Source organism: Rhinopithecus bieti, unplaced genomic scaffold, assembly GCF_001698545.2.
Source record: "Rhinopithecus bieti isolate Rb0 unplaced genomic scaffold, ASM169854v2 scaffold_3062, whole genome shotgun sequence".
In the NCBI taxonomy this organism is placed as follows: domain Eukaryota; kingdom Metazoa; phylum Chordata; class Mammalia; order Primates; family Cercopithecidae; genus Rhinopithecus; species Rhinopithecus bieti.
This window is the reverse complement of record NW_016804432.1, coordinates 4024111-4086714: the sequence shown is the minus strand read 5'-3', so window position 1 is coordinate 4086714 and position 62604 is coordinate 4024111. Positions and strand designations below refer to the sequence as shown.

General features: G+C 40.2%; 1 long non-coding RNA gene and 1 pseudogene across 1 annotated transcript; one reads left to right on the top strand and one right to left on the bottom strand.

The window, feature by feature from the left end:
- Window positions 1-3546: 3546 nt before the first annotated feature.
- On the top strand, window positions 3547-33498 carry LOC108527142 (uncharacterized). The gene is made up of 7 exons (XR_001884712.1): window positions 3547-5447; window positions 6408-6551; window positions 9120-9244; window positions 9893-10012; window positions 10112-10229; window positions 29537-29626; window positions 30835-33498. It is a non-coding gene; the product is annotated as an uncharacterized LOC108527142 (long non-coding RNA).
- On the bottom strand, window positions 16609-21155 carry LOC108527140 (tissue alpha-L-fucosidase pseudogene; annotated as a pseudogene).
- Window positions 33499-62604: the final 29106 nt, after the last annotated feature.

The window sequence follows — 62604 nt, the reverse complement described above, 5'->3', positions numbered from 1 at the left end:
TTATGCCATGTTGGTGTGCTGCACCCATCAACTCGTCAGCACCCATCAATTCATCATTTATATCATGTATAACTCCCCAATGCAATCCCTCCCTCCTCCCCCATCCCCATGATAGGCCCCAGTGTGTGATGTTCCCCTTCCCGAGTCCAAGTGATCTCATTGTTCAGTTCCCACCTATGAGTGAGAACATGCGGTGTTTGGTTTTCTCTTCTTGTGATAGTTTGCTAAGAATGATGGTTTCCAGCTGCATCCATGTCCCTACAAAGGACACAAACTCATCCTTTTTTATGGCTGCATAGTATGTTTTTGGTAATTAAGCACCTAATTGCAGTTCTATAATGCTTGTTTCCCTTCATCTTTGCCTTTATACTCTTTGATTGTCCCTTTATATAACAATTTTGTAATTTTTTCTAGAGAGGAAAACATAATTCAGTCTTTACTGTGTTTGATCAAAATGTGGTCATTATTGGTTTCAAAAAGTTACTTTTCACTTCAGCCTTTTATTGGCAATGCCATATCTGTAAATTCCTTGGCAGTTTTTGCCTGAAGCCAAAACTTTTAGAGACTGTCAACCTTCTAATCTGGCTGGTCAGCCACTCACTCCACCTCCCTGTTCCCAGTTACAGATTCTCACTGACTTCTTCCTCACCAGGTCTGACCTAGGGTAAGGGGGCCAGGGAGTCAGGGTGCTCTGAAGCCTAGGTCAAAGTAGTAATGAGCAGTGCCTGGTTCAGATTCCTATCACTGAAGGTAAGAATGGGTCAGGATGCTCATGGCAGGCCTATCAAAAGGAGCTGTCATTAGGTGTAGGCAGAGGGAGAGGATTTTCTGAGCCCACCAGGCCAACCAGCAGCCCCAGGACCATGACAGGCAAGGGCAGTGATGCCTCCAGGCTGAGTTAGCAACTTTGTCTTCTTGCTGGGGTAGTTGCTTTCTCCTGCCAACAGCACCTGAGCCTTGAAGAAGACCTTGAATTTTAATCTCTATCTATGCCTTATATCTGCATCTAATTGGCCATCAGCAAATTATGAAATAAGTGGCTTACTTTCAGGAACACCCTTTCTCCTATGAGCATTTTTGTTCTTGGAATGTAATTACAGAGGAAATTCACAGATAGGGAATTTAAATAGTAAGTCTGAATCTCAAAGGTGCTTTTTAAACCTATCAACAATAAACTATCAAACTTTGAACAATCATGTTAAAGACTGAATTATCATTCTATGCTCTCTGTAATAAATATTACAAAATTGTCATATGAAGAGTCAACCAAAGAGTATGTAGCCAGAAAGTGTAGGAAAAAAGGTACCATAGTGCTGTGATCCCCTAACCAGCCCCAGAACCCAGAGGAGATTCCCCTCAACCTTGTAGGACTTGCTCTTGGCTTCCTGGTAGAGCTCATTAAGCAACATGTCCCTTTTGATTAAATGCCTGGGAGCTACTTAAGATGCCCCACACCTTGGATGATTGAATTTGATCAGAAATTTTAAAAACAAAATCATTAAGACTTTAAGGAATTTACCTATAACTGTGGAATTAAATGGAGCCAGTAGGGAAGGTATTATGATATCGGAGAATTTCCCCTCAATTAAGCCAAGAGATAGACATACCCATAACATTTATGGCTAAAGTCAACACCAAGTCCGAGCTTAGCAGCTATTGATCATTTACCAGCTGTATGACCTGTAACAAATTTCTTAACATTTTTATTAGTCCTAGTCTTCTCATCAATTAGAAACAGGAATGATGCTATGGTCATACTTAGCTTGCAAGGTGTGAAAGCACCTATTACAGTGCCCTACATATGGTCCTTAATAAATGTGATTTCTTCCTATGGTTTTACAATATGAGTTCTTGAATTTTATGGTTTTCTATGGTGTCCTTCATCTTTGCTAAATGGTCCATTTATGTAACTTGACCTCCTGCTGAAACCCAAGTAGACCTCATTGTTTTTAAGTCGTTACTAATTCCTGATTTTTGCTTTATCTCCTTCACCTGAAGACTAAACCCTGAACTTTTGCTTATACCCTGTATTACCTATTTTGTGTGATGTTGATGCTAATCCCTGGAACAAATGTGCTGACAATGTTAGATCATTTCTTTACATAGATTTTGATGCTCCTCTTCCTAGAAAGACTGGCCACATCTCTCAGAGGGCAAGTCTGAGGCATCATGGTACGTAACACTTTTTCTCCTGCTCAAATTTCTCTGGGCTGCACATATTTCTAATTTTAGGAGTAGCTGCAAGCAGTTAGGAGTCATGCACTCACATATTCAATGGTCTGTGCCAAAGCTGTCCATGTCTGATAGGGTAATGTGTACTCAGTTATTTTAAATTCTTTCATTTGAAATGAATGCTTTACTGTTTCCGCATTTTCTGATATTCAGAAATATACTTTCCCAGACCTCTTCCTAAAGCATATGGATTTTAAGGTCTGCACCAGAGCTCTGTTCTGCTCTTGACTGTTGAATATATCTGGCTTACTTAAAAAAATTGTGTTTGCCCATAGAGGGGCAAGGAATTAGGGAGGAGAAGGTAGGTAAGGTAGGATTCTGACTCCAAACGAGCTGATTAAAAGGTATCTGAGATGATTGTTCTCAAAGGTGGAAATGATGGCTGGAAATCAGTGGGCAGGTATGTTGGAATATAAAAGTGATCAACATGAATACAGGCCATATCATCAATGCCCTCTGAATGCAAAGGGAAGGGAACTACTATGCCATGGCTTCCTTCAAATTGATGTGTTTTTCCAAACTTAGAGGAGCAAGAGAAATGCTTGCAGGGACTTTAACTTGAAAAAAAATAGGCTTGTAGCATTAACATAGCACGTTGAGTTCTTTGGAGCCAAGGTGCTGGCTAAATTTCTCCTGCTAATAAATGCTTTTATCACAAAGTATATGCAATTCCACTATCTGGTGATGCATACCAAGTTTCTTTGGTTTGTAGCAAGACCATTTTGTATTACAGTTATTCCAAAAATCATAGATCAATTACTAAGATGCATCTTCATAAGAAATAAATTCTTGACATGCATAGAAGTATATGGATGGTTAAAAGAAACTTGGAAATTGGAGTAACTGAAATAATTTAATCTAATCCAGTCATTTCACAGGTGGGAGAGTGGAGGCCCAAGTTACTTGTAGGATTGGGTCAAAGAAAGCCAGCATTCTTTGACCAGCATTAATTAACATCTGTGTGTCCTGATATCTACTCAAACTATGACATAATATCTGTACACCAATCACACAGAAATGAACTAGAGGTGATACCGTTCAGATGTCCCTTCCAAATCTCATGTTGAAATGTAATACCCAGTGTTGGAGGTGGGGCCTAGTGGGAGGCAGATCCCTCATGGCTTGGTGTTCTCCTTGCAATAGTGAGTACTTGCAAGATCTGGTTGTTTAAGTGTGTGGCACCTCTCCCCACCTCACTCTCTTGCTCCCACTCTGCCATGAGAGATGTCTGCTCCCACTTTGCTTTCTGCCATGAGTAAAAGCTCTTTGAGACCTCCCCAGAAGCCAAACAGATGCCAATGCCTTGCTTCCTGTACAGTCTGCAGAACTGTGAGTCAATTAAACCTCTTTTCTTTATAAATTATCCAGGCTCAGGTATTTCTTTATAGCAGCACATGAATGGCCTAATACAAGGGGTGGGGGGACTTGAGGACACCTATATAAACAAAGTGAAAACATTTACATTTTCTTTATACTTTATTATTATAATAAAAATAAAGAGCATTAGAAATGGATATTGAATAGTGAATGTGTGCAAAAGCTCAAAATAAAATCTTTTCCAAGAATTTTAATGAGAAAGTTGAGCTTGCTTCCATGTACATAACTGTTTTATACCAAGTTTTATGTTTGAAATGGCTACAAGCAAATCCTGATCAAGTCTTTTTAATGATCTCTTCAAATTCTTGATAGTCACCATTGATGAGAAACTTTGTTCTCACAAGTAGGTGATAAAAAATTTAACACCATTTTTTAGTCATTCAAAAATTTACAACAGTTGAAATTACCTTTCTTTAAAGAATCTGAGCTTTTCTTTTTTATTTTCTTTGACCGATGTAAATGTTAAAATTTCTTTTGATAATGAGAATGGATTTCAAATTCAGTCAAACTTTTTTCATTCCAAGTATTTCAATAGAAAGGTGCTTGAACATGCAGAATGTGCTCGCAGTGCTGGAGCTCTTACCCTGCTGTTTGTATGGACTCCATAAAAAGGGCGCTGCTACTGCAAGTACAGGTGTAAGTGTCCAGCATACGTGAAGAGAGAGGTGAAGGGCAGCCTTTGAACTCTACCCTGCTGGAGTCTCACCTGTCCTATCTCCTCATCTCCCACACTCAATCAAGACTTGGACCTCATAGCAAGCTCCTTAGGCCCCCGGAACAAGAAATCTCCGGCATCTCTGCAGATTTCCTGCCCACGGAGGGTAGCAGCGTGCCCTGAAGCAGACTGCTGATACAGACAATGAGGAGCACTTTCCTGCCAGCACTCTGTGTGTTGCAGATAAGCTTGTGGTATTTGCCACCTGAAGGTACTATGGGACATGCTGTCAGAATCCCCTCAGACTGCTTTCAAGGAATCCTGGACTGATGATCAGCTCAGGACCTCATTTATCCCAGGCCTCATGGGCCAGGGGTTCATTAGATCACAACATATCTGTAACCACTGCATGGCACAAAAATCAGGAAGCCCAGAGAACACAAATGTCTGGCCCACGTCTGTGAGTGACAGCCCAGACCTAGAAGGCATTGTCTACCCCTCAGTCTGTGTTCTTTCCCCTTTCCATGGTTCATCTCATTAATAATTCGACCAACATACCATCCTCAAGGGTAGAAGTATGTCTCCTGAATTCTACCAGCAGACCAGTAAATGTGGTAGTTTTACTTCTCATGTATAATAAGTAGTAGTCCTAGAAATTCACATGATTTATATCCATTTGAAATTTTATTTTATAAATTAAAAATAATAAATCCTGTTACATTCATTGTGAGATCACAGAGATACTGCTGCCCTCTTCCCTAAATGTTCAACATCAGTGAGACTGGCACCACTGACCACTTTTCATCTATCAATCACTATGGATGGAAAAATAAAAACAAGCAATTTCTTTTATCATCTTTTCCTCCCAAACTCCATTCATTACCTGACTTTGCATATGCTTCAACCATTTCAATTCCCCTGGGCTGAGCAGTTTATGTTCTAAAGAGCTGCAGACTAGACTAAAAATGCCCTTCTTTCATCTTTCTTTTATAAAAGAAATATTTATTTTTCCTGTGCCTGGGAAGAAGTGCTGAGTGGACAGCCCTGGTGGCTTCTGTTTATACTGTGAGCAACTGAGACACAAATCAGTACCAGGGTTATCTTGATTTCTGCCTGGAACAATATTGTCCTGCAGGGACCCACTCTGGGGATCCAGAGGCTGATATATCCCCTTCTATCATAGGTATGTGCCTAAGAGTGCAATTTTAGCCCCTTTGATGCTGCCAGAGACAGTGAATAGTGATAGGATGGAGGAGTGGTACCATGTCACCACACTGTCATCATAAGTCACCACCAACACACATTAAATGCCTACTTTGTATAAAACCATGTGTTAGTACTACGTACTAAGTCTATGTGTTAAGTCCAGCCTAGGATAGAAAAAATAATAATAAACATTTGTTGAACATTTCCTATACTCCAGGCACTAAATCAAATGTGTTGCATGCATCATCTAATTAAGCCTCACCATTAAGCCTCACCATGATCCAATGAAGACTGTATTATTCCAATTTTCACATAAACATATTATTATTCCCAAGATTATGATCCTTCTATGTAAAGATTCCTCTTATTTTATCTAATGCAAATGTCTTTTTCTCCAGTTCAGCTCCTTGTTTGTTTTCTTCATAACACTTCACACATTTAAAAAAAAAATCTTTTTTTCATTTGTTGCTTTTTTTTTTTTTTTTTTTTTTTGCTGTCTCTCTCACTAATATGTTATGTTCTGAGGTTAGAGATTCTGTGTCTTTTGTTTCACTGCCTAGCAGGGTACCTGGACACATGGTAGGATCTTAGTAAGTGTTAGTTGAGTGAATAAATAAAGCTAATACAAAGAAGTTAAGTACCTTACCCAGGGTCATAGAGTTAGTGAGTGACAGAGCTGGGATTTAATGTCCATGAGCTTAGGCACATAGCTATTCTCCTAAATATATGACAACCCTGTTTGGGATTTGAGATTTAGACATAGAAACCAATACAGAGAATTCAGGGGTTCTGTATCCCAGAGAAAATCGCTTTTTTCAGGTGTAGTGTGGAAAAAAAATATTCTATTTTTAGGATTCCTGCTAGATATACTGACCCACTGACATTACCTTTTCCTGCTCATCTTTTGATTTTCTCCTCCACTTCTCTGCTACTTAAGGACACTGGATTTTGTGGATGCTCCTTGGACATACTGGAATGCACCTTGGGTAGCCCATGGATCATTTTCCCCGGTATGAAGCATGGGAGGAGCTGGAAAATGAGCTCATGAGCTGGTTGAGCCAGCACAACAAGCTGGAGCCAGGTAGGCCTATTCATGATCCAAACTATATTTATTATCTGACTTTGCTCCCAGAAGCTGCATAGCCAGAAGTCAGTTTTTCCCATTGATATTGGACCAACTGGAAGAACAGAAAGATTAAATTGATGAGGGGATTGGCTGTCATATAGAGCTTTTCTCTCATCTTTGGCTGAGAAGGGAGAATCAAACAGTGCTCAAGCCTTCAATCAGAGTAGGCACTCAACTAGTATTCACTGCATGAATACATGAAGGACTGACCGGAGAATAAGTGTTTCCCTTCATTAATAGTCCATCTTTTCCTTAACTTGTTTAAGTTCCTTCCGTGAGAATTTCTAATGAGAAGCTTTCACTCACAATGTTGTAAATATCACTGTTTCTCTCTTATATAGACCAATTATTACATTAAAATTATAGTATCTTTCACTTCTCTTTCTTGGGAAGATTTCCCAGGGAAAGTGAGACTTTTTTCAGACAACCAAGTGCTTTGGGAATCATAAAACCACTGGTATTTTAAACTCTACAGATGATACCAAAACGTTTTATTAAAAAAAATAAAAAGAGTAACAGATGGAATTTATTATCTCATCTCGGGGGTGGAGGGGGGTGGGCAGTGCAGCATGTGCTTAGATCAAGAAATTTCCTGAGTTGTGAGTGGATGTGACTCACTTTTTATACCAAGGCCATAGAATATTAAAGGGACCATTTCCATCTCCATGTTCCTGAAATGGTATGATCTCTACATCATTGATGATAAATGTATTATATTTTCTGTTAAATATCATATTATCTGGGGGGAAAGAGGCACTGGTGTTATCAGTGGTTAGAAAAGAACTTTTGTATATCTCAAAGATTTTACATCTTTAATTGGGATTTTTCTTTTCTTTATTTCTCTCTCTCTCTACCCCCCTTCTTTTCTTTCTTCTTCCTTTCTCTTAATATACATCTACTTCTCTTGAGCAATTACATGTCTTTGGTAACTCTTACCAATGTAAACTGGCAACATTATTATGAGCCTGTGAGTTTTCATCCTGAAGTAATGCAGCGGAAGTTTCACTGAGGCAGTATCTTGGTGATATTCTCCTTCCAGTAGGGCTGTCTGTTGGGCTAAATGTGCAGTTGAAGAGAGAGACAGACACCCGCCCCACCCCATCCTCCAGGACCATCAAAGTTCTGTGGGTATTGACAGTGGGAACTGAGCCAGCTACAGTTAACTTTCAACACATGCATAAACCAACTGGGATGTCTCCCATTAGCATTATTATCCCAAATTTCTTTCTTTTGTCCCACCCTGCTCAAACGTCCCTGCCAAGGCCTCCAGTGAATTCCTGGGAGTCCCCAAGGAGTGTCTCGTCTCCTCACATGCCTGCCAGTCAGGTCCTTAAGCAGCCCCCACCTTCCTCTTCTGGATCCTCCACTCATGCCAGGCTGGAGGGAACCTCATTATAGCACCAGCTGGTGGTGCCTATGGTAAGAGCGAAGTGTTTGTAACACTGGTGACATCTCCCTAACCCACTAGTCTTCAAGGAGCCAGAGCTGTCTGGGTGCCTCAAAGAAGTAGGGAAGAATGATCCTCACCCGAGTTCTGTGCCATACTTTGATATGCACAAGAGTGGCCATGTTGGGGTCCAGGTGACAATGTCTCTTGAAAATAGCTCCTTCAGACTCCCTTACCCTTCTACCCACCAGGTGATTACCCAGTCCAGGGGATCAGTTGCAGATAGTAAGTTTCATTCCCACTGTCGCTACCCACAGAACTTTCTTGATGATTCTGGAGGATGGGGGTGAGGATGAGGTGGGTGTCTCTGTTCAACTGCCCATTTAGCCCAGCAGACAACCCAGCCCTACTGAAAGGAGAATATTACCAAGATATTGCCTCAGTGAAACTTTCCATTCGCTTACTCACTGTGCCTTATAATGCACAATGCAATAAGCATTCCTTGCCTCCTTCACTTGCTCATTCAGCAGTTCAGTTAGATCATGGCTTCAACTCTCCATGGCTATGCCCCCATCTCAAAACTGTGCAAAACAACAAACAAAAACAAACCACTACCACCACCACCAACACACTCTCCTTACTCCAAAAACAAGAGCTCTTGTGGATATCAGATTATACAAAGTTGTACACAGAATAGCCACTACTCTATGCTGTTCTGTAAACAGCCAAATTCTGACCCTCCACCGTGCTCAGCAGAGACTTATGCTACTGCGCTCTACATGGTAGCCCCCACTTTCCATGTTCTGCACAACGCTGCTGGAGACTCCGCCATTCGCTTACTCACTGTGCCTTATAAGCACGATGCAATGAGCATTCCTTGCCTCCTTCGCTTACTCATTCAGCAGTTCTGCTGGTATCAGATAGCCACAGCTAATGTTGTACATCAAACCACACTCAAACTCCATGGCTTAACAGAATAATCATCTATTCTCCCTCATATATTTGGGTTTGGCTGATCCAGGTTCAGTTCAGCTGGGCTTGATTTCAAGCTACAGATTGGGTCCAGATGTGCTCCTTATGTCTTCTTCACCGTCTTTGGACCACCAGGCTAACCAGGACATTTATTCTCATGGCAGAAGCAGAAGAAAGGCCAGCCCATCTACATAAGCACATTTGCAGGCTCTGCTTATGTCAAGTCTACTAGTATTCTATCGAGCCAAGCAAGTCACAGGGCCAAACCCCACGTCAATGAAGCAGAGAGGTACTGCCTCCATGGAGGTACAGAGGGGTGGGAATTGGGGATGGTGGGCAGGGAGTGAATATTTGCTAGATGATAACCTAATCTATCACAATGCTCCAGCCCTAACTTAAATGATCAGTAAACAAGTCATCAAATGTAGTCAAGAAAATACCAAAGGAGCTATTTTTGCCTGAAACAGGCTGTTCTAACAAGTTTATGTGGGAGCATACATCCATGTCTCATATTGTGGGACCATGTGTACAAATATTTCACATCAAAGCATTACCGCTTGCCTTCTTGGTCAGCTCCAGCTGATTTTGTTTGAAACAGTCACGACTTACTCAGTGAGAGATCTCTGGTTTCCAGAATCATTTCTGCCTTGTCTTTCAAGAAATCATTCCTGCTTTCTCTGCCTTGTATTCCATGCTGTTGGAATCACCTGAACTTCCTTTCCCTGTTGCTCCATTTGCAAATCTCCTGTGTTCAGACTTCCCTGTTGTCCCAAAATGTTTCTGGAGAAGTCTGTAATAGCTTTCCAAATTAAAAAAAAAAAAAAAGAAAGAAAAGGAAAAAACAGAGGTCCTTTTCTATCACTCTTCTTCCAGCTTAAATTATGTGTATGTATTAATACATATGTGTATGGGTATATTTATGTGTTTGTATCTACAGAGAGAATATGTGTGTGTGTGTAATGTAATTATTACTCTTATTGCTGGTGATGGAATAGAGGTTAAACAAACAAAAACAGCAAAGATACATATACAGTGCTGCACTCGCCCCTTCCTGCAGGTGAGGAGAGTTGCAACACTATATTTGGGATCCTTCTTGCTTCTATTGTTCTGCATTCTCTTTGATCTGAAATAGTAACATAGAAACTTTCTTTCACAGGGACAAAGATATCCTTTTTAGCCACGAGTTTAATTCTTCAATGTCAATATTTGCAGAAAACATAAGCACAGCATGATATTGCCTTGGAGTTGTTGATTAATCCCATTCGGAAGCTTCCGTAAGTTTTTTTTTTATCTTCAGCTCATCATTAGTCTGGTAATGGTGTGTGTGCCTCTTTCAGTGAGTGTATTATCGTATTGCCCCAAAGCCTAATAAGGACGACAGTGAGACTTTATTGTGGATTAAGTTTACAGACTTCCTCACTGCCAGCCAGTTCCATGGGAGGAATGACTTAACTCAGCTTCCATGGGAAACAGAGACCAGCCATAGATGTCTGAGAGGAGTAATGATGGCACTGATGTAATCTCCAACCTAGAGATATGCCAGGGATGTTTGTCACCTGTTTAAGAAGCTAAAATGTCACCATGGAGTCTATAGTTCTTTGATAACCATTTCATCTACAAAACAAAGGAAGCGTGTGAACACATGAAATGAAAAATAAGAGACACTGTGAGCTAGGGGAGCCCTGAATGCCCTCCAGGAGTCTCTATGTCTTGGGGCACTGAGGTCCTCTCCCAGGGCTGGGCACCAGGAGTCTCTGATTGTGCTCACCCTTTTCCCTGCCTCACTCTGGCTTTTGGATGAGAGTAAATAGAATTGAGAAAATATCAGAAAAGTTGCTCCATAAGAGAAAGGCAAACCATTTTCAGTCTCCTAACCACTCTTCTTCATTTCTTGAGGTTTAAACCAACTTTAATCACAAAGCCATGAGGCCATTGGTTTTCCCACCCATTCACTACAATGTGGGATCAAACATTTTCTTTTTTGTGTCTGTTTATATGATAACTTATGTAGCCTGCAGACTTTCGGAGCGATACAGTATTGGTTTCCTTCAAATATTAGAGCTTTACTCTATTTTATTTTCATTTCCCAAAATATAAAGTCTGAGTCCCTTAGCTTGGGATCACTAAGTACCAAGAAATCAGCTGAGTTAAAGTGGCTCACAGAACTTGGGACAATTATAGCTTCTTGCAAAGCCAAAAAGTACTTCTGAGCCAAGGTCATTCAGTAAATCTCAACTAAATAAAAATGTCATTAAGTTTTGTAAAACCCTTTTGCTGGGCAAGAAGTAAAAAATAACTTACAAACCATTTGAAAAACCCAAAAGGCCAGTCAGACTTCTCTGAGCAAAGGCTTCATCAGGCTTCTGCCTCTTACTGAAAGTCAAAGCATCAAATATCCATCGATTCTTGAGCCCTCTTTATTCTCCACCCAGAGCTGAGCCCAATGCCTCACAGTCTGCCTGTTTCCAATTCCTCTGTGCCAGCATATCTGTTAATGTCCCAAGTGGCTTCCTTTACAGCCGCGTGATCATCTGTGTATTATTAACTAACCGCAAATTAAAGTCATTACTTGGTGCTTAATTTTATGTAACATTTCTTTGTAATGTGTACAAAAGAAATTTGTTTTTAACAGGAGTTTTGTAAATAGCATGTGCCATGATTAATTAGAGAATGAATCTGCTGATTTGAAATTCAGTGCAACCATTTTCTTTAGAAATAATTTCTTAAATAACATTTCAAGGTGTGTGAGTCTTCAAAAGAAAAAGTAAGCATCTTGCATGGATTGTCCTAATGCTCCATCTTAGATATTGTTTAGACTTTACCTGCTAGAGAACTCGCTTTTATTTTTCTCAAATCTATAGGCACTGTAAGGAACAGCAACATTCAAAGGGCTGTTATAAATCCTTTTTGGAACAAGGCAGAGTATAAATGAACAAATAAACAAATGAGCAAATCCTCGAATACTTGGAGGTCAGTTATATTTCAGTATAGTTTGCTCTCCTCCAACTACTGTGCTTTTTCTCTTCCTCTTACACCCCAAGTGCATTCCTGCCTCTAGGCCTTTGCACTTGTTCCTTCTGCCTGGACATCAATCCCCCTGGGTCTTCATGTGGCCTGAACTTTAGTCAGGGACTTTTCTGATCATTGTAGCTAAGGAAGTTCCCTGCCCCAGCCCCTGTCACATCACTGTGTTTAATGTTTTATTTGCTGAACAAATCACTCTGTGATATTACCTGGCTTTATGGTTGTTTCTTTCCTCTGTCTCCTCCTATGAAATGTAAGATCCTCAAGAGCAAAAACTTGTCTGCCTTGTCCTCCCTGTATCTCTAACACCAAGAACAATGTCTGGGACATTAGTGGGTGCTTAATTAATCTCTGCAAAATCAATGAATGGATTGCATTGCTCTCACAAGCCAATAATTAACCACGCCCCTAATGGACAGAAAGCATAATCAGCTTTCAAAGTTTTCTTGAGGGAACAGAAAGAGAAATTCAGTATTTGTTGCCTAGCCATGAGATACCTTGCAATGGATTGAAGAATTAAAATATGAACAAATTAGATGATGGGAAAAGCAGGAAGTAAATGTTGTAACTAATTGCTTAGTTTGTGCAAACACCAGACGTCCCCTGAGAAGAGAAGCCTTCAGTCACTTGACACCTCCTGCCTTTAGGAGCCCAGCAACCAGTTGAACTGTTCATATCAAAATGACTTGGCCAAGCCATTATCTTTGCTGATAATAAATTAAAAGATCTGAAAAATCTTTCAACTTTCATGTACTTAAAACTGGATTCTTAGGGTTGATATGGTGTTTCTGAGCAAGAATTAGATGAGGGTGCAGGTGTGATATCACAAAGAGTTTCTGACCAAGAGAATAAAAATTAAGAGGTATAAATTTACATGTTGTATCATACTACATTTTAATTTTGTCTTCAAAATATACCAAAGTCTTCCTTTCTCCCCAGAGTCTCATGTCTTTGAAAGCTCTTCTGTAATTCTTTTACATTAAGTCTAAATCGAATGGATGGGACCTTGCCTGGCAATATTAATAAGATTTTAGCCTGGGTCCAGTGGCTTATGCCTATAATCCCAGCACTTTGGGAGGTAGAGGCAGGGCATCTCTTGAGGTCAGGAGTTCAAGACCAGCCTGAGCAATACAGCAAAACCCCACCTCTACTAAAAATTTTAAAATTGGCCAGGTGTGATGACCCATGCCTGTGGTCTTGGCTACTCCGGAGGCTGAGGCAGGAAGATTGCATGAGCCCAGAAGTTTGAGGTTACAGTGAACTATGATCACACCACTTATCTCCAGCTTAGGTGACCCAGTGAGACTCTCTCAAACAAACAACAATGACAACGACAAATGATTATATTGCCCAATTGTGAGTAGAGTCTGGAAAATGTTTATTTTCTGCTTTTTCTGTGTACTTAATGTGAACAAAAATTTAGGTGGCTCAGTGTGCAATGAGTTACAATTGCCACATGTTCAAATTCCATCTCTGCCATTTACTAACTGTATAAACTTGGGTAACATACTAAAATCTCTCTGAATCTGTTTTTCTCATCTGCAAAATGGGCTTAAGATAACTCACATGGATCAAAGGTCAAGCATTTGTTTTCATGTAATCACAAGTGGCAGTTCTTTTACTTTTTACTTTTGGATTTTCAAGTGTAATCTAGAGAGTCATCTCCAATCCTGGTTATAGATTAATTCACCCAGGGCTTTTTCCCTCCAATATTTTAGATGTTTTACCTTTTACACATAAATTTCTCATCCACTTACAATTGTTCCTGTTATTGGCCAGGTGCAGTGGCTCCCAGCACTTTGGGAGGCTGAGGCGGGTGGATCACAATGTCAGGAGATCGAGACCATCCTGGCTAACACAGTGAAACCCCATCTCTACTAAAAAAATACAAAAAAATTAGCTGGGCGTGGTGGCGGGCGCCTGTAGTCCCAGCTACTCGGGAGGCTAAGGCAGAAGAATGGCATGAACCCGGGAAGCGGAGCTTGCAGTGAGCCAAGATCGCGCCACTGCACTCCAGCCTGAACGAAAGAACAAGAGTCCGTCTCAAAGAAAAAAAAAAGAAAAAAAAGAATTTGTCCTGTTACGTAGTACATATGTAGTAACAAGGAGCAGCTTCAATTTTATCTCTTTGCATACAGCTACCCAGCTACCCTAACACCATTTATTAAAAGTTCCATCCTTTACTTACTAATAAGAGATACCACTTTTATCATATATTATTCATATGCAAATAGGTATGCCTTTGAATTTTCTATTTCTTCCATTCTTATGCTTATTCATTAACACCAAACTATTTCAATTTTAGAGGTTGTGTTTTATTACAATACTATTGCTCTTCTTTTGAGGCATTTTCTAGCTATTCTTGTATGTTTATTCTTCTAAACAAACTATATAATCAATTTGTCTAGCTCTAGGAAAAATGTGATGAGATTTTCACAGGGATTACATTAAATATTTAAATAAGCATAGAAATACCTAAGACATTTATGATATTTTCTGTGTGACTATCATTTACCTTTCCAATTGTTTAAATCTAATTCTGTACCTTTATGAGTGTTTAATAATTTTCCTAATACTGATTTTGAACATTTCTTGTTAAGTTTACACTGAGGTATTTTGTTTTTAGCTATCAGACACATGGTCTTCTATTCCATTATATCTTCTAACTGGTTTTGTTTGCATCTACTGATTCAGGAATCATGTTGTTATAGTAGTACTGGTATTAGTATTCTGAAACTGTTGTGTATGTAGTGTGGGGTAAAGCAAGAATATGTATATATTGGTGTCATTGAGAACTGGAATTTTCAGCTTGGGTGAGAGTAGATACAACTGTATGATCAATGAGGTAAAAATGCTGTAGTCCTGAAAATAAATCTGAGTAGCAATACTAATTCATAATGTGTTTTATGGTTTAAAAGCATACATTTTCTAGTTCTTTCCACTGGAAAGGCCTAGAAACAATGGCCAACCTACTACTACTAGCAATGAGCACCTCCAGAACCCTGATTGCATCTCTAAAAACTATTTTCCATCAACAGGAACCCACCTCTTAGAAGTATGGCTGATTCGCCAGCAGACACATGAAAAAATGCTCATCATCACTCACCATCAGAGAAATGCAAATCAAAACCACAATGAGATACCATCTCACACCAGTTAGAATGGCAGTCATTAAAAAATCAGGAAACAACAGGTGCTGGAGAGGATGTGGAGAAATAGAACACTTTTACACTGTTGGTGGGACTGTAAACTAGTTCAACCATTGTGGAAAACAGTGTGGCGATTCCTCAGGGATCTAGAACTAGAAATACCATTTGACCCAGCCATCCCATTACTGGGGATATACCCAAAGGATTATAAGTCATGCTGCTATAAAGACACATGCACACATATGTTTATTGCGGCACTATTCACAATAGCAAAGACTTGGAACCAACCCAAATGTCCATCAATGATAGACTGGATTAAGAAAATGTGGCACATATATACCATGGAATACTATGCAGCCATAAAAAAGGATGAGTTCGTGTCCTTTGTAGGGACATGGATGCAGCTAGAAACCATCATTCTCAGCAAACTGTCACAAGAACAGAAAACCAAATACCGCATGTTCTCACTCATAGGTGGGAATTGAACAATCACTTGGACACAGGAAGGGGAACATCACATACTGGGTCCTATTGTGGGGAGGGGTGGGGGAAGGATAGCATTAGGAGATATACCTAATGTAAATGATGAGTTAATGGGTACAGCACACCAACATGGCACATGTATACATATGTAACAAACCCACACGTTGTGCACATGTACCCTAGAACTTAAAGTATATAAAAAAAAAAAAAAAAAAAAGAAATATGGCTGATTCAAGATCTGAGACAGGAATTTTATTAAATGAGCCTGGAATATATTATCATGCCAGGTATCAAGGATGCTATGAAAAAGTACTATGATTCTGTCCAAAGAGGATCTAACTGGCCAAAGATGGGATAATTTGAGCTCTTCAGTGGAATGATAAATGAAATGAATTCAATGGAAACATATCAAGTATATTTAAATGTAAGTTCAGAATGATATCAAAAATCTAAATTCATTAAGTCATCTTTAAAGAATGCTACAGGATTAATTCATTGTGTTAAAAAAAAATTGGCCTCAAAGTAATCAAATAATCAAGGGTAAGTTTCTCTTTATAGAATTTTTCCAGCTAATAAATAAATGGGGATGGAAAGATTTGAGATATCAGCATGTTGCAACCTTCTAATGAATTAATGGCTCTGGACAGTGTTCACTAATGGCTGCTAAACACTAAAGAGAGACACTTAGACATTATGTATCTCCTAACAGAAGTGCAGAACACTATATATGCATTATTCTTGACAAAAAAAAATAATTGAACTTGAATCTGGTCAAGCTTCTAAATCCAACTACCAATTTACAGCTTACAATGACATAGGAACATGTTAAACATCACAGGGATGCCATCAGCAAACCAAACTCTGGGAAATTCCAAGACAGCCAGTTTCTTCAACAATAACTTAAATAAGTTACAAAGGCAAGGTAGGAGATATGGTTGAGAAATTTATAATTTTCTTTTGGCATGCAAACATTCATTTGACTTTATTTTAAAGGCAGAGCAGAATCACATTCACTTTCTTAATACTATCACTATAAACAGGCTGTATTTAGGAGCTCTAAATTCGCTTTGGAAATTTTTGAACAGTTGACTACTAGCAGCCCAGCAAGCTTTTTTCTTCCCTTCCAGGCTCTCCTGCACTTTAGTAGGGAGGAGATAGTGTGTTGGTGACAACTGATGCTAAATAGTGAGTGGTTGTGCTTGCCAAACCCTTTCCACCTCCTCCACAAGCAACAGGGAGACTTGGCTTATTCTTTATCTAAAGTCTCTGAGTCAACAAGGAGGTTATCAGACACAGAGAATAGAGGGAAGCTTCTGGTGTAGATAATTGTAAACGTTAAGAATGGATGAACTTGGAGCTTAAGTGTTCAGTCCTTCTTTTGCTGACCAGAGAGAGGTATGCTAGCAAGAGAACTCGCATGCTTGGTCCATTGAAGCATCAGTGTAATATATTCAATTCCTTTGATTAAAAAGTGCTGGAAAAGCCATCTCTGGGTGGAGAAGGGAAGTGAGCTGATTACAATGATGGGACTATAAAAGGCAAATCAAAGCAGCAAACAGCAGGCAATGCCCCTTTCCTCTTGAACTCCAACAATCAGTCCACTCCTGTCAGCTTTACAGACCAAGCAAACTCAGGTGGGAGAGTGGGGGATGATAACTGGGGCAGAAAAAGGAGAAGGCCTTTGTCCAGACCTGTGGACCACTTCAGATATTGTTGTTTCCCAGCACTGTGTGCTTTCTAGTCAAGGTGGTTATGGGGGATTCAAGGTTTAAGACTCCATTTTCTGGCCAGTGCAGTAAAATGGCATAAACAGCTGATCCTTTAGAGGTATACCATGCAGATGTCATGTTCTTTTCCAATTGCACCTTCCATGGTTTCGAGGCATAGATAGCTTCCCCACTGATGCTCAGCCACTCCCTAAAAGCAAGAAGCCTTTCTTGGAAGACAGGAACAGTTAGATTATCTTTAGCTTGTCCAATGTTGAGACGATAGTTGCCTCTTAAACTTGCAGTCTGAAGCAGTTCCAAAACCATTTCAGATTCACTTGCAAAATCAGACATTGCCATGTTGCAACCATTGACCCAGAATTTGTCAATGGTGGTACACATCTCTCACTTGTGGTCTTGCAATCTCCCCAGCTTAAGTTTCTCTTGACAGTTGTAGTATTGTCCAAGGTGACAGGAGCATTTCTGACCCCATCGGTCATTTACTACCACCTCTTCCTTGATAGAGCTATCATTGTAGAGCCAAGTTCAAATAAGTATCAGGACATTCTCACTTTATTAGACCAAATCATATCAGAAATCATATCAGACTTGTGCCTGTTAACAAGATCATATAGCCATGGCATTGTTTTTTTCACCACCAAAATGCTGTGTTTTGAAGCCATTTTTTTAAATCAAGTAGCTGAAGTGAATGGAACCATTCTAATAAGTGATAGAGTTCACAGTGTATGTTCCTCTTCCAGACAGTTGTTTCCAACTCACCAACCAAACTGGTAGGACCCCCATGTCCTTAGAATTTAAGTTCTCAGCCAGTTTGTGATGCTTTGTATCAGGACTACATACTTGGCCTCCAAATCCTGGAAGAGATTGCCCACTTGTCCCACTTGTTCAGATGGAAGAAGTCTATTGTGAACTGCTGCCCAAAGTCTGCATGGCTGAAGCCAGGCAGGTAGTGGTGATACATGAAGCGCTGGTAGTGGATCTGTCTTCACCCTTCCAGAGCCACCAGCACCAAGAACACTCCCCAGTGCACAAACACTCTGAAATTGGCCTCATCAAATCAGTGTAGCAGCAGCCAGGAGTCCAGCCTCGGCCAGTCCAGAGTGTACCTGCCTGGAGCCCCAAGCACCCACATGGCAGCTCCATGCACCAGCAGCAACAGTGGCAGCAGCGCGGGGGCCACTGCCAGCAACCTCATCTAGTGAGCCCTGGAAGCCTGTAAATTAACAGAGACTTTTACTCAATTAATCCTAATGAATAAACCTTGTTTGGATCTCAGTCAAGCAAACATACTTATGTTTGTCATGCTTTAAGGAAAGCAGTATGTTGTTCGTGGAAGCAGATGGAATCTGTTGTGGAAAGCGGAAAGAAAAGAAGTTGGGGAGGGTGAAGGTTCAGGCCAAATGAGCTGGTGGTCGTACTTTTCACAACCTGTGTGGTGGTACTCATTACAACCTCATTTATTATCCATTGTCTTCAATTTGCTCCTTGGGGAAATAGTTTGGTCTAAATAAAAGCTCAGAATAAGGATCTAGAAAAAGATTAGCTATATTAAGCCATGCACTCCAATTCAACTAGAGATAAAACAAGAGAGAAAGAAGGCATATCTCCAAATTCAATTCTCCTAGCTTCAGTTATGTTTTATGGAGAACTTATGTCATTCACAAAAGAGATGTAGTTTCCCCAGGGGAGACAGCAGGTGTACATTTTCTCTCAAGGTTATTTAATTGCTGTCAGGAAGACATATGATTAACAAAGCCAAATGCTGGAAATATGAAGTACAGACAATTTTAAAGTTGTTTATATAGTTGATTATAGTATATCATACAATGTGTTTATTTGCCATAAACCTGCCTATCACAAACTGTTTCCACACCTGTGTGTCTTCACTAAACTGCCTATTGCTTAGCTGTTTGTGAATTCCCAGCTATGTGGATGGCCAGCAGCTGGACAAGGGGCAGCTTCCACTGGTGGCCTCTCTGAGCCACCTCCAATGTACAAGCTTCACACCAGGGCTTTGCGCGCTCCAATCTAGGGTTGAGACCTGCTGGCCCATTGCATCCCCTGCTTTGATAACAGCCCTATTGAAGGAAATCAGTATGGAAATGAAGGGCCTTTGGGGTTCCTCGCTGTCCTTTATGACATCCCACTGAATGTGAGGCCCACCATCTGTCATCTGTGGGATACTGTTCAGAGATAAGTAGGGAGTTGAGAGCAGGCATTTAGAACTGTCAGAGCCACTTGGCAGCATGCATTTGTGTATGAATCTTAAAATTTTGAAAAGGGACTTGAGTTTTATATGTATTGGTTTTTTATTTCACTTTAAGTTATGCTTATTACATTTTGCCAAATATCAGTCTGTGACTGAGTAGAAGTAAAAAAAAAAAACAGAACTGATCCTTCACTACAGATAGTTTGAGATGCACTGGTATAGAGTGATGGCCCCAAAGCACGCTGCATCCCAGGGCTTTACCCTGACATTCGACAGTTCTAAGGGGACAGCAGATGGGAAGAACGTGATCCACAAGGATGGCTTTCGAAAGCATCTCTCAAAGGTGAGGAGCAAACACTCAATCTACTGCACATGTGTTAGGTTCATTCCAGGGCAAGGCAGACCTAACAAAACCAGCCCAGCTGACCCCTAGTCATGGCATAACTCTTAGGCCTTTCAATACTAGCAGCAGTAGTAGTAGTAATAGTAGAAGATGAAGATACAGCTAAGACTTATATAGGACTTATCTGTGGTCCAGGTTCTGTCCTAAATGCTTTGCCTTGGCAGCATGTGTTTCTGAGAAGGGGCAGAAAGTCGCTCTCTTTACACAGAGTCTAAGAAAGCTTATATAGACTTACTATAAGCTACAAAATAGCAAATGGTCTTCCTTTCTCTTTGAAGTGATATATATTCTAGCCTACACATGTACAGAGAAGTATAGCATCCAAATCTGTTTACAGTGATTCCTTGTATAGCCATGAAAATTTGCTAATGACTGACCCCTTCTTAGGGTATTTTAAAACATCATGCCAAATATGCTAGCTATATTACGTATGCCAGATATACTAGAGACAGTAATTAAAGAAATTTAATACCCAGGAAATAGGAGTTTGTGTGCAGATACTGGTCATGGAGCATATCTGGAAAATTAGTACAGAAACAGCATTCAATTTTAGAAAATATAGAGATACTCTGACCAACATTTTGATTCTCTGTTGCTGCACTTGGAAATTCTCAGGCATGAAACAGAGACAAAAAATATATAAGAATCAAAGATAACAGAACAAAACTTACATTACTGCATAGAGACATTATCCAAGACCAAGTCATTTATCTACTAGTTTACTCACTCCAAAAAGATAGTCTGAGAAGCATTTCAGATATTTCTGTGTTCCTTCCTGCATCATTAGGGTTTTTAAAAATGTTTGAGTTTTCTAAAGTCTATATTTAACAGTATAATAGAGAGTCTATTCACCCTATTCCTCTAAGAATGAGCCTTCTTAGACTGTGTAAAGAGAGCTGCTTTCTGCCTTCTCCAATAATCTCTGCAACAGCCAGAGCTACCCCTACTATTGTTGGCAGCCAGATTCCCTGCCTGGCTTTGAGGTGGTCAAAAAATAGTTAATCACACACAGATTTTCAGTGTATGGTTGTAGGGAGGATTAAGGAGTTCACCCTGGGGAAACATAAATGGTGGTAGCGATGGGGACTAGTTCCTTACCTCACGTTTCCATGGCCTCTGTCCCTCGTCAGGTTGTGTGGACAAACTGGTGCTTGACTCTGCAAGCACAGTGGATAGTTTCAAGTCCAGGTGAGCAGGGAGGGAGATGTTTCCCCTTCCAGCCAACTGGCTAAAATTTCTTCTTCTTCCCACAAATTTAAACCTAGCAGTAAAATGGTAATGCTAAATCCCAATCAATTAGTATTCACTGGAAGCCCATAACATTCCAGAGCCATGATTCTTGCCCTTGGGAATTTTACCCTAATGAACTATGACTCATAGGAAAGCCTTCTCCACATTAACTCTGTGTACCCTTCTAGATGAAGTCATGGTTGTAGCCTACCCTAAAGGTAGAGAATCCAAAGGAAAAGAAGGCCAATGCTGCCCAAGACTCAAGGTGTCCTAGTGAAATGCCAAGAAGAAAAAGACATTTACTATTTAGTGGGGATATTCCCAGGAGAGAAATTTCCAGCTTGTACAGATAGCATAGGAGGTCACCAGCCTCAGGCAGATGGCAGCTGTGATGCCACACCAATCCTTCTGTCCTCATATTGACAGAAAAAGGCCTCCACTCTGGAGCTCTGGTGGAGGCCTGGCCACATTTGGGAGCCTGAGCTGGAGACAGAGCCACATCCCGTGCTTAGTTTGAGCCCTGGTCTTTGACTTTGGCTGGCAGAGCCTGAAACCCTTGATGATGCAGGGATGAGCACGTTTCCTGAGCTTGGAGTGGTCAGTGCAGGCAAGTAGTTTGCACTTAATGCCCTTTGGGATCTTGGGCTTGACCTCCTTGGACTTCACAAGGGTCCTGACAGCCTCAATTGATTCACTCGTGGCCTTGACATCACTGACCTGCATCTTCTTCCGGCCCTTCTTGTGCTTCTTGGCAAAGTGCATGTTCCTCAGGAACTTGGGCCCACCCTTTTAAGAGATTTACATCTTTGACAGAGGGGTTTCTTGATGCCATTTCTGTTCTATTTTCAGGACTAGTTGTGTGTAGTGTGGTTCTTGGACTTGGCCCTATTTACACAGTAGCCCAAGGCTCCCAAAGCAACTAGTAACAGTAGAGAAAGAGTCCACTCTGTTTCTTTGTGCTATTTCTTATGTCTCTAACAAGAAATAAAGTAACTTATAAAATACCTTCAAAAATTGTTATTGTATCGCCCCGACAAGGTGATAAGATAGATACTAATATCTCCATTTTACTGACAAGGAAACTAAAATGTAGGAAGAATACATCCCTTCTTGAGGTCATGCAGAATTAGGGCCTTAATTGAAGTCCTTTTCCTTCAACCCCAGTGCTTTTTGCCATTATAGCTGCCTTTACGGTCTTTCACTGGATTTTTTTCCTTTGGGTATTTCACCGTCATCTCAAATTGAATTTATCCAAAACAGAATGCCTAATTTCTTCAGATTGTGTTCTTTTGTTTTCTATATAAGAAATCTGCAAGTCATTTTTGATACCTTGTCTCTCTCACTTTCCCATATCCAATCCATCACCACATTATGACAATTGTACCTCCAAAACACCCCTCTTGCTACGTCTATCTGGTTTAAGCACTCCAGATAGTTGTTAAATAAGTGTTGAGGTAGAATGTGTGTAATTAAGATGGATACCAGGAAGACAAAGTAGCTGGGAAGAGAGCTAGATTTCCTCTTAAAGATTTTGAAAGGTCTCTTCAAAAAAAAAAGAAAAAAAGTTAAGCTCATGGGCTATCATATTTGCTTTACTATATTGTGTAGTTCTAGTACACGTAATCATAGTAATCTCTTAAATTTTCATTTTAACTTCCCTAGGTGCAACTGAAATTCTTTCTGGAACAAAGCAGTTAAAATTAAATCCATTGTGGTTTAATAATAAAGTAAATGAATGCCTTAGATCAATTATCTAGTTTTCTTCTCACAACTAAACCCTTTAGCATAGGCAAACAGATGTTATTATAATTTATGGATTGAAAACTGAGGTTCAGAGAGGCAAAGTGACTTGCCCAAGGTCACACAGCGAGACTGGACACCAGAATACTCATGCCAGCATGAATGTTTTTTCCTAGTAAGCTCTGCTAACTTCTTTAACACATCCTCTCCTCATATTTTAGTGCCGAGACAACACCAAAATAGAGACTAGAAAATGTGGCACATATTCACCATGGAATACTATGCAGTCATAAAAAAAGGATGAGTTCGTGTCCTTTGCAGGGACCTGAAGCTAGAAACCATCATTCTCAGCAAACTAACACAAGAACAGAAAACCAAACACCGCATGTTCTCACTCATAAATGGGAGTTGAACAATAACACATGGACACAGGGAGGGGAACATCACACCGGGGCCTCTCAGGGGGTTGGGGGCTAGGGGAAGGATAGCATTAGGAGAAATACGTAATGTAGATGATGGGTTGATGGGTGCAGCAAACCACCATGGCACATGTATACCTATGTAACAAGCCTGCACATTCTGCACGTGTATCCCAGAACTTAAAGTATAATTTAAAAAATAGAGAATAATATAGGAAATTCACTGATTTAGCAGAAATCTGTGGTGCATACACTGGCTCAGAGAACATAGTTGTTGTTGTTCCTCCTCCCCCTCCTCATCTTCTAGAGACTGTGTGCACACTCCAACAAATGAAAACAAAGACCTTAATAAGAAATTTTCCGTATTGGTAATATGACAATTCTGAGTAGGAAAGAAAAAAAAACCATAATGGCACATTTCTATGATACTCTTTAGCACACTGATTCTTTCTGCCCTGGATACAAATCCTGCATTAAGTGACTATCAGTCTTGCTGAACCTTCACTCAAAATATCTTCTGAGAAACGGTCTTTTCTTATGGTCCTTCTTGTAGTTAGAAACTATATCTTCTAAGGAAATTCAAGAAGCAAGTCAAAGCAATTTTTTAATTTACTGTTTGCAAGGATTGGGTTGGGTCACTCCAAAATATAATCTTTTTTTTTTTCTTTGTCAGCTCTATAGCCTAGGCAAAGTGCTTCTTTTCTCTCCAAGTACATGTCATTGAAAAATTTACCACAAGATTCCTAAAACCTGGGTCTTATGCTAAAGTGAACTCCTAGCAGTGCAGACAAAGGTAATGATTTAGAAAATCTCTCAGTGATGTAGATGAGAATGAGTGTTAGAGCAATTCCTGGGCAGCAGAAAAAGACTCCGGTACTTACATAATCCCAGTGTGCACACATGGCTTCTGCTACAATTCTTTTTTGTTAAAACTTACCTGGCTTTGCGCAAGACCTCAAATGCGGTGAATTCTAGATAACACCTAATATTTATTCATGCCATTGTCAAGAGCATCTTTGCAGTTCTTGCCAAGGTCTGTCACTGAATATGTTTATCCAGCTGCATGGCAAAAACATAATACACAGTCATCATTTTACTCAGTCACCTACTCAATATTTTCTTCTATGATTAAATTAACTCATAAATATTACACTTTTAATGCGAGAAAGCCATGGTTCATCCAGCCAGTTGAATAGTTGTTTGTCCATTATCTAATGTTGCTGGGCACTCAGTCATTTCATTATGGAGTTTGAAATAATGAAAATCATTGCATTTACTTAACATGCACAATAAACAGACCAGGATCCCTCCAAGAGCTCCTTTATTATGCAGTGCAAGGCCATAGAGGAAATTTTGTAAGCAGCACAAAGAACTGTGGGGGCTGTGTTGGAAATGATTTTGGTGTATACAAGCAAATCTGCTCTAATTGTCTAAAGCCAAGGACAGAAATGCTGGCTCGATTTGCAGCTGGCACAATTTCTGGCTCAAGCAAGTAGAGTTGCAAATAAATACACACATCTTGATTTTGCTTATGCCTGATTCACTACCAGATTGTGCCCAGGACCCCTCTAGGCTATTTCCACGTACTATGGCATTTTTGAGACTCTTCCTCTAAATATCCAAACCCAGTCTGGTTTTTTAAAGCAACCTACAGCAGGTCTTACACATTAATCTCCATAGTGTAAAGATTGAAGCTTGAGAACAAGAATCTGCCTTTGCCCTCCACTGCCAGCCCTAGTGACAATAGCATAATATGCATCCACGTGGATACCCAGCCCTAGAGACAAGAGACACATTCCATAGGACCATTATGAAATCACCTCCTGAATGGAGTCTTTATAGCTGGCACTGCAGGGCAGTTATCTTTTCTAGAATTATATCCAAATTTACTCAATCATTCTGGGAATAGCCTTGGTTAGCAATTGCTCATAATGTCAATGCTTTTGGAAACTTTTACTGTCATTTTATTGTTTTATTTCAAAATAAAACTTAAAGGAGCTTGAAAAGTAGATTTTTAGATGATCACACAAAGGCCTGATTTCAGTAGTTTCAGTTCTGTGCATTTTACTTTATGTGCACCCACTGAAATTAGCCAAAATTAATCCATATTTGAACAAAGACTATGGATACAAATGAGCCCTAACTTCTGAGACTACTCAGTGCAGTGCACTAGCTGAAGCGTTTGGAATGCATTGGCCCTGGGAGGCGAGGAAGTTATAGCAAACAACATATGGGCTCTAAAATCTGGAACTATCCAAGACAGAACAAGAGAGCTATTTTCACTTTCCTTGTTCCATTTTTTTCCTCTAGAAGATGAATGATTTCTAATCACATTTTACTCTCATCTTTAGAGCTGGATCCTGAAAGAACCAGGTTGTTTTAAAATGGCTGGTGAGTTTGCAAGCCTGTCTGATGATTACCTCATGCATTTGTGTCATCTGCTTTCCTTGTTGTGTGAAAACACAGTGAGGAAATGTGTAAGTCCACTGAATTGTTCCCGACTCTTTTATTCACCTTTCAGCGTGCTAGTTCCTTCCCTTGGCATTGATATCATTATGCATTTGTCAAAGATAAACTGTCACTTTAGGGCCTCTATTATGTGCAAGAATTGGCAGCAAATTTTACCACTGGGATTTGCTTATATCCTCTGTATGTTATTGTACTTCTTTGGCATTCAGTAAATTCCATGCACCCACTTCTTTGATGTTCATTCCAGCCCCTAAATGTGGAAACAATGACTAAAATTTTGGATCAAAGCATCCCATAGATGGCAAGCAACACAGCTCTCTGATAATTCACTAGAACAGAGAGTATCTCCCCTCCCCCACTAAATCTAGGCCAGTAGTCCTCCAAGAACAGCTCTGGCTTCCCCAGAGCTGCAAGGGCATGCAAGGAAGTTGAAGAAAACGACTCCAGGGTTTTAGTAAAAGGAAATAAACTAAACTGGATAGCTCTTTGGAAGCTCCCGGCCATTTCTAACTATAGGGAAAGCAGATCTTTTTTCCAATTCCTTCACCACGTTCTTTTTCCTGGTCCTGCTCTAACTAGCACTTGAACTGGGCCAGCCTTTTTTCAGCTTGGAAAAAGACCTATTTTCTCTATCATGTCAGCCTCACAAAATGGCCCAGATTTTTTTTTTTAAATGAATCTTTAAAAGGAGAGTTAAAGGGTCCATGAACTGAGGAATTTTTTTAGTAATTGAAAAATCACAGAACTACCAAAATCTGAACTAGTAACTTTTGCAAACTGGAATTAACTGTCTGGAACACACTTTCAGTGTGTACTTGTGCTTTACTCCTGGGATGCCTGTGCAAATAATTACTTGGTTCAATTTATTTCACTGGTCAACTTTGACTCATAAAAGTATCAAAGCAGGTAACCCCCCAGGGATGCCGGGAATACAGATGAGCAAATAGATATAAAACTGTTGTAAGCAATTGGCAGGGGTTGGGGGTGGGTATTTTATAAATCTAGGTTATTTATGGTTATGTTTTCACTTCACACCATTTAGTATCCAAAATGTGCTAGTTATAATTAATATGCAATGTTGACAACTATTATAGGAGTACCATATTCCTTTTAAATATAGTGAAGAAAATAATTGTGTTTGAGGAATCTCATCCTGTGTAAATTAGAAGAATTCCCAGTAGAGTGGCATAATTGAAAATTGGGCTGACTGCACGGAATGGGGAAGAGTCATCTTAGCACGACAGTGCATGTTCCATCAAAAGGTACCGCACCAAGGTGGCAACTGACAGCTCTAAAGTTTCAGATTCTCTCTCTAGATAAGTTTTTACTGCCTGACATATGCAATAGTGACATCCAGTGGTTGTAGAGATAATTACAAGTGTATCTTATCTTAAAATATATAGTGTTTTATGTTAGAATCAAATATTCTGTGTTGTCTAATATTGTCTATATTTTGTATTTGGAAATATGCAAGTCAATAATTCAAGCTAGATACCAAGTAATGAAAAATGCACTCTGTTTATCTACTAAGCAAATTCCTAAGTCTTGTTATTGTTATCTTCTTGTCTTTTAATTTTACTAAAATTACAGTAAGTCTACTCTCCAAGGGTCTCTCTGGCCCTCCTAAGCACACCTGTATATTTTTACAGGCATAAATGGGATGGTGTGCATACTACACAGACAGCAAAAATGGGAACTGCATTTTACCAGTAAATACTGGAGAAAAGGCATCTGTGATCCTGACATGTTCATTGCTGCAGAATTGCTCTAAGAAGTTCATTAAGATATTTTCTAAGTCATCGAAGAGAAATAAGGATTCAGAAAGAAGGAAGGAAGGAAAATAAAATGAAAGAAAAGGAGGGAAAACGGAAGGAAAGGAGGAAGGAGGGAGGGAGGGAAGGAAAGAAGGAAGGGAAGAAGAAAAAAGAAGGAAGGAGGGAAGGAAGATGACTACACATTGATCTTTATTAAGGCTTGGCAATGGAGATATTAGCCTCCTAAAGAAAGTATTGGTGGTTGTTGTTTTGTTTTTTTTTTAAAGATGGAATCTCACTCTGTCACCAGGCTGGAGTGCGTGGAGTACAGTGGCATGACTTCAGTTCATTGCAACCTCCACCTTGTGGGTTGAAGGGATTCTCCTGTCTCAGCCTCCTGAGTAGCTAGTACTACAGGCATGTGCCACCACACCCAGCTAATTTTTTTGTATTTTTAGTAGAGATGAGTTTCACCATGTTGGCCAGCATGGTCTCGATCTCTTGACCTCATGATCCACCCACTTCGGCCTCCCAAAGTGCTGGGATTACAGGCATGAGCCACTGTGCCTGGCCAAGAAATTATTGTTTAAAATTGCACTTCAACTGCCAGGAAATTAAGGCAAAAATAAAATTTTTTCACTAAAAAATAAATCCTGCTGGCACACCTGTAGTCCCAGCTACTGAGGAAGCTGAGTCAGGAGAATCAACCACTTGAACCCAGAACTTCAAGGCTGCAGTGAGATGTGATCACTCCACTGCATGCCAGCCTGGACAACAGAGTGAAACCTTGTCTCAAAAAATAAAATTAAAAAATTGAAAACAACTGCTACTACCAGAAAGTACCTAGAACAGGGCCACTTATAGGAACATGCGTCAAAAGCATCCCTGTCCTCCATGATGAGGAAGAAATTTAACAGAAGCCTGTGATGTCATATTGGCCTGTATGTCAATGCTGAGCACACCAGGTGACTGCACACCAACTTCCCAGAAGCCACACCAGATAGACTGTCATCTGTGTCAGGCTGTTCCTCAACCTTAGAATCCCTACCTGTTGGAGGGTTTCTTCCCTCAATCACCTGCCTTTTTGAAGCCGGAAACCATCATTCTCAGCAAACTAACACAGGACCAGAAAACCAAGAACCACGTGTTCTCACTTATAAGTGGGAGTTGAACAATGAAAACACATGGACACAATGAAAACACATGGAGTTGAACAATGAAAACACATGGACACAGGGGAACATCGCACACCAGGGTCTGTCGGGTGGATGGGGGACTAGGGAAGGGATAGCATTAGGAGAAATACCTAATGTAGGTGATGGGTTGATGAGAGCAACAAACCACCATGGCACGTGTATACCTATGTAACAAACTACACGTTCTGCACATGTACCCCATAGCTTAAATAAACAAATATTCTCAGAATGGGAAGAACTTAGAGGCACCCTCTTCCATTTCTTCCTTGCTGGAGGAGAAGAAAAAACCAACAAAACAAATAAACAAAACATCAACTCCAACAGAAGGTACTAAAATCGATATGTAACTCCATAAACACACCACACACACACACAGAAAATGTGTTGGATTGGTAGAGCATGTGTGCATGAGACCTGTTATTTGCATTAAGCAAAGAGCTCTAGGACTAAGAGAAAGGAATAGCCTCCTTTCACTCTGAGAAATGATTCCCATTTGTGTCAGTGAGAGTTAGGGGAGAGGTGCACTGAGACAGAGCAGGTGAGTCGGCAGCCTTTAACCAGGTTGGTTTGCTTTTACAAGGGCTTTGAACTGCAAGCTGGCTTATGCAGATACTAAAGTCAAAGAATGCCGCCCTCCTATACACACTGCTCTCAGAGTACCTTCCCTCGGAGATTGCTCTGGCTTCTTGCTTCTCTTAGTCATTTTCACAGCAGGACTTTATTGGGATATATGGAAGATTAGCATGCCAGGGTCTCACCTCTCCCTTTAATTCTGCAGGAGTCTGGCTGGGCTAACTGTTATCTTGTGCTCCCTGGAACTCTGGCTGGATGATTTCTGAAGTCGAGCTGGAGCCCATCTAGAGGAAAGGTGAAACTTCCCGTCAGCATGCAGGGCCTTCTGCACCCACACTGCCACAGCCACCGCATTACGAGCTCCTGCCAGTCTGAGGAGCAAAAGGCTGGCATGAAGAATCAGTTCCATTCTTTTCTCCCTAAATTTAGAAAAAGCTGTTTTGCAAAGCTTTCTTCAGTGTTTCAAAAAAAAAAAAATTAAGCAGTTGCACAACATGCATATCTTCTCCTGGCCTGCAGCTCCAAGTATAGTTTTACTATGGTATATAATCTAATAATCCATTTAATTTCTTTAGAGAGATGTTATATATACAGGTGGCATTTGGATGGAATCACATGCCATAAACCTGTCTGCTCCTATCCAGGTTCAGAATGCAGAAGAAGAATCTGTTTTACAGGCCTTCTAGAATTTTACATGGTCAATTGGCTGGTTTTGTATTCTGGAACATATGAGAGCATCTGCAGGGAAAATATATATAAATCCTATAAAATGGTGGCAGGGCTTCTGATTTACAGATAGTGCTGGTTTGAATTTTCACAAAAATATTTAGCTATAGGACAATGTATTAGGCGTATTCTTAAAGGTAAATAACTGCAGCCAATAAAAGTTCGGCCTATAAAGGGTCCTATCTTCTACTAGTTTTCTGCACCGAGAATTACTACCAGTATAATCATGGCTCCCTGCACACTAATATTTCCTCTGATACAGTATGATCAATGTTGTGGAAAAACATTTATTATATTTCTTCTAGCTACTTAAAGGCATTACTGAATTATGGGCATCACAAAACGAATCCACTGTGCATTTTTTCTTTATGTGACGTTTTTACAATCTTCATTTTCTGCTTTGCAGCCACTGAGCTATAGAGATCCACACTTCGTCCCTCTTACAACTGCCACTGGAGCCACCCTCTCCTTTCTGCTTTATTACGTCTGAAATGCACTTCATATGATAACATTCCTTTTCATTCTATACTGGACTCTCATTTGAAAGGAAGAAGTTATGAAAGAAATTAAACAATCAGTGTTGTTAATAACAGTTCTTAATCTCCTTACTTAACGAAGGTTATGAAGTTTAGACTGAGAAAAGGACAAGGGGAGGAGATGGTATTTTACAGATCATTCCAGAAGAGCTGATGAACTCTGAATGGGTGTGGGTTTTGCAGTTTTGACATTTAACGATTTTATTAACATCTTTGCTTCTTATGCACCTTAAATCCACAGGATATGCAGCTGGGAGCGAGTGTCCAGCCAACAGCCCGTGTCTCAGGCCCTGCCAGGGGATGAATCAATTAGCAAGAGAAGCAATGATGCAAATACTCCGAGGTCACTTGGGATGCTGTTTGCCTTTTTGATAGAGAAAGCACGCCATAAATAACATCACACCTCAGGAAATCATTCCAGGAGGCCTCGATGCCAGCAGGGCTGCTGCCGGGGACGGAAGGAATCGTTTGCTCATTGTGTATATTTCCCCCAGCTCAGTCAATGGGAGATTTGTAGTAAAATCAAAGTATTTAAAAGGAGGACAGTTGTGGTAACAGAGGCATGTTTAGTAATTTTTTTAGTACCAGAACCTGTGATTTATGACCCAGAGTTACAGCCAACTTTATTACAAAAATGACTTCACCCATAATAACCTTATTCAGGGCCCTCTGGAGAATGATGTAGTACCCAACAGCATTATAATCTAGCAAATATTCAAACACAGTTCCCGCCTCCTCCTCATTTCCAACCAACCCCTCAGAAGCAGGCTTCCCCCTTTACCTGCTGGGAGAAGTGGGGTCCTGGGCAAGGCTTTGTGCTCTGTGTGTGGGAGATTGCCTGGATCAAGCATTTATACTAAGCCAGGATAGAAAGCCGCCTCCTGGGGTCTCAGTCATATCTTGTCCAACCTTGTGCCCTGAGCAGAAGACACCCACTCACCCTTCATTTCCTCTCTGTGCTAAAACTTCTTCCTTCCCTGTGTTCCCCCACTTCTCCAGGGCTCAGATCCCCACCACCTGAAAGGAGCTCCAGTAAGCTCCCTGACATTTTTAATTGCCATGGTAACTGAGGGCTGCTCTAAAACCGCCAGGGCTGGGTGTCCAAGCAGGGTCCCCTGGGCGTACCGGGATCTAGGAACTAGCCCTCCATCTTATTAAATTCCAGTGTCAGTTCCTAGCAATTGTTTTAAATTTACACCCTCAGAGTGGCTTAGTGGGATTACATGTCCATTTGCATTAAAACAGGTTTCTGTCATTAAACTGCCATACAATAAGCTTCCTTGGGACAAATTAATGAGCTCTAAATATCATCAAGTAGAAGTTCACTTCAAGACAGGGCAACAAGGAGGGGGGCGGAAGGAAGTGGCTGCTCAGAATCTCATGGCCCAGGAGAACGATAAGTGCCAAGTAAAGAAGGGTCTTGTCCCGTTTCTTCACTGTACGATAAGTGGTCCTGATTTAGAGTCAACTGGGGAGATTTGGCGATATTCTCCCTATTCGCCAAAATCCTATAGCTCATCTTCTCTTGTGCCCTCTTCCAAATATGACTTTACCCTTGACTCTGCTGAAATTTGCTGATGAAACACTAGCCTCTTGTCTCAGTGACAGTGTCTCAGCCTCACTTTCTTTGTCCTGTTGTTCCTCTGTCCCTGAGGAACTTGTGTGCATCCGCGTGGCCTGGGAACAACATGCACACAACGCAGCACCATGTGTGGCTTGAACGAGTGCTCCCTAACTTTGTTAGTTCCCACACACTTTGCTAAAATGCATGTATGATTGCTACTGAACTGTCTGGTCCTCAGACCTTATCAGGACCCTGGAACAGGAGTCCTGATCAGGACCACCTTTCCTAGTCATCAGGAGCAGAATAGGAACAGGGAACAGTTTCGCTTTTAAAACTGAATTTGTCCTGCTCACAAGAAACACCAGAGCTTGTCCTCACAAATAATATGTGTGTCTAAGTAGAAATTTTTCATTAAAACCAAATAAACCCCCAAACCTTCCCTTATGTAAAGGAGATAAGAATGGCTGCTAGACAGACTTCTTGATCCACAGAGGCTGTGATCTCATTTCTGTGTAGCCTTAACAGGGGATAGTAATGTGTGATTGAGACACTGCTATATTTAGGAATGACAAGATGAGCATTATTAATAGCTTAATTGACATTAAGGCAATTACCCCTACCCTTATTACAGTTTGTAGAATTACACAGAAAATATTGGCTGGGGCCTTTTTTTCCCTAGAGCTACCCAAGGATACAGCATTTTATTTCATGCCAGATCCCGGCTTTGACATTAGATACTTAGCCATAGAATGATTCCAGTAAATCATTATAAATGCATTATAATAAAGATGTTATGAGCTATCAGATATTAACCCCCAACCCCTAAAGAGAGATAAATAGTCCAGTTGCATGATTCCCACTTTTGTTTCATAAGAAATAAGCTTTTGCAAAGAGCAACTGACTAATGAATTATAAAATGGTGTGTTGAGCTCAGATAATTAAACAATGCATTTTAGTGTCTAGTGCAGGATGAACACTAAATCATACACAAATAAAAAAGGTAAAAATCTGAGCCCCAAGCCTAACTCCTATTTTTGAATAACATTAAGGTTGGTCTACAGTCCAGAAATGCTTCAACTATTTTATCTGATTAGAGGGGCATATCAAGTATAAGATCAAGGCACAATAGGTAAACTAAACCAAGAGTCAGAACAAAAACTGTGAAGGTGCTAATTTCAGATAAGCCCTCAAGGTTATTTTAATGGAGATTTTACATGGAGATTGCTTTTTCCCCCAAAGTGTTAATGGGGCAAAAGTCTAGAAGGACCTGGAAGTTTTCAAGTTTCCTTATACTTTATGTTTTCTTTGAACTCATAATAAAGCATATTAGTGGGAACAGGATCTATGGTATTGGTGGTGGTCTTAGCCTTATAGTGTTGGAAAGACAAATGCACATCCTAAAATCTTCTCTAGGTTGTGGAGGTGCAGGGATGAGGAGGGGTTGGTTTGGGTTTCAACCATTATCCTCAGGTGGTGTTATCACACCCAGCAAGAATTCATCTAGTGGTCAACCATGGATCACCATGACATTTTCACCAGTGGTCCCCAGACAGGGCTGGTTTGCCATTGGCTGCCATTTCCTGGCGTGTCGTAGATTTGCTGCGTGATTTGAAGCCATGCTTCAGCACATCCTGAATATGTTTTTTAGTCTTCCAACATCTCAAAGACATAGTGACCGCCTCAAGGTAGTCTCCTATTTCTTTGTCAAATAGCACATCATTAAGGACTGTGTGGCCAAAATTACAGATGGTCTTGGACACTGTATAGGCAATGACCACCTGTGCTGGTAACCAAGGCCTCCCTGGAACACCTGGGAACATACCATGCAGCCAGTCCTCTCCTGTGCTCCAGTCAAGCTGAACCACACAGCCCGATCCTCCCTCCACTTCCCTAGCTCCATGTGTTAGCCACTGCAGGTTAATTGATCTAAGGCTTATTTTCTTCAAATATAAAATGAAGATAATAACGCCTACCCATAGGGTTGTGTGAACATTAAATGAGATCAGTTATGTAAAGATCTATCTATGCAGTGCCTTTTACAGAGTATGTCCACAAATAAATGTTACCTGTTTCATTTTAGTTATCTATGTTTAGCTATCTTTGTGTTTTTCCTATTCTGCTTCTTCTTGCTCCACTATACTTTTACATCCTAATTCTGTCATACACACACACTTTGCTGTGTCTAGCACAGTGCTTTGCTTGTGGTGCACACTCTACATGCTTGCTACCCTGAACAATATTAATGACGGCAGTTACTAGTAACAGTTAATGTTTTCTGACCACCTACATGAGCCAGGCACTATGCTAAGTATCATCGCTTCCTTTAATTCTCACAGGCATATGAGACAAATACTATTTTAATCCTCATCTATGGGAAATTAAAGATTAACGATGTTCTATAACTTGCGCAAGGTCACACAAGCTCTTAAATGGATTGTCAAGATCCAAACTCAGAACTGGTCTGGATTTGAAATCTCAGTTCTTAACTGGCACTGTGTCAGGCTGATTTTGTTAGCTTTTTCCTCTTTTAGACTAGGCCCTAAGGGATCAGTCATAAGCATGTACCCACTCTTAGATGAGTGACCCTACGATCTTGAGTTCTGAAGTTCCAGGAAGTCCAGAAGTGTATGCTAACTCTAGTTTATAGCTGTGCAAAAGTCACTTGTCTAAAAACTTCAGGGACATTATGTAAAACCATCCAAAGAAAAAACCTTATTGCACACCCCATAAAGTTAATTTCACTTTGAAAGCATGTGTTTGAGGGAGGGGATGCACTTGGCTATGAATTCAGGTTGGTGGACACAATATATGGAGCTGTGCTGTCATCCTTGACACCCCGGCTTACTGGCAGCCTCACTCCAACACACTGTCACAGGCGACGGATGGCCTCCCGGTATTGACTCAGAACACTGAAGCCTCCTAATGGTCCAAGTCTCACAAACCACATACCTCCCTTAATTAAAAAAGTAAATTAAAAGGAATATTTCAACTTAGGGATGAATTATCTTAGTAATTTAAGATTGACATTTTATTGGATAAAAGGACATGCATGAGTTTATTTTAAAATACTGCCTTCATGAACAAGAAACCACAGAAAAGATTATCCTGAGGTTGCAAGGGGTTTGTAGAACCAGAGACACCCTCGCAAAATAGCCACTGGAAGGGCTAGTTGTGAGAGGCCAGTTGCTGCAAATCACAGGTCAGCCACTTCTTCTACACTTGTCCTTCAAGCACATCAACTGGACACTTGGAGTTTTCTATAGTCTTCATTTCAAACTTGATCATCCTGAGTGCTGTGGTGGACACTACTAGTGCCACAAAGAGTCCAGCACCCTCTCCTTCCAGGTATATAAAGGCTGCACTGCTGGGCTCCTTTGCAGTTGGACAGGCCATGTAATTTGTCTGTTGTTGTGAAGAGTTACTATGTTTTACTTCTAAGCCAAAGCATTTGATTGTCAATGTAATACCCTCCAGCTCTCTCCTTCCCTGCAGAAGTGATCTTGGAAGCATGTGTTGAGATGACAGAGTTCCCAATAGCCTAGATTCCTGAATGACTTAGTGGAGTTGAGTCCTCCACAGGTCCATGTTGAACATGCAGAATCAGTGAGAATAAACTTTTGCTGGATTAAGTCACTGATGTTTGGAGACTGTTCATTACCACAACAAAATGCAGCCAAATCCTGACTAATCGAGGAACTAACCTTTTGTTCAGAAAATACAGCCCTTCTTTCTAAGTCATAAACCCATATTCTCTTTCCAATAGCTTATTAAATGATTTGTATATTTTCCATCCTTTTGGTATACTCTCAGATGCCTAAAATTACCACAGTGACCTTGGATTGGACAAGGTAGTTGTCTTTTAGCCATTGATAAATATTGCTACTGTGGAATGAGGGAAACAGAAGAAGACAAGGTTGGCCTTTCGAAAATATGGCATCATGTAACAATGAAAAAGAGGAAAATACAGAAAAGCAGAAAAGAACAAGAGAAAAATGAAAAGTCTATAAGAGAAAAGTAGAGAAAACGAAACAATAGAAATGCTGGGCAATTTGTTTCAGGTTCACTATAACCAACTGCTTGTTGTTGGGTTCCACTCCAGAAGGCATCTCTCAGGATGTCTTTGACCCTCAGCACCTTTTTGTGTATGTGCATAGCATACTAAGGTGCTCAAGAAAGGTTGATTGAGAGGGTAAATAAAGGAATAAATTTCCATTTTATAATCTTGGAAGCATATATTACTTTAAACGGCCTATGACTATGAATGGGCATTCCACTGCACATTGAAAGGCAGAACAACAAATGAGAAGGGAACTAGAAATAAATGAGTTTGAATAGCTCTTCATAACCTTTAAACCTGAGTCCTTGCAAAGAGCAACTATGAGGTCAGAGCAATAATTCTTTGTCCTAAAAACAGGACACCACTGATAACTCAGAGTCGTCTGTTGAAGAAAGTGTTTCAAATAAACTAGTTAGCAATGCCCTTGTTTTGTTTGCCTCTGGATGGGAAGAACTAGGAGTGCAATCAGCACCGAGGTGTCTATAGCCTTGATGTGGTGGGAGAGGAAAGTAGGGGAACTGAATAATTTATTTTTTCAAAACCTTGAATGGAACGAGAAATACCAATGTTTTATCCATAAGGATAAAAAGGAAGAGTTTTGAGTCATTCTGCTGATACCAACTGGGAAGCTCCAATAGAATATTCCCCTGGTGATGAAGTAATTCACTTTTTCTGAGATTAACAAACATTCTCTAGTAAGGCTGTTCCTCATTCAAGGTTGCTCACAGGTAAGTTAATAAAAGGCAGATTCTAAGAATTCAGAAGGAAGTTTGCCTTTCCACTGGGAGAAAGCATGCATTCAGGGTCTCTAGTCTGTGAGTTTGTGTGTGTGCGCGCGTGCATCCTATGCACAGCTCAGATGTCCAGGACTTGAGATGAGAATGGAAAGCATCAAATAAGAAGAAAGCTGCCACACAGTAGGCTGAAGGAGCATGACTACAACCTTTAGGCTGAAAAAAGGTAACTGCATGCTGGCATGTATCCTTGTGGATATGTGGAAACACAACAAAAGTATTGGTCCATCCTGGCTGCAGTTTTAAAGGAAAGGAACATCTCCTGGCATGAACATCTCTTGGAGATGAACGCACTATACATGCAAATTCAGATCTATCACCTTCCACCAGTCACCCCAAGCTATAGTCCCCTTCCATTCCTTATCAAAGGAATAAGCATCTTTCTTGTTTCCCAGGCTTCACTCCTCAAAATCATGAGCTTTTCTTCCCTACCTTTCCCTTCATTTGAACTTTTTCCCTTCAAAATGTTTATTGAATTCTTATCCTCTCCCTGCCTGGGGATTTATCTAGTCTACTTAATTCTAGATCGTTGCCTTTCTATAGGAAATATAAAACACACAAATAATGAAATACCCATAATCCAAGGCAGAAATCATGAGTGTTATAGGAACAATGGCCTCAAGAGCTAGATTGCCCAAGTAGTTCATATTTCATACAATTTTACTATTTTAAATAAAATCAATTTGAAAAATTCATTATGTTGAAGAATAAAAATGTTTAAATATTACCTGATTTTTTTTTCTCATTTCTTTTTTCCCTTTTTACCTTCCTCCTTCCCATGCAAGAAGCTGAACATGTCTCTGCTATTTAACTCAAGGAAGGAATAAGACAGTATTAAAGAGAAGAATTCTTTTCCTGACTTGCATGTTTCCAAAGTCGAGCCCCTCAGGGATGTGAAGACTTAAGGCAGAGGCAAAAGATTTGGGAAAAAATAATGTGAATTTAAGGTAGGCTTTCCCTTCTACCTCTTACCAAAGAAAAGATTCGCAGGATTGATGGAAGTGGATATTTGGAAGGAAGCAATGGGAACAGAGATGTTGGTGGGCGTAGGTCCCCAAAAATAAGGACCTGGGTCCTGTCCACCAGTTTTAGATGTGGGAAGGTGGCAAACCCCCCATAATGGTTTATGGGAGTAGAGATAAATGAAGTAAAGCTTAGTAAATTGTTTCTGGAGGTTGATTTGGCATCATTTGGTAAAACTGAAACATTGGAGAAATGTTTACATGTATACATAAAAGCTTTGTACAAAATGTTTATTGCAGCATTACTTCTAAGTTGAAAAAAGCTTCCCAACAACCTAAATATCCATTAATAGAAGAGGGAATAAATAAAATGTGAAATATGTTGACTGTAGGCTACTGTGTAGCAGTTTTCAAAAAATGGTTAAAACAATAGAAGACAGTTCAGAGGAATTTAGATCTTAGAATCCAACTGTCTTGAGAGTTAAAACCTTAAGAGTTAAACTCTAAGTGCCTCATTTTACAGATGAGAAGGAATGGGGGACCTGAAGGCTAAGTGATTTCTTGAAAGCAGGCTGTTGTTTAGACTTCCAACCTGGCCTTTCACCCATGATGTCATTAGATGCCCCAAGCTACCTGGTATAGTTCAGTCTATTCCAGCAAGCAGAACATCATCCCCTGTGATCTCTCTATTAGTCTAGCACAGAAGAACAAAAAGAGGAGGGGAAAGGGGGAAGAAAAAAAAGAGGTTGCCCTTGTTCTTGAAATCACAGTTCAGATGAAGAATGGAATCATAATATGAAACCATTAAAGCCACTTAAGCAACACAGTTTTCTTATTTCCCACCTTCACAGCTCAAGGAGTCTTTTGATCATCTCTGGATCTCCATTTTCTTAATAGCAGAACAAGGGGTTCAGCTAGAGAGAATCATCATCGACTCCTTAAGTTCAAACTAGTCTCCTTGTAATGAATCTAACTTTTAGCTATGGAATCTAAGCTGTCTTGATTTCACGGTTGAAATCTACACTCACAAAATAATATTTCATACACTTTCTCCAAATCTCTTGTCTATATCCTAACAGTTTCTTCTGATTGGTGAAACCTAAAGACCATATCTGATGCTCCTTTTCCAATGTAATTCTTAATTCTCAGCACTCTGATAAACTTGTGGGAAGAATTTTCTGCCTGTGTTTTAAAGATAGGCACTACATTAAAATCTCAATACTAAATGGCAATCCAGGCACTTATTTTTTTTAAAGACTGAGAGCCCAATGTCAGTGAAACGGCCTTGGCTTCATCACTTTGCAAGCCTGAAGTGGGAGTGGACCTCTCCACCTGCCAGTGCCTACCTCTCGGCATGGTCTGATGGGCCGAATAGGAGTGGGAGTGAGGAACTCCACGATAAGTACTAATTGTGTGACTGACTTGGGGCTGTGACATCAGAGAAAACTGTTCCACTTTAGGCTTCTTGTACAAAGGAGGAGAAAGTTGTAAAGAGAAAATTTCTCTGAAAAGTACATCATGCTCCAGAGGCCAAATGTGACAGTCATTAAGGAAGCAAGAGGAGATGGCTTCTTCCCCAGCCATGACGGGATCACTCATGGTATCCCCACCCACGCTCCCAGTGTGTCACAGCACAGCCACAGAAACACAGCAATTTTCATGCAAATGGCTCAAATTCACTTTTCACATTTAAAGTAACACATTTTGTAATTATTAATGGTTAATTCGTGTGACCACCCATGAGTGAAGGGCATTTCCGTCTCCCACATCTTTAATGGCAAATAATTAATGATGTGTTAGAAATTAACAACAATTAACAGTGCATAGGAACAACGGTAGAAGGTCAGAGACACTGAAGAAATGCAATGTTTAGCTTCTCGTACAGAATCTGACAGTTTCAAGGAGGGAGACTCCAGGCAGAAATGTTTCCCTCAGGTACAAATACACCTCAACTCTTGCTCCAGAACATGGACCCAAATACAATCACTTTTTAAGATTAAGCATGTTGAAGGAAATAACTACCCAGCACTTCTATTAAGCTTATTAGTTTTGCTAAACAAGCAAATGGTATAACATTAAATTTTTAACTTAGTATTAATGAGCATTGCCTGAAATATAGAACAAATTTCTGATTTAGTAATTACATGATCATTTTAGAATGTAGTAGGGTCTAGTGAATTTCTAGAAAGAACTCTTTGAGTAACATGTAGATATAAATCACTTATAGAAACTGTTATATTTTTGTGTTTATAGGATCTCTGCAAGTATTATTGCTGTATATAGGCAAGTTAACTAAATTGCCTTAACTTTATCTACATGATAGATAAGTGGCAGATAATATTACTATCGGAGTGTTGAATTTCCCAGCCTCACTCTATGCATTTTTACCCTATTTTTAAAAAAAAAAAAAAAAACAGAGGTCCTTGGGCCAAAGTCTCATATATGTCTCAATGTTGAAAATAAAGTCAGAGAAAGTGAGTCAAGTTCAAATATACAAATTGATGATCTAACCAAGGATATCCACCAAGGGTATCCTACTATAGAACAGGCATGAGATATATATATTCTGCTTCCACCCACAAAGTAATTATAATTATAATTACATTACCTGTAATTATAAACATAATTAATTATATTCCTGCAGTGCTTTAGAGCTTACAAAGTACATTCACATACATTAATTATTTAACCTCATCTGTACCTGGGAGGCAGGCATAGCAGAAAACCCACAGAATAAAACCACCGGCTTCATACTGAACCCAGATCTATTGCTTCCAGGTGGCCACTTCCTTCTTTCCCTCTTGTGATCATCCCTTTAAACCAAGCTTGTTCTGAAAATGGGGGAAGAATCCATTTTCTAGAAGCAGTGATATTTCTAGCTTCTTGGTCAAGCAACTTCCAAACCAGCAAAAGTGATTTTAAGGGAAGGAAGAGCCCAGAATTTGTGGGGAGGAGGCACCAATCACAACTACCTCAAGGCTCTGGTTTGGCTCGGGCACACAGGAGCAGTGTGGGGCCTGAGCCTCACCTCTGTCCAAGTTTTCGTAGGCAACAGTAATTCAAAGAATGACAGACTTTTGGAGGTAGAGCAGAAACATGTCCTGCACATCTAGGAAGTGTGCCTTGCTGAAAATGCAAAGAGAGCCCAAACTCCACAGCAGCTTATGGAAGGAACCAGCATGAGGAGACCTTGCAGTTCAGCCCTTGTGCTTTGCAGCTTATGGGATCAAATGTGCACTCCTCTGCCTGCTTTTCAAGGTTCCACACTCCCCTCTCAAAACTCCCATATCATATTGGATATGCGGCACACAGCTTTCTAGCCCCATTTCCCATTGCACCTTAATATCCTAACCATTTACCATCCCACAACCGTGCAGCTCTCTGTTCCTGTTCCTGGGCTCCCCGTTTGCAGGCTCTTGCCTGATGTTAGCGGATTCAAATCCCAACCAGCCTTCAAGGCCCAGCCTCAAGGCCCACCTCCTTCTACCAGATATAAGGGAAAGTAGATTTTGGCCCTTCTAGGGAAGAACTTACAGTCTTCTCAGAGAAGAGATTTGTATTCAAGTAGCCATAGAAGTTGGAAGGTGTTCCGTGAGTGGCCCTAAAACCGAGCTACTTAAGTATGGACCAGCAGATCAGTATCACCTGGTAACTCATTAGAAATGCAAATTTTGGGGTCCTACCCTGGACTTACTGAATTATGGTCTTACTGAATTACGGCTAAGGAGTCAGTGGTTTAACAAGCCCGCCAGGTGAATCTGACGAATGCTAAAGTTGGAGAGCCCCTGCCTTAAAAGAAGTGAATTCTGTAGGAAGTCAAAGGAGTAATTGACTTGCAGGTAAGTCTTCTAGAAGAAATTGGCATTTGAGGTTTGGCCCTTTAAGAGTGTTAAGATTCAGACACCTGGAGAGGAGTGACAGGCATCCCAAGAGTAAAGACCATGTGAGCAGAGACCCAAATCCAAAAAGGCACAGAGTGTCCGGAAACAGCAGGGACTTCCATGTGGTCAGTGCCCAGGATGGCTGGAGAGGAGTTGCTAGCAGTCAAGTGTCAAATAATAACAACAACAACAACTTGTATTGAGCCCCTATTGTGTGCCATGAAGGTTTCTAGACGCTTTATGTACAAGAATTCCTTTATTCCCATAACCCTATTGAGGAGAAAGTGTTATTAGATGATCCCCATTTAAAGATCAAGAAACTGGCAGGGCACTGTGGCTCATGCCTGTAATCCCAGCACTTTGGGAGGCTTACGCAGGTGGATCACTTGAGGCCAGGAGTTCGGAACCAGCCTGGCCAACATGGAGAAACCCCGTCTCTACTAAAAATACACAAATTAGCCGGGCGTGTTGGTGTGCACCTGTGATCCCAGCTACTCGGGAGACTGAGGCAGGAGAATCGCTTGAACCTGGGAGGTGAGGTTGCAGTAAGCCGAGATAGCGCCACTGCACTCCAGCCTGGGTGTCAGAGCGAGACTCTGTCTCAAAAAAGAAAACAAAAAAAGATGAAGAAACCGACGCTTAGAGAAAGTAACTAAACTGTCAAAATCGCACAATTTGGGTTTGAATTTTCACAGCAATAAGGATATAAGTTGAGCTTTGAGCTTGGCAGCTCCAAGCTTAGAGCTTGACTTTAAGGCAATTTGGGAGCCATCTAGGGGTGGCTGACAGGCAAAACAGTTGGTGTGGCTGCCATAATCCAGGAGAGAGATAATGAGAGTGAGGATTAAAATTAGGGCCAGGGGCATGAAAAGGAAGGGGCAGATTCCAGATAGTGCAGGGTCAGAGGAGCAGGACTTGACCAGGGATGAGATGGAAGGGACAAAGGAGAGGCTGGGAACTCTTCTGGGACCTTAGTCTGGGAGGAAGCTGGAGTCATTAACTGAAGCAAAGAACAACAATAATGACAACAAATAGATTATCCTCTTCTTCATATTGGATTTTATTTATCACATACTTATCTACCAGGTACTGTTCTAAGAGCTTTACATAGATCAAACCATTTAACTTTTACAACAGCCTCCAGAGGTAGTTACTATTATTCTTCCCATCTTATGGTTGAGAAAACTGAGGCACAGAGAATTGAAATAACTTGCCCAGGACCACATAGTATAGCCTTTCTCTTCTACTCTTGCTATAAAATAGCACTGGCATCTTGTCAGGGATTGGAATTCCTCAAAAGGATTCAAATATGTTTCTTCCAAACTTGGAAACAAACAGAACTGCAGCCAGGTAAAGCAACAGGTTAATGAATCCAGCAGTTCTCAATCTTCCCCATGCACTAGTGTCACCTGTGGTGCTTTACAAACTTACCAGTGCTGGGATCCCACATCCCGAGATCAGGATTGTGTTGGTCTCTAGGCTGAGGCAGCATTTGTTGGTTTGCTCGTTTCTTGTTTAAAGCTCCCCAGGTGTTTAATGTGCACACAGCACTGAGTCTACTGAATAAATCAATTGACAAGCAAGCATTTATTGCTTACCTACTAGGTGGTAAGTGCTGTGCTCCATGCAGTGGTAGATTCCAAAGGTGCTCAAGATACACCCCAGCCCTCAGAATTGATATCTTCCAGGATTTGCATAAGGCTAAGGAAAAAGATAGAAGCAATTTGGGAGCAGAGCAGAGGTGGTGAATTTAGCTAGTGACCCAGAATTAATCCTTGGAGTCTGCTAGGAGAAATAGGGAGTACTGGAGAAGAATAGTGTTTGCGCTAAATAAAACAGATAAAGAAACCTCCAGAGATTGCTGGGTAAAGTTATCCCTTCACTTTGGAGGTCAACTGGTGTAGACCAATTTGTCATCCTCTGTCTCCTTTCTATGCAATAGGAACTCTGAATGGCTTATGTATGCAGGCACAGATTAGGCCCTGGCACCAAACCACCAATGGCAAGGTTTATTTATTTATTTATTTATTTATTTATTTATTTATTTTTTGCCAATGGGAAAAAAAGGAAAACATTTCAGCTGCTGCTAAGTCCCAGTGTCTTTATTTGAACTTCCCTGCAACAGGCAAGTTAGTGGTATTTATGACTTACAAGAATTTCCATCTGTAAATTTATCTTCTTGTTAAAAATCAGCCATCCCTCTACCCAAAACAACCAAAGACAATAAATCAAAGCTTAAATAAGAATCAAAGACTTATCTCTACAAGTAGGAATCCCTATAGTTGCTAACACACTATGTTTTACTATCAAGCATCATAAGAGGTTAAGTGGTTGGGAAGCAGGGATGAGCTTCCCTTCAACTGGGTATGCAGAAGCCATGGAAATGAGACCAGATGTTGTCCAAACTAAGGAAGGAAGAGCTGGGCTAGCACTTCCCAATGAATTCCAGCACCTCATGCCATGCTTTACCTCTCCCAAATGACGCACACTGTGCTGTTGTTATTCTTAATTGATTCTGCCAATTGATGACTACACCCTCCAATCTGGTTCCTTTCTTTTGCAGAAACAGTGGTGTCAAAACAAGCCTGTCTCATTTCTAAATACTGAACAGATGCACCATTCTATCACTGTCAGCGAGGGAATGACAGCAGAGTTTGGTAGCAGCCGTAAGCCAGTGCCATAAGCTGCTGATATTGTAGCAAAATGTAAAAGAGGTACTACCTGGTGCCCACTGGCCTGCTCTGTGCTCTTGTTGTCCACACCTGTGCTCAAGTGCAGTGTTAACGACAGGCCCAGACAGTGGCCATTCTACCCCAACACCGAAGTTGTTCCCACGGCCCACCCACCATGCATTGCACGAGTTGGGGGTGACATCTACTTACTGCTCCAAAGCAGCCTTTTTCTTAGATACAGTAGAAGGGGCCCATGGAAGTAGACCTTTCACTACCAAATATGTTTACTGATCAAGTTACCACATTGTCCAAAATTTTTCTTTTCTGAAGAATTTCTGAACATATTTTTTTCTGAAAATCTTGATCAGTGTTTTCTTTTGGAAAATGTGGGAGGACTGCTCACTCCCTCAGAACTTCTCTTTTAAAATGCAGTTAATCTTTGGAATTTAAGTTCCACATCTTAATGCACTTTTGTTATGTATTCCCCATCACACAGAAAGTTTTCCAGGAGTAATAACATATACACAGACACTACAGAATTTAAAACCTACAAATTATGGTCATGGAAATGCTTTGTTCTCAAATGCAATCACATATGGGCAGATAGGGTCCTAATCTCCCTAGTATTGAAAGTGGCTATCTGGCAAAGACATGGAATCAACCTAAATGCCCACAAATGACAGACTGGATAAAGAAAATGGGGGTACATACATACCATGGAATACTATGCAGTCATAAAAAAGAATAAGATCATGTCTTTTGTGGGAACATGGATGAAACTAGAGGCTATCATACTTAGCAAACTAATGCAGGAACAGAAAACCAAATACTACATGTTCTCACTTATAAGTGGGGGCTAAATGATGAGAACTTATGAACACAAAGAAGGAAACAACAGACATGGGGTCTACTTAAGGATGAAGAGTGGGAGGAGGGAGAGGAACAGAAAAAATAACTATTGGGTGCTGGGCTTAATATCTGGGTGATGAAATAATCTGTACAACAAACCCCTGTGACACGAGTTTACCTATAAAACACACCTGCACATGTACCCCCAAACCTAAAAGTTAAAAAATAAAAATTAAAAAAATAAAGTTGTAAAATCTAAAAAAGAAAATACTGCCTTCCTAAGAGTGCTTTTGCTGTCTATGGGAGGCTGGGGAGAGGAGACAAGAAGGAAACAGGCTGTCATCAGCGAAAGTTTCCTCCAGAGGAAGCAAAGCCCGACCTCAGGATTTCTTCCTGTCATAAGTGGGGTGCATATTGCTTTTGTCCTTCAGGGTTCAAAAAGAAATTTATCTTATTCTTTTCCTCTGAAACAAATTTTCTCCCACTCCCTCTTCCTTTTCTTGAAAAATTTAAAAGATACAGAAAAGTTAAACTCTCCCATTCATATTTCCCAGAGTTAACAACTGCTAACATCTGGTCATATTTTCCTCCAGTTTTTTTTTTTTAAGAAATAATATGTTTCAGATTCCAAACCTAATCCCCTCTAACCAGCCTACTCTCCTATACCCAAGAGAAACCACTTTCATGAGCTGGATGTGGGTCCTTCCAATCCATTAAAATATAGATATCGTATACACTCAGGTATGCTACAAGTAATAAATAGCATTGCTTTTTGTATGTGCAGTGTTTCATTATTTAAATAAGTGGCACCATTCTTGATAGTTACTACAACTTGCTTTTTGTTTCTCCTTAACACTGGGTTTTTGATTATCTATCCATATTGAGCTATGTAGATCTAGTTCTTCCCCTTTCTTGCATATATATCACATTTCCAATCCACTATTGATGAATGTTTAGGTTCTTTCCAGTTTCTTATTATTTTCTACAATGCTGCAATAAACATTCTTATACTTGTCTCTTTGTATAAACATACAAGTATTTATGTAGAAAATATACACAGTAGTGGAATCCATGGGGCTAGGATATATTTCTAGTTTGCTTAAGTGCTGCCAAAAGACTCCCAAAGTGACTGTTATGTGCCAACAGAAGATAATGGAACCATTTCCCCCACATGCTGGCCAAAGCTTGAAGTTCTTGGACACTAATTCATTTCCAATTTGATGGTTAAGCAATAATGTTTAAGTATTGGTTTTATTTCTCATTTTTATGCCTATTAATAAGTGTAACTACCTTTTGCAGGTTTATTGGCATAACAATTTTCTTTCATCACATCCTTTGCTTATTTTTCTGTTAGATTATTTGTATTATTATTACCAGTTTGTAAAGGTTCTACCTGTATCCTGGATAGTAACCTTTTGCATATTATAACCCCTGAAAATGTCTTTTCTTATTTTTGAATTGGTAATATATGCATATGCTATGAACTTAAAGAGTTACAAAAGTCCACAGTGAAAAAGTCTCCCTTTCACATCTACTCCTCTTCCCCCATTCAGTTTCCCTTCTTAGACAAAAAACAGTGCTGTGGCGCACCCTTCCAAAGAGTTCTATACATATACAAAAAATAGTCTGTATGTTCCTCCACAGTGTTTTAAATAAATTTAAAAGATTCATTCTGCATATTGCTTTTTTCACTTAAAAATATTTTAGACATCATTCTATTCTGTAAGCTCCATTCAGCTTGTATGGAGGTATTTCTTTTTCTTTCTTTTCTTTCTATTTTAATGGCTACAAAGTCTTCTTTTTCTATTTATGGAACAGAATTTATTCAACTAGATTCCTGCTGATTGATACTTCCAATTTAGTGTAATTAAAAACTTGCTTCTTATCAGAGGCTGGGAAGGGTAGTGGGGGGATGGGAGGGGAGGTAGGGACAGTTAGTGGGTACAAAAAAAATAGGAAGAATGAAAAAGTCCTACTATTTGATAGCACAACAGGGTGATGATAGTCAGTAATAATTGTACATTTAAAAATAACTAAAATAGTATAATTGGATTGCTTGTAACACAAAGGGTGAATGCTTGAGGGGACGGACACCCCATTTTCCATGATGTGATTATAATGCATTGCATGCCTGTATCAAAACATCTCATCTACCCCATAAATACATACGCCTACCATGTACCCCAAAAATTAAAAAAATTTTAAATAAAACAGTTGTGATTTAGTGACAATTCATATGATTTCATACATATACAAATATCTGAAGGATAAATTCATAAAAGAGGAGAACTAAACACTAAGTGCCTTTTAAAAAAAATAGGTTTTGCCACATTATCCTCTGTAGAGTCTGTACCAATTTATACTCCCACCAGCAATGTGTCACTTGTCTTTTAAAAAAATTAATATAATAATAACAGATAACATTTATTTTATGTTTATAATAGGTCAGGCATGTTTCTAAATCCACGACTTGTATTTTACAGAAATCATTATGGAAAATGTCAAACAAGAGTAAAATAAACTAAAATAACATAGTGAACTCACTCATACCCTCCCTCGGCTTTAGTAATTAAGAATATATGGCAAATATCCTTTCATCTGTACACCCACCCCTGCTCCCTTCCCCACAAACCTGCTGCATTAAAGCAAATGCCAGGCACTGTATAATTTTAATCACAAATACATCAGCAGTTCCTCTAAAAAATACAAATCTTTAAAAATTACAATATCATTATTATGCCTTAAACATTAACAATTTCTTACAATTTCTTAATAACCAGTCAGTATTCAAATTTCCCCAGCTGACCCACTAACATTCTCTTACATTGGATTTCTCTGAATTACAATCCAAAGGATGTCCCTGGGTTTTATTTGGTCACTGTGCCTCTTAAGTCTCTTTTCGTCCCTAACAACACTCATCCCTTTTGTTTTCTCACCACTTATTTATTAAAGCACAAAAGCATCATATGTCTTACTCAATTGTCTTAACCTTGTCTGTAATGGGGTCGAGGATTTGGTTTTGTTTGCCATAAAAGGGGTGAACTTTTGCTATCGTCAGATTTCAATATCTTTTCCTCCACGGTATGTGTTTTTTGTATCTTGTTAAAGAAAGCTTTCCCTACCCCAAGAATACTTATGTATTTTTTTCTCACAGGTATAGAATTATATTATTTACATTTAGACCTTTAATCTATATGGAGTGTGCGTTTATATATAAGATACAAATCTCATTTTATGTTTTCTCTGGTATACAGCCATTCTCTACCCTTTCTTCATTGGTTTGCAATGTTGTCTCTGACACAAACTAAATGTTTCACATATACCTGGCTCCGTTTACAAGCTCCCTCTGCTGTTTGATTAATCTACATTTCTGATCCTACTCCAATACCACACTGTTTTAATAACTATAGCTTTGTAATATGTCAAGACATTGTTAGTACAGATTTGCTTAAAATTTTTTAAGTACAATAAAATCAAGCCCTTTAGAGCTCTGCAATGTTCAAGCAATGATGAACTTTGATTTTAGGGGAAAAAATGACATTTGGCAGACTGTTGAAACTGAGATGGGAATCTGTATTGTCCTAATAAATAAAATGTAAAAGCTAGATTTACTTTATTTAGAAAAGTTGTATGCAGTTCTTCTACAAGTATAGGACTTTTACGATGACTTCTCAGATCAACAAAGGATTTGCTCTTTTCCTTCCCTTCTTTTTTCAGCCTTCTCCATATCAGTGTGGACAGGGAGAAGTGGAGGCTGAAAACTTGTGAATCCAGGAGTTAGGTGAGGGTGAACATTCAAATCCTTGCTTTACAGATTAAGAATAAGAAGCCCCAGAAGTGGGAGATGGACAAACCACAAAACTCAGGACACTTATTTGTGTCCTGCTAACTACTAACTTTGTAAATTTAAATGCCTCAAAGAGCCAATAGCTGACTGGTCATGGTTAATTCATCAGAAATGTACTGCTTGATCAATCTTGAAACCCTGGGAGGAATGGCTGCAGTGAATGTACTGATCAGCTCTCAAATGAGAGAGGAGTATTTTTGCTGCAAAGGAAAAAAACACATAGAGCTCCAGAGACAGACCTGTCCCCTTTCCCTGAGGCTGATCAAGGAAACTACTTGTATCCTATCTCAGTATGAGGACCACACCACAAAAGCAAACAGTACATTCTTTACTCCAAGGCTTCAAAGATCTTTGCCCATCTTCATAAGGCTGACTAAATACATTTTGATGGTAAAGTATGAAGAGGTCTAGACCCAAAGAAAATATACTTGTTGAAAATTAATTAGGGGTGCTGCATAGCATATGAAATGTGGTTGATACCTTGTGCAGAGAAAAAGACCTGCTCGAGTTTTTCAGTCTCTGATTTGACAAAGTCCAAAAGATAGTAGATAATTTCATAGCCAAGATGGGCAAAGGAGATGCTGTCTCTTTGGAGACATAAAAGGAGGGATAAAAGTAGAAAATCAACTAATGTTATATTTTCTAAATGGTATACAGCAAAGATTGATGCTGCCAGTGATTCACTACAGTAGGGAAATGTAACTTTTGTCAGACTCAATAAGGTCAATTAATGGGACTCTTATTTATTCATTCAATAAATATTTACTGATCCCTATTAATACTGAGGAATCCATACTGAACAAGATATTCATGGTGCCATTATTCTTGGAGTTTCCCTTCTAGAGCTGAAAAGCAAACAAGTAAAAAATAAATGACAAGCTGTGATAACTTGTATGAAAGAAGCAGGCAAAGCACTGAGACAGAAGCCAAATACAGGGAACCTATGTTATGGGTGGTCAGGGAAGGCTCATCTGAAGACCAACACTTCTATTAAGACATGGGAGGCTGGCACGGTGCCTCATGCCTGTAGTCCCAGCACTTTGGGAGGCCAAGGTGGGTGGATCACCTGAGGTCAGGAGTTCAAGGCCAGCCTGGCCAACTGGTGAAACCCCATCTCTACCAAAAATTAAAAAATTAGCTGGGCATGGTGGCATGTGCCTGTAGTCCCGGCTACTCGAGAGGCTGAAGCAGGAGAATCGCTTGAACCCCAGGGGGTGGAGGTTGCAGTTAGCCAAGATCGCACCAATGCACTCCAGCCTGGGTGACAGAGTGAGACTCTATCTAAAAAAAAAAAAATTTTTTTAATAAATAATAAAATAAATAAAAAAGACATGAGGGAGGCAGAGATCAAGGAGAAGAAAGTTCCTGGCAAAGCAAATGGTAAGGGAAAAGGCCCTGAAATGGCAGAAGCTCAACATATTCAGGAAGCTGAAAGGGAAGCAGTAAGCCAGGGCCCTGGTGAGCTGACTGGGGGTGCAGGAGGTCAGGGATAGTGCTGGGAATGGGCCCTGGATGGGTCATGCAGGGCCTTATAGGCCAAGGTAATTCATTTGCATTTTTATCCCAGAAGCAACAGAAAGCTTTGGACAGTTGTAAGCAAGAGAGTAACATGATCTTATTTGCATTTTATAAAAATCTATCTGCTGTGTGCAGAATGGATGGAAAGGTGGATATTTAAATGAGAAGAGATGGTGGCTTGGAATGGGGTGGAGAAATGAAGAGGAAGAAAAATGGATGGATTCAAATATATTTTGAAAGTGGATTTCACTGGGCTTGTTGGCAGACTGTATTGAGAGGACGAGGAAAGGAGTGAAACCAGATAACTCTTAGTTTCTTCATGTGAACAACTGAATGGATAGAATTGGCTTTTACCAATACAGGAGATATTGGGGGAGAGAGGGCACAAATGGGAAGTGAAGATTAAGTGTGGTATTTAGTCAAGTTCAATTTGCAGGGATATAATTATAAAATTCAGAAGTTTGGGCTGGAGATAAAAATGTGGGACTTGTTAGCATATAAAAGACACTGAACATGGGAAGGAGTGTGATCATGATTGCCAAAGGAGAGAGTTTGGAGATGGCCAAGAAGGACCAGAACCAAAAGCCTGAGGAGCATCGACATTTGAGGTAACAACGTGACAAGGGATAAGAAGCTCACACAATGGCCTGGGGAGAAAAAAAGAAAAAGAGTAGAGCACATTATGGTGATCAGACAAGGAGAATATCTCAGGAAGGAAAGAGGGGTTGGCTCTACCAAATCCTGCTAGAATTCTTGAGGGGTAGGACTAAGAGAATTAAACAAGGAGAACACACCTGGGATTCTGGCTTCTAACAGCCACTTTCTCAGAAGACTTCTACCCTCTCCTTATGGCCTGTGCAGCAGAAGTTCAGGAATTTACTGTCCAGGAGGATTTGTCAGCCAAAGGACTATCACTGCCCATCTGAGGATTTCCCACTTGGAGGCAAACTCCAAAAGAGTCCATCATGGGAGGTCAGGAACTCATCACCTCTCCCCTGGATCACTGTACTGGATCCTTCCTCACTACCATGATTCTGGAATTACTAGATCTGACACATTAGCTCAACATTATTTCTTAAAATACTGCTCAAAATTGGCATCACATTTTTCAGGGCAATTTGTCATCATCTATTAAAACTTAAAATGCTCTTGCACTCTGACCTAGCATTTTTACCTCTATGTGTCTCTCAAGAGCTAAGATACATGTTGAGGAATGTTCCAAAAAAGTTTTGTTTGCCACAGTTAAAAAAAAAAAAATGGAACAATTTAAATGTCCACCCATCGAGAGATGGTAAATATTAAAGTATAACCTGTCAATACAGTTGAATGTTATGTAGCTACAGAAATAACATGTAGTCTTTCTAGATGTGTTGACATGGAAAGGCAACCATGACATATTGTGTTGGTGCATGTTGAGCATGCAATTCCCTCTCCTTGCCTCCTAACAGATCTCCAGTTTTCCTTTGGTCTTCACTTCCTCCCCATGGCAGCCCATGTGACTCAGACTTTACCCAATCCACTTGTTCCCCTGGAGACCCTAAATGTGCAGACCGAATCTGTCCTTAACTCTGCAGCCAGAGAAAAATTTAAAAACCAAACACATCACCTTCTTCTCCTGGCCCTTGGAATAAAAACCAAAATCCCATAGAAAGGTCTGCATGGCCCTATGTGATCTGACCACTGACTGCCTACTCCGTCACATCGTCCCTCTCTTGCTTGTTCTCTAGGCTTCTGCCACACTGGCCTTCTTTCTGTTCCTTGAATGACAATGTTTCTTCCTACCACAGGACTTTTGAATATGATGTTCTCACTACCATCATCCTTCAGACAGCCCAAATGTCACCTTCTCAGGGGAGCCTTCCAGCCAACACAAGCTAGATGAGATCTGTTTGTTTTTATTCTCAAAGCCATTTTGTCTTTTTCCCTCTTGGCCCTTCTCATGATGTGCATGCATGCACTCACTGTTTGATGATTTCTCTGTCTCACTCAACCCCAAGACCTCTGAGGGAAGGACTGTGTCCATCTTGCTCAAGATTTTAGTACCCAGCACAGTACCTGGGCATAGTCAGTGTTCCATACATGTTTATCAAATGAATGAATCTGAAATTATAACTTACACATAGTAAGAGCTCCACTGATAATCATTAAATGAAACTGAATTGAAAATGGTGATCTGTATTTGTCCTGTTAATTTTGATCAAATCAATGTACGTGGCTTAAAGATTTAAATATAATATATTCCTCCTTCCTCCATCCAAGCCATCAGCAAATCCTATCAATTCTACTTCTTCCAAAACACATTTCCAGTCTTTCCTCTCCCCTTCATCTCCACCACCACCATGCTAGTGCAGACCACCACCAGCTCCCATCTGGACTATTGAAATGCTTTCCAATGGGCCCCTGTCTCCACCTACATTTCTCTGTAGTCATTTTCAAGGAAACAGACAAGATACCCTTTTCAAGTAAATCAGATCGTGTCAAACCCTTGCTTAAAATCATCACTTCTCAACATAACTACAAACACACCTGAGATGCAGTTCAAATTCTTTACCCTAGCTTTGTTGGCTCCTGAAGGCTTTTTGACATAATCTCATAATGTTCTCAGGAACTACCTGTATACTCTAATATACTACTCTTTGTTCTATTCTCTGTATATTATCAACCTATTGCCATCTTAGGGCCTACACTGGCTGGTACCTTTGCTGACAGTGCCCACCAGTCTGTCATGTCACTCTGTTGTAAATCTCCACCTGGCATTTTTCTTGTTTATTCCTTCAAGTGTCTTCTTTACTGCTATATTCTCTGTATCTAGAGCAGTACCAGGCCCCTAAAAGGCTAATGAATTTCTGTTGGATGAATGAACGCCTTTAAAAATTCTTTACTAATTGATTTCCAGCCTGATATAGTTTAGATGTTTGTTTCCTCCAAATCTCATGTTGAAATTCGATCCCCAGTGGTGGAGGTGGGACCTAACAGGAGGTGTTTAGGTCATGAGTTCTCAAGATAATGAGTTCTTGCCGTATTAGCTCCCATGAGAAATGATTGTTAAAAAGAGCCTGAGGCACCTCCCTTCCTTCTCTTTCTCCCTCCTCCTCCTCCTTCTCCCTCATTTTCCTCCTCCCTCCTTCCTTTTTCCTCCTTTCTCCTCTTTCCTCCTCCTGTCTTGCAATGTGATCTACATATGGCTTCCCTTTGGCTCCACTTTGACTTTTGCCATGAGTGGAAGCAGCCCGAGGCCCTTACCAGGAGAAGAGGCTGGTACCATGCTTCTTGTACAGCCTGTAGAATTATGAGCCAAATAAACCTCTTTTCTTTGTAAATTACCCAGCCTCAGGTATTCCTTTACAGCAGCACAAAACAGACTAACTCACAGTCCTATTACTTCACTGAAAGTACTCTCTTTTAGCCACTTCCAGAAATGGCTTTTTCGTTCTCATCCTCTTGAACCTCCCTCTTCCTCTCCTGCTGCAAATTGGATACCTCTTTTCTTTTCTTGTTTGCTTCCTTTCCTTTTGTGAAGCCTCTCTCTCACCACCCAGCTGACTGCTCTTTCTCTCTCCCTTCTAATCGCATCTCCCATTCTCACACTTTGAAAATCTCCATGGTTTTTATTCCTCTCCCTCTCTTAGAAAGAAACACCATCTGTCCCAAGACTTCCAACAAAATCTCTGCAGCCATGACTCAACTACCTACACCTCTTACCCCAGCCTTTCACTCACATTTCCATCCTCTTTATTGCCCTACAATGTTTTCAAATTCCATGTGTTAAATCTTCCTCTTTCTCGGCTAGTTTTGTTTTAAAAGTCCTCTTTAAGGTAAAAGCACCAAGACTCATCCTTGCCCCATAACCCAGGAATTGAGTTATGATTAATTCTTGCTTTCCATTTGGCCTAAACAGCCAAGCTGTCATCTTGGCCTTCTGAGTCTTCTCTGTATTTTTTGGATTCAACACCTTTTCCATTTCCATTTCAGGCCTGCTCAGCTTTTACCTACAATAATGCAAACTCTCCCATCTTTGAAAATGCCCTTTTTAGGTCTGAAAACTCAGAACCACAGGATAGTAGAATTGGAAAGATTCTTTGAGGGAACCTGTCTCATTTTTTGAAAGGAGAAAACTGAGTTCCAAAAATTACTAGGATTTCTCAATAGTGCAGCTAAGCATTCACGTTAGAGATTTCTCCACCTATCCTTCCACACTGTCTTCTTTGTCTCCAAAACATTCTTTCTAACTTGGCTTTCTTTTTACACAGCTGCCATGTTGGTCTTAAGATGGAAATAATCCTGTTGTTCTCCTACACAAAAAAAACTTCAGGACTTCTAATGCCTCAGTTAAACTGAGAAGTTTACTCAGAATTCCTAGATCTACTGCTCCCAGATTTAACCTCAAACTCCTCCACCCAGTATCTGGCATTCAGGTTTTTATAAACTGATACCTCTCCTGCTTATAAATGAAATGGAAAGGGAATGAATGAGTAGAGTATGGAATGGAATGGAAAGGGAATGAATAAGTAGAGTATTGGAAGACAAATTCCAGAGCAGTATGAAGAGTTTTCTATGTATTAAAATTCTTCTTAATGGCATGGGTTTTCTTGGGAGCTGGTGAGCTTCCTATGAACCTGTTCAAGAACAGGCTAGACAATACTTACAATAAATATTAGAAAGAGGGCCTCCATTATGGTGGTGGAAACTGGTTGAGATGAGTTCAGACTCCTTACACCTCTGAGTGCTAACATCCAGTATCCTTCCTGTCTTAATTGGCTTGGGCTGCTATAACAACTAGGTGGCTTGAACAATAGAAATTTATTTCTCACCGTTCTAGAGGCTGGAAAATCTAAGTTCAGAGTGTCAACATTCCTGGGTTCCGGTGAGGGTCTTCTTCTGGGTTGCAGACTGCTGACTTATTGTATCCTCACATGGTAGAAAGAGAGCAAGCTGCCTCTGTGGCCTCTTCTTATAAGGGTTAATCCCATCCATGAGGGTTCTATCCTCCAAATACTATCACACTGGGAAATAGATTTCAACACATGAATTTGGAAGAGACACAAATATTTAGTCCATTGCACTCCCCATTCTAGCCTACTGCTGGATTCCTTTCACAGGCCCCTCCAAAAAAACCTGAACTTCCAGCTTGCCCCATATGGCCCTCCACTTTCCTATTCTTCTATTCCTTTGTTTATGCCATTCTTGTTGCCTACAATATCTCTTTCAACCAGTTCCATGAAACACATTTAAATGTCATTTCTTCTATGACATCTTTACAGATACTTCCAATTGAGTGTCTCTGTGTCACTATCTCTACCTCTACCTCTATATTATCTTTCTCAACCTCCCTTAGCATAAAATCATGTAATTATGTTGCTCAGGATAGATTGGAAGAAACATTAATGGGCATCTGGTCCAAATACCTATGATTTTATTCTCTTGCCGTCTCCTCTCCCAGGGAGTCCTGTACATCATTGCTGGGTAAATCCACATACCTTTCCTTTCATTGCATTTTTTTCTCTGTTAGGGAACCTCCAGAAATCCCTGCCTCTAATCCGTGCCTCTTCTTCCTGCAGCCAAGGTCACCATCAGTAGCTCCCACTCCTGACTCTCTCACCAGAAGGGTCCCTCTCCTTTGATTGGACGAGCTCCATCTACTCTTCCACTCACATCCCTGCTCCTTCTTCACTGTATATTCAGGCCATTCTCTCTGCCTGAAATGTTTTACCCTTTCTTCACTTATAATAAATGTGTCACACACCTCTCCAGGAAGACTTTCTTAATTAAGAGGGCTACTGTTTTTATTTTAAGTTTCTTAATTATTACCCATACAGTAATCAAATGCCTGTCTCAATACTGATGGTGAACTGTTTTCTAGCTATTTTGAGTACTAACATTCTCTCTTCCTACTGGGAGCATGAACCACTTCATCTTTCTCTTGCCCACTTCCACCCACTCAATGAATCAAGTACACACGAAACCATAAACACTTGTTGATATTTGTTAAACAAGTTACAACTTTACAGTGGCCATTTTATCAAACAATAGCCAAAGCTGTATATTGTGCTGAGAAGCAAAACTGGATAGAAAGGAAAAAAAATATGTATTTAGAAGAGGAGACCACGAGGAGAAACTGAATATTAGCAGTGAAACAAAGAGGTAATAAACCTTAACAGTTTCCTAAAAGAGCAAGCATGATTGCTTTAATTGAAACAAGACATGAACACCGGAGATGTGCTCCTTTAACACTAGGAAGATGAATTAGAAAAGCTGCCCCAAATATTTTTTCTTGAGTGATGTATTATGTGATGAGAAGCTTGTAATACGTTATGGCTGCACCTTTGACATATGATTTAACCCGTTGAAGCAGTGTCTGGATTTCTTGGTTTCCCTCTGTCTGCCTTTGGCTATTAGAAAAGAGATTCTAAAATGAGAGCAGAAACGGATCCTTATAAGGGTTTGATGTGGAGGGTGAAGTCTTTCTACAGATTTATGCTGAGAATTTAGAGTAGCTTAGGAAGAATTGCAAACCCGAACACTGCAGTATGAAAGTTGTCCCTTAGAGACAGATCACTCTGAAGTCTGGCTCCAAGTGGTCTTCCTGCTTAAGCTTCCAGGTCAAATGATGGCAGACATATATATTGCTGGAAATTGGAGATGTGGCATTTCACTCTTCCGAATGTTTCAGAAAGGTAACTTTTACTGCAGGAAAGTCTTCCATAGCAGAACTAAGCCAAGGTATAGACCCACATCTTGGCCCAGGTTCAGGGAGGTGGCCAGTGTATAATAAGACAATCAGAGGAATTTGTAAAGGGGGTTTCTGAACATTCTGACATAAACTCAGTAAATCTGGGTTGGGATGGAGAAACAGGGTCCTCTCTCCATGGAACCCCAAGCATGCACTTCAAAGGCAATTAGCATTGCTGATCAAGCAAACAACTTGTACCTTACTATCTTTTATAGAAGTATTTAAAACTTTTTAACAAAACACATGCTTTCTTCATGTCACTGCTATGCTGGTAGGTCTTATTTTAAGTATATTATGACTTCTAAATGCTTTTCTGCCATGCTTGCATAGAGCCAACCCAGCTACATCTCATATTTGTCAAGTTTAATGAGTTTCCTCTACTGTCTCTCCCTTCCATCATTAACATTGTTCTTGAAATGTGCAAGCAGGAGTGAGCTCAGCCCAACACTCATAAACCTTGTCCTCTTCTGCCTTTTGGGTCATGCTGACCTAGTCTTGGGGTAACTACTCTGTGGTCACATCCTGTTAGCTAGTTGAGCACCCATCTAATGGTGTGTTTGTCTCTATAGCATTTCCTCCAGATTACTGATGACTACGGCACATGGGAGAGCATCAAAAGCCAGGGAACAATGCAATTAGAGTGTATCAGCTGCTTCCCTTCAATTCACCAGGTCAACCCTAAAGTCCGAAGTCCAGACTAGCCATGAACTTTTTTCTCACTGTTACCCTAGTCTCCTTAAAACTGTTCTCAAAACTATTTTTCTACAACCTTGCTGAGTTTAGAATAAATACCACCTTGCATTTGCTAGGTCTTTGAGTTCCAATTGTGGCAATTAGCTTTAGCATCCTCTTTTATGTCCTCTTATAAAAACAATCCACCACATAGTCCATATCTCAATTTCATCTTCAATATGGCTCCAGACTCCTCCTTCCCTTTGTCTCTCCTTGTTCCAGGTTACAGTCCCAGAATGAACACAGAGCACAATTCAGACACTGTGCTATTTCTTTTCTGCAGTATCTTTTCCTAGCATCTGACAAGTTCATAGCCTGTCTTTCTCTCTAGGATTGTTCCTTTACAGAAATGTACATGGATTAAATAACAACAATCCTCACCATCAGGTTTGAAAGGCATGGGGGATGCAAAGTGCCTGACTCAGGCTTTCCCACAAATCTGAGAAATGAATCTGGAGAATTCTGTTACTCTTTAACAGCTGAAATGGGGAAGACAGAGAGCAGTGTTATGGGCCCACCCAACAAAGCTGGCCTCCTTGAGTCAGGTGCAAGGCCAGATAGACATAGGAGAACAGGTTGATGTGACCTAACAACGCCATCTAAAACTTTCACCCCAGAATTTACAAACTGGGAATCTCCTTTGTTTAAAAAACTTTTGCTTTGAAGTGGGTGTTCCAACAGCATGTGGGACTCTATAGCTCAGACAGAGAGTCTAACTTTTGTCTAAAACTAGGAGTTTCATTGAGGAAAACAACAGAATAACTGATTACAGGTTATGATATTCAATGAAACCTCAAGAACACTGCAGCTTCTCAATTCACTTAGGACGGAAATGATAAGCCCCACACTCTAAAAGATTTAACTGAGAGAAAAGCAAGTTAGCAGAGTTAAACCCCTTTCTTATTAACACTAATAGCAATTAATTACAAACATTTATTCTGATTTATGGACACCTGCTTAGCATCAGCAACACAGACCCACCCCTCCAATTATTTAGTGATACAATGGCACATTCGTTTTGCTCTGTGGAGTCAAGCCTTTTCTAATTTCCTGTGTAGCCACCTTCAGCTCTGTGTATATCTTCCTATTTTAAATTACCAACAGGCCTCAAACATATTTGCCTGGTTTTGAAAGCAGCAGGAGGTGCTTTTTGAAGTTTCTGAAATACACACACATGCATATGTGCATATGCGTGCATGCACTGACACGAGGCACTCAATCCAAGTACAATGTGATAAGATCCTTTCCGTGCAGAAGTTTTCCAAGTACTTACTCACACTCAGACATACAAAACTTCTATTTTTCTCCCTTACTTTAATGATCTATCACAATTAGATAACTTCTTATTTATAACACTATTTTTGTAGTCACAAAGAAATACAAGATAAGTGATGAGTAAAATGACTTTAGAAGTCAGCCTAGGACATTATTTTCTGCTATTAGTCCTTACCAATGTCAAGTGCAAAATTTAAATTAACAAGCGCTTCACTTATTGGAATGAGTTCAGCACTTTTGCTGCCTTCCATTGATTTCTATTTACTTTGGCAGCCACAGGCAAGAAGAACATATTTCTGTGCCTGAAGAAGCACCCTAAGGCTTCACTAGGGTATATAGATGCGAATGCCATGATGAAATGTTGCTGCGAGGTTATTCTAAAAATTAACATAACACAAGAGGAGCACTATTTATGTAGTGTTTCTACAGGCCTTACCTTCCTGTTAGCGTTGTGTTAGAGTCATCTCCTGGCTATATTTCTCATATTAACAACTGGTCTATAGTCCTTTAACCTAACAGTAAATATGCTGTCAAAGCCATTTTAATACTAAACAGCTTACCTGCAAATATGTCATATGCCAGATATTCTGGGCCGGGGTAACCTTGACCCCACACTAAGCTTGTAGGAAAAGAAGCTAATGCCTCTAAATCATGAGGTTACTGTTGGTGACAGGTGTGTATAAAGAACATTCTTCATTAGAAATACCAATAATAAATATTTCTAAGCTCCAAGTTGGCTTCAAGAAGGTATGAAAATCTATAGAAGGGTTAAAATAAGCTTTGGACTCATTGTTTGGTTTTTTTCAGTTCTTTGTAAACTGTTAGCCTCAGGTTTCTTAGAGTTGAAAACCCTGTGGAATAAAAGCAATCAGAAGATACTCCCTTTCCTTTTTTCTCTTCTCCATTTTATCACTTGCAATAAATATCCAATCATATTATGGTGTATTCATCTACCAAAGATAGCTAGACAGAAATATGAGCTACCACATTTTTCTTGATCCCCTGGTTTCCTATATTCTGACACTTCAAACATTTGCCAACACCCAGTGGCTCTACCAGTTTTATCGATAATATAAAAATAAAGAAAGTTAAACTAAATTAAAAAAATAAACTCAACTATAGAGGACTACAGACAATATTTCTCATCCTGCTCTTAAATTAAGACTTTGTTGATCCAATGTCAGCCTCAACTCCTCCTTCTGGGACTGGAGGAGATGCCAATAAGTGACCTTGATATGGAGGAAGAGTACCCAGACTTCCATCACCATAGCCAGACAGATTATCGTGCCTCAGTTTTCTTATAAAGACAAATGTTCCTAATAAAATCCTAAAGAGTACTATGAGAGGATGGGTGCAAACCCACTTTGGGGACCAGAGTTTCCCAGCCCTACCATGGCGACTCCGGTCTTTCCTGACTCCCTGCCTAGCCTTCCACAGGTTGCGTCCACAGGATAGGATGCCCCAGAAGCCTGTTTGGTTGAAAGCTGGGTGGGGGAGGGGGGGCATATTGACAGGCAGGAGGCAGTTAATTCAGCTGCAACTCAACCAGAGCACCCAAACTATCCCTCTGGGGTAGAAAGAGGGGGGCATGGGCTCCTTTAATGACCCCAGATAGTCAGGACCTCTGTTTTATGTCTTATCGCAATTACAGAGAGACCAGGCCTGGTAAGTCGAAGCAGCTGCAGGGCCACATGCACATTAACTACGGATGTGCTGCCCCTTCAGATCTCACCCGCACAGGCACTCCCCCCACCCCCCACTGGGCCAAATCCATTTCTTTGAAGCATTATATACAAAAGCCACTTCTCGGAAATTCTGAGCTACTTTTGAATGATGATATATACTTACTCTTCACCACTTTGCGACACTGGCTAATGAAACTCATAGAAAAACATTAGCCAGTCCCCCGTATAAATGAGCTATTTCTAATGAGAAAGTTTCTACAGCAGAAAACATCTCATGGTGTCTCCTGCCATTGTGTTGGGTGATTTCCTAAGCAACCTCACTAGTGTCTATCAGCAGGCATTATTCCGTCAGGTCCTTGCCCTGTGTCACCTCCATGCTCTTTTAGCTATTCAACAAACCTGTCCTGACTCCAATGTGGAGATGCTGGGAACATGACCATGAGAGATTCTGACAAGTCTTGACTTCATTCAGCTTCCCAGTCAAGGGACAATTAATCACTGTGATGTGTGGAGTGAGTGTGCAGGAAATTAGGACCCCATTAACAGTGGCAATACAGTTCTCAGGACAAACACATAGAGGCCACCTTCACTTTATAAGGGAAGCTTTAGAAGGGTAAAGATGACTTTTGAACCACTTTGGCTAATAAGAAGTGTGTAGTTTTCTAAACTCGGATATGATTCCTACCTATAACCTTGGAAACGTACCAGGTTAAACAATGAATCTAAATGTGAACTTCTGCCACCTTAGAATATAGCAAGGACTGGGTTTTGTTAGGTCCTGCATCCAGTTAACAATTTCTTTATAAGTTGCATTCCTGAAATTCATTAGGAAGTAGTATTTGGGGATTTAGAATGTGTGTTTCCATTAAACAGGTGTCATTGTAGCATTTCATTTTATTTGTTCAGCAATTATTTGCATAGGCTTCCCTAAATAAATAATAGGCCTTAACCCATTAAAGCCTCATTGGAACCCTAGGAAGCAGATACCCTTCTTATCCCCATTTGCAGATGAGGAAGCTGAACATTGAGAGGTTAAGTAACTTCCACAGGGTCACACAACAGATGAAAGTAGCAATTTCCACAGGATACTTGCTAAGCTGTCTAGGCATCAGCTTGCCAGGGAAGCTCTCTGAGAACAACAATCTGAATAGCCCATTCCTATCTTCAAGGCTCCTCCAACTCTGCTACCTGCTGGGAATATTCTGATCTGGAGCCTATATCCAGGGCAAACACTGCTCCATGCCAGGAGGAGCAGCAGATCTTGAATGCTGACACTTGCAGATTTCCTGAAGCCAGGGAAGTAAGATACAAAGCAGAGTCCACCCCCTGTGGCTCCTTCACCCTAGGCTTTTGGGAAGAGACTCTTATGCCAAAAGAGATTTCAGGGAAGACAAAATCTCATAATTAGGGGATGCCAAACTTTCCCCAGCCAATCTGCAAAAGCC